General features: G+C 36.9%; 3 protein-coding genes across 3 annotated transcripts; 2 read left to right on the top strand and 1 right to left on the bottom strand.

The window, feature by feature from the left end:
• Positions 1 to 16,833: 16,833 nt before the first annotated feature.
• On the top strand, positions 16,834 to 18,272 carry LOC110935514 (60S ribosomal protein L32-1). The gene is made up of 4 exons (XM_022177897.2): positions 16,834 to 16,977; positions 17,531 to 17,626; positions 17,717 to 17,898; positions 17,977 to 18,272. The coding sequence occupies exons 2-4, from the start codon at positions 17,537 to 17,539 to the stop codon at positions 18,104 to 18,106; spliced, it is 402 nt and encodes a 133-aa protein (XP_022033589.1). The 5' UTR covers positions 16,834 to 16,977; positions 17,531 to 17,536; the 3' UTR covers positions 18,107 to 18,272.
• A 34,838-nt stretch (positions 18,273 to 53,110) lies between these two features.
• Positions 53,111 to 63,533, top strand: LOC110935516 (E3 ubiquitin-protein ligase CHIP). The gene is made up of 8 exons (XM_022177899.2): positions 53,111 to 53,395; positions 53,510 to 53,577; positions 53,713 to 53,776; positions 55,353 to 55,424; positions 55,658 to 55,791; positions 61,522 to 61,675; positions 61,776 to 61,886; positions 63,223 to 63,533. Exons 1-8 carry the CDS (start codon positions 53,285 to 53,287, stop codon positions 63,346 to 63,348), a joined length of 840 nt encoding a protein of 279 aa, XP_022033591.1. The 5' UTR covers positions 53,111 to 53,284; the 3' UTR covers positions 63,349 to 63,533.
• An 817-nt stretch (positions 63,534 to 64,350) lies between these two features.
• Positions 64,351 to 66,370, bottom strand: LOC110935515 (U-box domain-containing protein 9). Its single transcript, XM_022177898.2, has 2 exons — positions 65,931 to 66,370; positions 64,351 to 65,841 (listed from the first exon to the last, which is right to left on the bottom strand). The coding sequence occupies exons 1-2, from the start codon at positions 66,156 to 66,158 to the stop codon at positions 64,732 to 64,734; spliced, it is 1,338 nt and encodes a 445-aa protein (XP_022033590.1). The 5' UTR covers positions 66,159 to 66,370; the 3' UTR covers positions 64,351 to 64,731.
• Positions 66,371 to 68,990: the final 2,620 nt, after the last annotated feature.

The raw sequence follows: 68,990 nt of genomic DNA, 5'->3' as shown, positions 1-68,990 counted from the left end.
CTACAGTCAAAGAAAGTCAAAGTTGACTTGGACTTTAACTTTGACATTCGAAAACACGGGGTGTTACAGGGCATAAGATCCGTAGGCCCTACTGTCGGATTATTGAACCAAGAAAGTCATTGGACTGCCGCAGATGAAGTCAAATGTGATCAAACTTGGACATCAGACGTAAATCTTGAATAAACACAACATAATCCCAGATTGTCTAAAGAAGCGCTTTTATCATGTGTGATCCAGAGGTCGGTCTCGGGTGGGCATAAGATCCGTGGGCCCTAGTGTCGGATTATTGAACCAAGAAAGTCATTGGACTGCCGCAGATGAAGTCAAGTGTGATCAAACTTGGACATTAGACGTAAATCTTGAATAAACGGAACATAATCCCAGATTGTCTAAAGAAGCACTTTTATCATGTGTGATCCAGAGGTCAGTCTCGGGTGGGCATAAGATCCGTGGGCCCTATTGTGTGATCTAGAGGTCGGTCTCGGGTGGGCATAAGATCCGTGGGCCCTATTGTCAGATTATTGAACCAAGAAAGTCATTGGACTGCCGCAGATGAAGTCAAATATGATCAAACTTGGACATCAGACGTAAATCTTGAAGAAACGGAACATAATCCCAGATTGTCTAAAGAAGCACTTTTATCATGTGTGATACAGAGGTCAGTCTCGGGTGAGTCGTGGTTGATTTATAGGAGGAGGTTATGAAACGAATATATGTTTATGCACTTTTATCATGTGTGATACAGAGGTCAGTCTCGGGTGAGTCGTGGTTGATTTGTGGTCCCTTATACGTGCCGCTACGGCGGGATTTGTCGGTACTACACCTGTGGTGTAGTGGGCATTAACTGTATGGTTATGTAAGTTACGTGGTAACGTTGGGTTATGATAACATGGGCGGGTACAAGTCATGATTAAATAATGTGAATTGTAAATTGTGTATATTCATAAACTCACCAGTGTAATATCTGACGTCTTTTAAGCATGTGTCACAGGAAATGATGGTTAGTCTTGGGCGGGTTGTTTATCTCGGATAGGCGTGACTAGTGAAATAAAGTATCTCAAACTTTCTTATCTGGTGGAAATTTTGCGTGATCAGCTAATAGTAGTTTGACCAAACTTTGTACCTTTAAGTTTTCAACTTTTGTAGATTACCGTTTGTATCAATAAAGTAAGTGTTTACTGGTAAGTTGGTATCAATTGTGTATGGTGCATCCTTATCTGGGTGTGGTGTCACAGTTGGTATCAGAGCCAAAGGTTTTAGCGAATTAGGTATTTGGTATGGATACCTAGGCTTCAACCTAAGAGAACACGCCAGCTTATGTAATTTTTAGGATGCTCTGGCTGACTTTGAAATACGAATAATAGATAAATCCGGGTATGAACTTACTAAGGATATAGAGTCATTAGAGAATACCCATAGTAATAATTACAAGCTATAAATCCTCATTTCGTTACCACTTTGTACACACTGCCCTTAACAATAATTACTCGTAAATCTTGTCTTCTTTACTCGTTAGGAGAAAATAATAGTAATAATAATAATAATAATAATAATAAAATCTAAAAGATAAAATGTAATACGTATATGTTATATACATGAAGTGCATATATATAATGATACTTGTGTATTATTTGAGTAAGTAATATTTCTTCTCAATCAAGTATCATAGAGTAAAAAAAAAATGAAGGCGGCCAATAGCGTAGTCCATTGTTAATATAAATAGATGCCAACCTCCTTCATACAAATCATACACAACCTTCTCTCGCACATAAAGCACATGAGCAGAAAATGTCGGCAGAACCTTCGGTTAACAACAATCGTCAACCTAACCCATCAGTTAATCCTGCTCGTCATAGCGAACCTGTAAACTTAGGAGATGACATGATCGATCGGATTGCCGTCCGAGTTGCGCAAATCCTTGCCAACGCACAGGGACGCGAATGTCAGAATACAGAACGATCAGGGCAATCTGAGGGAAGCACTGCACCTACACCTACACCAGCTCCACGAGAAGAACCTCGCCCGGAAAAGAAGGTAGATGATACGAAAGTATCTAAAGCTATAGAAACAGAAATCTCTAAAGAATGTAATTACAAGACTTTCATTTCATGTAATCCTCCTTCATTCGACGGGAAGAAAGGTGCTATTGAGGCATATGAATGGCTAAGTGAGGTAGACGCCATTCTAGACGTCCGTGATTGCCATGAAAGAAATAAAGTTAGGTTTGCTATTCATTTGTTTAAATCCAAAGCCTTATTTTGGTGGAGGATACAAAAGCAAACTAGAGGTGATGATCTGGCACATCGCCTGAGTTGGAAGGAGTTTTCAGAACTGTTTACAAATTACTTCTGTCCACCAAGCGAAACTGACAGAATAGAAAAGGAATTTTTGCATCTTGAACTCGGGAATAAGACATACCGGGAATATGTCACCAAATTCAATGAAATGTCTCGAATAGTATCTTACTTGGTGAACCCTGAAGAAAATCGTATTCGAAGATTCTTGTGGGGACTCCCCACAGAATATCGCACGTTTATCAAGTCTACCAAACCAACTACCTATCATGATGCGGTAGAGGCTGGGGCAACTATCGCCACTGAGATCCAACAAAAGAAAACCCCAGAAACTATCCCGAAAAGGAAATGGGAAAACTACCAAGAACAAAAGAAACCCAATTACAGAGATTTCAAGAGGCAACGAGGACCCCCACCTAGGTGCCCAACTTGTGGAAAAGGACATTCCGGTCCATGTAACCAGTTAGTCTGTAGAAACTGTAAGAAACTTGGACACAACTATCATGATTGTAGAGAGCCACGTAAGTGTTTTAAATGTGGAGAGATGGGCCACTATAGTGATAGCTGTCCTAAGAGGAATGAGGAACCTAATAAAGCAAGAGGGAGAGCTTTTGTTCTGAATACTGAAGAGGCTCGTAGGAACCCTAATGTCATAACAGGTACATTTCTCCTTAACAACTTTTATGCTAAAATACTATTTGATACTAGTGCTGATAGAAGTTTTATATCTGAGCACTTTAGAGTTTTGATTAATCAGACTCCTTGTAAGCTAGATAAGCCATTTATAGTAGAACTAGCAGATGGGAGGGAAGAAGAAATTGTGAGTGTGGTAAAGGATTGTACCATCCAGATTAGTAAGACCCCAATATCCATAGACTTACTACCACTGAAACTTGGAGAGTTCGACGTAGTAATAGGAATGGATTGGTTACATAGTCACCAAGCTCAAATATTGTGTGATAAGAAGCAAATTCAAATTAAGGACCCAAAAGGGGGAACTGTAACAATTGATGGGGAAAGACCTAGTAAACCCATAAGTTTTATTTCCATGATAAAAGTATCCAAGTGTATTCAAAAGGGTCATTTAGCTTACCTAGTATATGCACTAGAGGCAAAGGAAGAAAAGAAACTAGAAGAGGTAGCAGTAGTGGCTGAATTCCCTGAAGTATTCCCTGAAGATCTTCCCGGATTACCACCTGACAGACAAATTGAGTTTAGAATCGTCTTGATCCCAGGAGCAACCCCTATTGTCAAAGCCCCATACCGCCTTGCCCCGACTGAAATGAAAGAGTTGAGAAACCAACTCCAGGAGTTACTAGACAAAGGATTCATACGTCCTAGCACGTCACCGTAGGGAGCGCCGATTCTCTTTGTCAAGAAGAAAGATGGCTCAATGAGGATGTGTATTGATTATAGGGACCTGAATAAGATCACTATAAAGAATCGATACCCACTCCCAAGAATCGATGATCTTTTTGATCAATTACAAGGCGCAAGCTACTTCTCGAAGATAGACCTAAGATCTGGGTATCATCAATTAAAGGTTAGAGAAGAAGATATACCCAAGACTGCCTTTAGGACAAGGTATGGTCACTACGAGTTCCTAGTGATGCCTTTCGGCCTCACTAATGCACCAGCTGCCTTCATGGACCTTATGAACCAAGTCTGCAAACCATACTTGGATCAATTTGTAATCGTCTTCATAGATGATATCCTAATCTACTCTAAGAGTAGAGAAACACACGAGGGTCATCTCCGTGCCATTCTTAAGTTACTAAAAGAAGAAAAACTTTATGCCAAGTTCAATAAGTGTGAATTCTGGACTAGGGAAGTCCAATTTTTAGGGCATGTTGTTAATGAAAAAGGCATACAAGTGGACCCTACAAAGATTGAAGTAGTTAAGAATTGGGAGGCACCAAGAAATCCCACAGAAATTCGACGTTTCCTAGGGCTAGCAGGGTATTATAGAAGGTTCATTCAAGATTTCTCTAAGATAGCGATGCCTCTAACGACACTGACTCAGAAAAATACCCCATTTGTCTGGGGCAGCCAACAAGAAGAAGCTTTTAATCTTTTGAAAACAAAGTTATCCAGTGCCCCAGTACTTGCATTACCGGAGGGTACCGAAGATTTTGTAGTATATTGTGATGCTTCTCATTATGGACTAGGGTGTGTGTTGATGCAAAGAGGCAAAGTTATCGCCTATGCATCTCGACAGTTAAAGATACATGAAAGAAATTACACCACCCATGATCTAGAACTCGGAGCAATAGTATTTGCCCTCAAGATATGGAGGCATTACTTATATGGAACTAAGTGTGTGATCTACACTGATCACCAAAGCCTAAAGTATATATTTGAGCAAAAGATGTTGAACATGAGACAGAGGAGATGGATGGAGTTGTTGAATGACTATGATTGTGAAATTCGTTACCATCCAGGAAAAGCTAATGTAGTAGCAGATGCCCTTAGTCGGAAGGACTAAGTTAAACCTTTAAGAATACGTGCATCTAGAATTGAAGTGAAAATAGGTTTACTAGAACGAATTAAGGATGCACAGACACATGCCCTGAAAGTTGAGCAGATTAACCAAGAAAGGATGGTGGGAAAACAAGAACTACTTGTTAAAGGAGAAGATGGAATACTAAGACTCCACAATAGGATTTGGATACCTATTGTGGGAGGACTCAGGGATATGGTGATGGAAGAAGCACACAGATCAAAGTATACAATGCATCCTGGCAGTACGAAGATGTACAAGAATATTCGAGATGAATATTGGTGGCCAGGGATGAAGCAATCAATCAATGAATATGTGGAAAAATGCATGACGTGTTCACAGGTCAAAACAGAACATCAGAAGCCTGCAGGATGTTTAATCCAACCCGAGATCCCTGAATGGAAATGGGAGATGATAACCATGGATTGCATTACTAAACTTCCACGAACTAAGAATGGTCACGATACTATTTGGGTTATAGTAGATCGTTTAACTAAGTCTGCTCATTTCTTGCCAATACGAGAAGATTATAAAATGGATAAATTAGCAAGAATTTATGTCAAAGAAATTGTCACCCGTCATGGAGTACCTATCTCCATTATATCAGATAGAGATAGCCGTTTTACGTCCAGATTTTGGCAAAGCTTCCAAAAGGAATTGGGAACAAAAGTAAATTTAAGTACGGCTTATCACCCACAGACAGATGGCCAAAGTGAAGAACCATACAAACACTGGAAGACATGCTTAGGGCATGTGTGATAGACTTTGGAGGAAACTGGGATGAGCATTTACCTCTAATAGAGTTTGCATACAATAACAGTTATCACGCAAGCATCAAGGCGGCTCCGTTTGAAGCACTATATGGAAGGAAGTGTCGTACCCCAGTTTGTTGGATTGAGATTGGTAGAAATCTATTAGCTGGACCCGAAATTATTGAAGAAACTACCAATAAAATCATACAAATCCGAGAAAGAATGAAGACTGCTAGAGATAGACAGAAAAGTTATGCCGACAGACGAAGAAGACCCTTAGAATTTCAAGTTGGCGACAAGGTATTACTTAAGGTCTCGCCTTGGAAAGGTATCATTCGTTTCAGGAAGAAAGGAAAACTAAGTCCGCGCTATATTGGACCATTTGAGATAATCGAAAGAGTTGGTCCTGTAGCATATAGGTTAAAATTGCCAACAGAATTACAAGGAATTCATGACACGTTTCACGTGTCAAATTTAAGAAAGTGTCTAGCGGACGAGTCACTTAAGATACCCTGGCAGGAGATCCAGATCAATGACAAGTTGAACTTCACAGAGCGCCCCATTCAGATCATAGATCGACGCATAAAGAAATTAAGAAACAGGGAGTTTCCTCTAGTACGAGTCAAATGGGATGCAAGGAGAGGACCTGAAGAGACATGGGAAAAAGAAGACGAGTTGAAACAAAAATATCCACATCTCTTTGCTTAAATTTCGCGGACGAAATTTCTATAAGGTGGGGAGAGTTGTAACATCCTGTTTTGTGAACCAATAAAATTATATTTAAAATTTATAATTTATATATTGTTGAACGACTAAGTAACGAGTAAAATGGTTAGTTGAAATATTTAGTTGAAATATGAGACATCTGTACAAGCCCTGACTATTATAAGAGACCGTTTAATATTAATAATTAAATATATTATTTTATTTACCTTACTCCGTTTTTAATGAAACTTAGGTTAAAACGTAGATAAAAATATGCTCGTTCTAATGACATATTCGTCGTTTTATAAAACGTCATATTTTAAAAGTTATACAAGAAAAACGAGTGAAGCAGCTGAATTAATATAACTAAGCTAGCTAGCTAGCACGTCAAGCTAGCTAGCAAGCACGTCAATGTCCCACATCGCCCCAGAAAGGAATTGTGGTGCGTGCTTGCTTCACATATATATAGGAGTTAAATTGTAGGATTTTAGATACACCAAAATTTTGAAGGGAACGCTCTAGTATTGAGAATCCCGCGTATACGATACCCCGTTGGGTGTTGTTAGTAGTCGTTTTTGGAGCACAAGTAGGAGCAGGAGTAGGGAAACTCTACATCAACGTGTCGTAGATAGTCTTGAGGTATACTCTCGTTTAAGTTTATGTTTAGTTATTTATTATTTATTTTTAGTAGTTAATATTAGTTTTATTATTAGTAATTATATATTAGTGGTAGTAGTGTTAGTATTATTTTTAGGTACTAGGGTTATTATCAGGGGCGGGTATTGGGTAGCCTAGCCTTAGTTAGGCATGGACTGATCAACCATGCTTAAACAAGGTAGGGTTAACCAATATCCAACCATGATAATGACTAGTTAGGTGTACCATTACCTAACTTAGGATTATGTAAATTGTGTCAGGACCTTGAGATAGTACCTGATCATACTAGCAATTGTATCAACGGTTAGCTACTAGCAAGAGGTGAGTTTTATGAATGCTTTTCAAATGTGAACATGCTTGTCCTAAACTGTAATAATATGGCATGACTGTTGTACGCATGTATATAACCTGAGCATGACATACACATGATATTTGTGGTCCCTTATACGTGCCGCTACGGCGGGATTTGTCGGTACTACACCTGTGGTGTAGTGGGCATTAACTGTATGGTTATGTAAGTTACGTGGTAACGTTGGGTTATGATAACATGGGCGGGTACAAGTCATGATTAAATAATGTGAATTGTAAATTGTGTATATTCATAAACTCACCAGTGTAATATCTGACGTCTTTTAAGCATGTGTCACAGGAAATGATGGTTAGTCTTGGGCGGGTTGTTTATCTCGGATAGGCGTGACTAGTGAAATAAAGTATCTCAAACTTTCTTATCTGGTGGAAATTTTGCGTGATCAGCTAATAGTAGTTTGACCAAACTTTGTACCTTTAAGTTTCCGACTTTTGTACATTATCGTTTGTATCAATAAAGTAAGTGTTTACTGGTAAGTTGGTATCAATTGTGTATGGTGCATCCTTATCTGGGTGTGGTGTCACACATCGTATAGGCCTATATGATGCGTATTGAATTGAAAAAGTGTGTAGATAGACTGGGGGTGTGCCATTAGAAAACCCCAGGGGAAATTACACTCTTTTACTAAAATAAATTATTAAATAAGATTTTTCTTATTTTACTTTTTTGAAAATCTCGTCTAGTTTGTCGGTTTGATCCGTAAACTTGTATGAATGTGGCTTAAGAGTACTCAACTAGACATGTTGTGTTTGTGTTTTCTAATCGGTCTGGTTCTCAAGACGTTATTTATATCATCAAATTGTCAAGCTATTACATAAAAACATGTTTTTATGGCGATTAATGTGTATAGTGCATACTATAAGACCGAATGATATGGAGCGTAGAAGGGGTGGTGTGGTGTGGGGCTTCACCCACGTCGGCACATTGCTCCTTCCTTTGGCATGGTGATTGTGGCGTTGGAATCTTGCTCGGCGTGGAGGGAGGGGTGTAAAGTGTGAGGTGGCGTTGATCGATTGGGTTAATAAAATAACCGTTCAAGTGTTGAACGACTATTAATTAAATAAAAAAACCCTATATATTAAACCAATCCAACCTTATTTCTCTACACACACAACAAATCCAACACATTTCTTCATACAAACATATTTTTTCAGTTTCAATTTTATCATTTTCTATAAAAAAATGGAAGGCTCAAGTTCATCATCTTCATTGTCATCGCTTGAAAAGCTTCTTTTATTCTCATCACTGTCTTGATGAAGGACCTAAGCTAATAATATCAGCGGTTCAGAAAGTTGTTCAAACTATATTTGAAGACGAAGGGACCTCACAACCTAAAAGAAGGAAATATATAATACGTGATCGGCTCACCGCACATGACTTATTGGTAGTGATTATTTTTCGCCCAACCCTACATATGATGAAGGGCGCGCAATTTGCTAGTACTATGGGAAGGAGACGCAACCATATACTGAAGACATCAGTGATGAACCAAGGGAATCGAACGCACAGGAAATTTATGACAATCAGATACATCACAACCTACGAGCGGATTTTGTTGAACACATTTGGAGCGTTCCACGAAACGACAATGACGAAGATGATAATTAAAAAAATGTTTTTTCTTATTTATGTATTTTTTTAAGTTAATGTAATTTTTAATTAATGTTATTTCTCTATTTAATATTAATGTTTTTTTAATTTAATTGATAAGTTTTATTTTTTAAACATAAATAAAATAAAAAAAGTGAATGTGACGTTTCGCTCCACGCCCCTGCGCCTTTTGGGGCTTGAAGGGGAAATCCTTCTCTCCTGACGTGACAGCTACATATCACTCCATGCCCCCCTTCAAGCCTCTCCCACACTGCATAGTCTAATATTGCGCAATAGGTTGTTATAATCCTAAGCTGAACAAAATCCTCATCCGATAGGTTAATAAACCATTTCATATTTGCAAACCATTGTGAGGTCGGAGGACCAAAGGTAGAAGAATGGGGTGGGGGTATACTTTGGAGATTTTGATGTTGGGGATGAGTCCTTTAAAGAATACATCGTTTCTCAATAGGGAAGTGGGGGTTGAGCTTGGTTGAGCTTTCTTTTTATACTTTTTTTTCACTCTGCTTTATTTTCAAATTAAAAAAAAAAAATTCATATGGACCTAGCTGATTTTAACAAAGTGAGCAAACATATTTATTATTGACTGAACAATAAGGCCACATATATAATATGTCAAATGAAAGGACCAAATGCACAATACAATCTTTACTATATTGATTATATGAAGGGCCATGGAATTTAATAGGCGCCAATCAAGTCTGTATTATTAGTAAATATTGTAATGTAATTATTGTGGTCATTATCTCCAAAAATAGGAGATCTTCTGTAATTACTTATAGGGTTGATTGTTAATGAGAAAGGCAAGAGATTATTCTCAATTCTTACATGGTATCAACCCTAAGATCCTAAACCTCCTCTCTTCTTGTTCGACCACCCTTCCGCCGCCCCTTTACCACCGCTGCCAATCCCTCTTTCTTCTACTTTCAACCCTTACTCTTCCATGGCCGACAACAAACTACACCCCGCTGTCACGGTGTCCAACATCAAGCACTTTGTTTACGTCACTCTCGACAATGACGCCGCTGACTACAACATGTGGTCAGAACTTTTTCGGATTCATTGCACGGCTTTCCTCGTAGCCGATCACCTTGAACCTCGCCCAACCAAAGATACCTCCTCCTCATCCACGGAAAAACAAACCACCTCTTCTCCAACCGACTCATGGGAACGCCTTGATGCCATAGTCCTACAATGGATCTATGGCACCATATCTCAGGGTCTTCTCAAAACCATTATCAAAAAGGGCACCACAGCGTATGATGCCTGGGTAGCGATCAAAAATCTCTTCCAAGACAACAAAGCTACCCGCGCTCTACACCTCAAACAGCAATTCGCTAACACTCGCCTTGAGAACTTCTCGTCCATGAACGAATACTGTCAAACTCTCAAAGTTTTAGCCGACCAACTCGGCAATGTTGACGCGGCTGTTGATGAACAAGATTTGGTTCTACAAACACTTGCTGGGCTTACTGAGCAATATGAGACCGTGGGTACCATTCTTCAAAACACTAAGCCATTACCTTCCTTTGTTGAGGTTCGTTCTCAGCTTTGTATGAACGAAACGACCAAAGCCAATCAAGCCATGCATTCAGCCAACAAAGCCGCCACTGCCCTTCACGTTCACAGCCCCTCTTCTCCCGCTACACCCTCATCCGCCACTCCTACCCATTCGGATCCCATGCGTGGCCGGCCCAAGACTCGTGGTCGAGGAAGGGGCCGTTCTTCCTCTTCCCAGTCCACTAGGCCCAGGTCACAAAACAACCAATATCCACAGCCCAATCACCCTTATATAATCTTTCCAAACAATTGGGCCTCAACCCAATGGGCCAACTTCCAAAATAACCTAAATCGCTTTAGCCCACAACAATCCAACCCACCTTGTCCCTACCCGTCAACCCCACGGTCCAACACTTCCCAGGGTATTCTCGGCCCCCACCCTGCTCAGGCCCACGTGGCGACCTACAGCCCGACACCAACGGATATCGCACAGGCACTCTACACCCTCTCTATGAGCCAACCCACGGATCCGATTGGTTACATGGATACTGGTGCAACAGGACATATGGAGCAGCCAGGTATAACCTCTCCGTCTGTTTTTAATTCTTGCACTAATAAACAAATAATCGTTGGAAATGGCACCTCTATTCCGGTTGTTGGACAAGGCAATAAAACCCTACCACCACCCTTTCCACCCTTTAAATTAAACAATATACTTTATGCACCTAACCTTATCAAAAACCTCATATCTGTCCGTCGTCTAACGACTGACAACCTTCTTTCGATTGAATTTGACCCGTTTGGTTTTGTTGTGAAGGACCTCAAGACCAAGGATCCAATCATTCGATGCAATAGCTCGGGAGAACTCTACCCCCTCACCACCAACTTCATCAAGTCACCTTGCAAACCCACTGCTTTAGCCGCTATTACTCAAGACCGTTGGCATCAACGACTTGGGCACCCGGGCACTTCTTTATTGCACTCTTTAAAATCTAGTTCTTTTATCAATTTCAATAAATCAAACAATGTACTTTGTCAATCATGTGTGTTTGGCAAAAGTGTGAGACTTCCCTTTTATGATTCTATGAATAAAACTGCTTTACCTTTCGATATTATTCACAGCGACTTGTGGACCTCCCCGGTCCTAAGCACCGGTGGCCACCGTTATTACATCTTGTTTCTTGATGATAAAACTGACTTTCTATGGACTTTTCCCTTGTCAAATAAATCCCATGTCTATACCACCTTCACTCAATTTTATACATACATTCACACTCAATTTGAGCGACGAATAAAGCAATTTCAATGTGACAATGGCACTGAGTACACGAACAATAATTTTAAACATTTTTGCCAAGTCAATGGAATGCAATTTCGCTTTTCTTGCCCTCACACTTCTTCCCAAAACGGCAAGGCCGAAAGAAAAATCCGAACCATTAACAACATGATCCGCACTCTTTTGGCTCAAGCTTCCCTACCTCCCTCTTTTTGGCACCACGCTCTTGAAACCGCCACCTATCTCATCAACATACTTCCAAAGAAATCTCATAAATTTCTATCTCCCACTACTCTCCTGTACAACGTCCTTCCCGAGTATACACACCTTCGGGTGTTTGGCTGCCTTTGCTACCCAGTCACTCCATCCACCACCATTCACAAATTAACAAACCGTTCTACACCGTGTGTCTTTCTCGGTTACCCACCCGATCATCGCGGGTATAAATGTTTCGATCTCTCCACACATCGCACATTTATTTCCCGTCATGTCGAGTTCGAAGAGTCCATCTACCCTTTTGCCATTCAACAACCAACCACCACCCCCTCGTACACCTTCCTCGAACCCACGCTTCACCCTCTTCTGTGGAACAACATCGGGTCCCCCTCGATACCCTCCACTACTACCGAACACTCACCACAGCCCCTAAGCCCAGCTACCCATCCTTCATCCGGCCCAATACCTTCTACCAGCCCATCTCCCTCTCCCGGCCCAACTCACACAACGCCCTCTCCCCGGCCCATCACCCAAACAGCCCACCCTCATCCTCACCCAAACCACCCCACTAACCCAATCCCTACTACCGGCCCAACTACCCCACTGCCTAATTCCGGCCCAACTACCCCTCTGCCTAATACCGGCCCATCTTCCCATTCCCCCCCACAATCTGATCACTCTCCACCACCCACCGCTCCAACCCAAGGTCGCACTATGCGAACTAGGGCTATGGACGGCATTCACAAACCCAAGCAATTTTTCAACCTTAACACTACTTCCATTGTCCCTATTCCCAAAACTCCCCACCTTGCCTTGTCCACACCCGAATGGTCCAATGCCATGCACAACGAGTTTAGTGCACTAATTAAAAATGAGACTTGGGAGTTAGTACCTCGTCATCCTAACATGAATATCATTCGTTGCATGTGGCTATTTAAACACAAATTTCGTTCTGATGGTACTTTAGAAAGATATAAAGCAAGGTTGGTATGTGATGGTCGTAGCCAACAGGTTGGCATTGATTGCGGTGAAACATTCAGTCCAGTTGTCAAGCCCACTACCATTCGGACTGTTCTTACATTGGCTCTCTCTCAGTCTTGGCCCATCCATCAATTGGATGTCACCAATGCTTTCTTACACGGTCACCTACAGGAAACTGTCTATATGCATCAACCGATGGGATTTCGTCACCATGATTATCCTGACCATGTTTGCCGCCTCAAAAAGTCACTCTATGGCCTCAAACAAGCCCCACGGGCTTGGTATCAAAGGTTTACTGACTTCGTTATTCAACATGGGTTCACACAGTGCAAGTCGGATAATTCTCTGTTTATTTATCACCATGGGACGGATGTCGCCTACCTTCTTATCTATGTTGACGACATCATCCTCACCACATCTTCTGATCTCTTACGTCAGAAACTTATGACCACCTTGGCCGGCGAGTTTGCAATGAAAGACTTAGGCCCTCTCTCTTATTTTCTGGGCATCTCGGTTGCTCGGACGGGTAATACTTTATTTCTTTCTCAACAGTCCTACACAAAGGACATTATTCACCGTGCAGGCATGGACGCATGCAAACCTGCGGCTACCCCTGTGGACACCCAGAGCAAATTATCAAGTGTCCCCGACTCTCCTTATGATGATCCCACTACTTACCGGAGTCTAGCTGGTGCTTTACATTACCTTACTTTCACCCGGCCTGACATCACTTATGCAGTTCAGCAGATTTGCATGCATATGCATTCTCCCTGTCAGGCTCATTGGAATGCTCTCAAACGTATTATTCGCTACTTACAGGGCACCATTGATTATGGGCTTCACTTATCTTCCTCAGCTGCCCTGCCTATCCGAGCATACACAGATGCAGACTGGGCCGGTTGCCCTGAGACGAGACGCTCCACATCTGGCTATTGTGTTTATCTTGGAGACAATCTCGTGTCCTGGTCATCTAAACGTCAGTCCACTATCGCTCGCTCCAGTGCTGAAGCCGAGTACCGGGGGGTGGCCAATGTTGTAGCCGAAATATGTTGGCTCCGTAACTTACTTCTCGAACTACACCGGCCCCTATCCAAAGCCTCATTAGTCTACTGTGATAATGTGAGTGCCATTTATTTGTCGGGGAACCCGGTTCAACATCAACGGACCAAACACATCGAGCTAGACATACACTTTGTCCGAGAACACGTCCAAAAGGGCTTAATTCGCGTTCTGCATATGCCATCTCGTTTCCAAGTTGCGGATATCTTCACTAAAGGGCTGCCCCGGGTTCTTTTTGACGATTTTAGATCCAGTCTCAGTGTTCGTTCCCCTCCCGCTTCGACTGCGGGGGTGTAATAGGCGCCAATCAAGTCTGTATTATTAGTAAATATTGTAATGTAATTATTGTGGTCATTATCTCCAAAAATAGGAGATCTTCTGTAATTACTTATAGGGTTGATTGTTAATGAGAAAGGCAAGAGATTATTCTCAATTCTTACAGAATTAAATGTCGCGCAAGCCATGCGTGCGTAGAATTATACCCACTATTAAATCCCCAAAACACTAAGCTGTTTCCAAGGCTTCGGCGTGGGTTACATATGCGAGCGCACAACCATGACGCCTCACAAAAGTACAACAAGTACAAGTGGCAATGGCCTAAAGCTAATTAGCATGCACCAGGCTCTGTCCCAACTAATCCCGCCGATGATCAATCGTGCAGGGGACAAACAATACAAAAGAACAGTGACGTGTAACCAATCAGCATGCGCCACTCACTGCTCCATGATCTCCACTAAGGGCTAATGACAAATGCGACAACAAGTACATTTGGCAGGTAACGTGTAACCAATCATGGTGCGTCATCTTACTCCCACCTCTGCAGACATTACATGTCGTGTCAAAGGGACCAAATGGATATTCCCTAAAAGCGACATCTGACCCATGAGACCATCAGCCCATCTCCTTCTCTAACCATTCGACTATAACTACCAACCTCTACCAAAGGTTTAAGGATCCTAATCTCTACTCTCTCACTCTAAGCACACATTGTTCTCTCTCTAAACAATTACTTATTCTCATGTCAGAATTGGGTTAAGAGAAGAACCTCCTTCTCATCTTAACAAGGTAATGATGTTGTTAGTTTTGCAGATCATTCACGGCTGTAACAATCAAAGAAGAGATTAACAAGATAACCCCCTATCGAAATACCTCACTTTAGACTCTATTCCTTGTGGATTAGAACCGGTGTTTCTTCACTATCTCTATAATTAGTTAAACTATATTTTAAAGATTAAGTTATAGTCGCCTATGACCCAAAAAACTATTTAATGATTTTAGTCGTCAAATAATACCCTTCTGTTTAATGAATTTAGTCGTCAAATAATTGTATTTTATAAACACGGAAGTTGGATTACTTATAAAAATTACGATAGAAATTAGAGTTTGTAAGTTTAGGGGTTGGTTTTGCAAACAATGAGCCTTAAATTGATTATTTAACTGATTAAATCCAATTTATTTTGCTTGAAACTGACGTGTTGTCGGTCCAACATTTGTATTTATTGAAAACTCACAATTTGAATTAAAGCAATAGAAGCATTAAAAAGGAATATAACTAACAAAAGGAACAAAACCTCCAACTAGGGTAATCAAACATTCTTACGAATGTTTACCAAACCCAATTTTTAGTTATAGCATAAACATCACTACATGACTTTAGAAGGATATCTTAAACTAAATAAATTTACCAGAAATTAAAGAAGAGTGAATACACTATTTTTATTTTTAAATTGGAATTTGTGGACTTTTTTTAACAATACAATGAAAGTAAAAAGAGTAGTGTTAGAAATTATCATCACACGAACACATAGATACATGCCGGTTGATGTACATGTTTACCGGTTCATATTACATTTACTTCTTTAATCTCTTTATCTTCTCTCTAAAATAGATAGATATAACGTGTATATTCTTCTCTCTGAGATGGTAGTTGGTAGAGATCGCATATTACTTCTCCATAGTTACACACTTGGTAGTGACCATTGAAATGTACATCTTTTAATATGATAGAGATTAACACTCAACAAATACATGTAGGAGTTTGAATGCACGTTACAATTTCTCTCGTAGAAGACTTTCTTGCATAGATGGGATATACAATTTGTTGCATATAAGCTTATGCAACCTAACCTACTTTTACTTGTTTATCTTGATGTGATTGTACTATTTATTAGCCACATGAGTTCATAGGAATGTGACTATGACATGAACAACACGTCACTTTCTGTAACGATAAGAATGGTCCAAAACATCTAGGTGACTGGTAAATGTACGCTCAATATGATATTTTGACAAGCTCTATACGAGGACTCGAATTCACGGTTGCCAAAGTGGGCCGAAAACAACATATAGTGTCGCACGTAAACCCTACTGATGGCCTTTTAATTTGTAGGATTTATTATTAGGTACGATTGTTATCGTTATTATTGTTGGTTTCTACATCAAGTGCTGGTACCGCACCGATACCGTAATGAACTGAAATAGTATCGACCAAGTTCTCGTCACAACACACGAGGGAATTCCACTAATTATATATATACTAATCAATGTGGTTATGGACAGTTTCCACTTTGCATAATTATATTATACGTTCACGGATGGAAGTTATAAAACTAAACATATGCTAAAGCAGTGGTAGAGCATGCACTACTCTTTTGCTGTAAGGCTTGATAAAGCCTCCAACACCGCCTTGGGGGGCGCCAAAGGGGCTATAGAGGGGCTCATGTGAGAGGATTGGCGGATATGATCATTATTAGTATTTCACTATCTTAGATACAAAAGTTAAATTTGATCAAGGGAACAAAGGTGTACAGAAAAAAACCGGTTTGGGCTCGGCGACCCGGAAACCAACCCGGTAAAAAAACTGGGTTTTATACACCTTTACATGGGTTTGAGAACATACATGTAAATGGGCTTATTTCTTCAAACTAACTAACTAACTAGCCCATTACACACACGCTGGTTTCGGTGGTATAAACCCTAGCTTTCATCTATATCTTCTTCTTGTTACGCCTCTTGTCTCCGGGTTACTTCTTTTTGCGCCGTTTCGTCACATTTTTCAGGTTTCAACCTCAATCAATCCCTCTTACATTCATCTTTTATATTGTATCCCTATATGTTTTCTGTATATCTCATATCATATTTGTATCAATCTTTATTTCATTTCACCAATATTAATCTAAATGTCTAGTAATTCATATAATTCACACTTTAATTGTTTTAAACTAATTATCTGTTTTTATATCCTGCTGATTGTTAGTAATTTATTATTTGAAATTTTGTTAAATTTAGAGAAATTAAGGTTTTGAAATTTCACTTGTATTGTAGATCTAATATTAAGCTGCTTGTTTTTCAAATTCATAGAAATTAGGATTTTGAAATTTATAAAAAAATAGGGTTTTGAAGTTTATAAAAATTAGGGTTTTGAAATCTGCTTAAATATATAGAAATCTGTTTAAATTTAAAGATAGATCAGAATGTTTTTGGGCGCATTATAGTTATTTTTAACCTGATATAGAACTTAATTTGCTGTTTTTTAAGCTTGATAAGAATTAGTAGTTTGATTACAAATCTTTTACCTAATTGTTTTCATTATTTATAATAATTTGTTTTTAGTAACCGATGGCGGTCCCTAAGCTCGACAAGAAGATCATCAAGAAGCGCGTAAAGAAGTTCAAGAGGCCACAAAGTGATTGGAAAATATGTGTCAAGGTATCTCATCTTCATCCCGGATGTTAACGTGTTTTCACTTTTACGGTTTTACCGCATGTTTTATTTAACGTTTCGATTATTGTTTGACAGGAAAACTGGCGCAGGCCGAAGGGTATTGATTCCCGTGTGAGGAGAAAGTTTAAGGGTGTGACTCTTATGCCCAATATCGGATACGGGTCAGACAAGAAAACCCGACACTACTTGCCAAACGGTTTCAAGAAGTTTGTTGTGCACAATGCTAAAGAGCTTGAAGTTCTTATGATGCATAACAGGTACAATGTTTGTTAATCTTCATAGTAGACTAAAGGATCCGATTTGGGTTATCTCTAACGGGTTAATTGTGATTTCAGAACCTATTGTGCTGAGATTGCACACAATGTGTCTACGCGCAAAAGGAAGGAGATAGTCGAGCGTGCAGCACAGTTGGATGTTGTGGTTACCAACAAGTTGGCCAGGTTGCGTAGCCAGGAAGACGAGTAAGCGTTGTAGTTTGACGTGCGTTTTGTATTTTGAAGCGTTTAAGATTTTGATATACTTTTGGATGGTTTTAATTTTGAGTTTATGTAGTTTTGTTACAAGAAAATTGTGTTTGTTTTGTTGTTATTGAGGTGAAACTTTATCTAAGGGGTCTATGGGTTCCAGATCATGATGAGCATCTTGTCTTGTGAGGGTCCGGTTTTCGAATTTTTAATAACCGAAAATTTCGGTTCGGTTTTCGGATAATCATTTTCAATAACCGAAAATAATCGAACCGAACTGATAAGTTTTAATAGTATACCAAATCTATATATCTTTATGTTTAAGTGTTTACCCATGCTACTAAGAATTATTAATTTTATTCTTGTTTGTTAAATATTTATAATAAGATTGTCATGTTTATTTATCATTAAAATTATCCATTGTTTACAAGAACGGACAAAGTTTAATATAAAAATTAAATGGTTTTTAAAGTATTATAAAAGAAAATGTCTTAACAAAAACTTTGGAGAAACATTAAAATAGATTAGAAGGTTAGGTTTATGTGAATAATATTAATTTAAAAGACTATATATTAATTTAAATGTAAACATTTGAGAAAGATTCTCAAACTTTGAATTATACTTTTAAGTTTTAAATCTTACATAATTTGTTTCAAAAACCGAAATAACCAAAACCTAAAAAACTGAAACCAAACGGTTTTTAAAAACAAAAAACCAAACTGTGCACAACCCTAGTTGTGAGAGTAACTTTTTTCAATGAATTGTAGGTTTTTGGTGGTGAGTAATAGACAATTGTGTATGGATTTTAATGCGTAGGGTTGATTTGAGCTGTATTTTTCGTTTTCTACTTTTGTTAGAAAAGCTTGGTTGGTTATTGTGGTGGTCGACTTGTTAGAGCATTTACAACATAAGATCCTAAAATGCCTTAACGTTGATACTTGTTCGGATTGCCTCTCATAGTGAAAAACATCCCCTTTTCACTCTGTCCTCACTTGTTTTATAGTGTTTTTGCTTAAAAGCGGCTCTCTTCGATCTCTATGATCGGAAAGCAACCCAGTAACACGTCACTCATTGCCGTTTTGTATGTGACATCATTGTATAAGTTTTGCTTTTAGAACTAGTGTTGTAGATTTGTTGAGTTTGTAAGATTAAATATTTTTATATTATATTTAATCTAGTAGCCATTATAATCATTTACATTATATGGATCAAAATATATAACAATCCTATTAAATAATTAGTTGGTAATTGTTGATGGGCCTAATTACCCTTATTAACTAATTAGGGTTTCCTCCTAGGTGCATATATAAGGAGAATAATGTGGAGGTTAAAGGGTTAGACAATTTCACAAACCCTAATAGCAAATAACATCAATCGACCTCCTCTCCTAACTGATACCCTTTTCGGTTTCTTATCATCACCATCATTAGATTGCACCCTAAGGAGGAACCAGATCAAGCTGACAATCATGTCGAACCTAATGCTGCGACTACATCTGGATTCTCTGCTGGCCTGTACTGATGCAATCAAAGGTATGTTTTCATGTTTTTCATTATGCCTAAAACAGAACTGACCAACATGTGGTATCAGAGCATATGTTGATTACTCAGTTCTGTTTTCGTATCCATTATTCTGGGATTGAAATCTGGAAAACAGAAGTTTTGAAAACTCAATAAAATTCACGGCTGGTTTCGAGTCATATGTGCCGAAATCATTGTTTTTGGAAAAAGGATAATTAAAGTTCACTCGGAATCATAATGGTAAATCTTAATTGTACCGAAATCTGTTTAAAACCCTTAAAATTCAGGTTTCGGGTTCCAGAATCATGTTTTTATTTTTAGGGTTCATCATGTGTTCTTAGGAAAATTCGAAATTCCTTTATGTTTTGGAATATAATTAGAATTGTTGAATGTTTTTCCTAATTTTGATCTGTTTTGTCTAATGAGAATTTTCGAAATCTGTTAAAAGGATAAACAGATTATGATTTTCGAAATATTCTGTTAAAATTAGATCAATGTTAAAACAGGAAATTCTACCACAATTCCTAAGAATTCGAATTTTCAGTTATGATTTTACATTAACAGCTGTTACAGTCGACTCGAGACCAGGTCTCAACTCGAAATCATAAGTGTTCTCAAATATTTATAACTCGAGACAACGATTTCGACTCGAGACCATAAGTTTTCGACTCGAGACTACTGAGGTTTCAACTAAGGGCTTCAACCTTTACAACTCGAGACAAAGGTCTCGACTCGAGACCATAAGGCTGCTACTCGAGACCATAAAGCTACAACTCGAGACTACAAGGTCACAACTCGAGACCATGGTTGCGACTCGAGACCTCATAAGGAGTCGAGATCTCATAATTCACAGCAGTCGAGACCATGATTACGACTCGAGATACTGAGGTTGCGACTCGAGACCATTAATGAGTCGAGACCTCATAATGTTATAAGCTGAGTCGAGACTTGACTCGAGATCTCACTCGAGACCTCATAACTGACTCAAGATCTCATAACAGACTCGAAACCTCATTATTTTAGGCTGTTTAATGTGAACTAAGATTTAGCTCGGGGCTCCGCCCCGAACCCCATGCGGGGGCACGCTGTTCCCCTGCAACCCCAGCGAACTCATCGCGGAGTTCGATCCGCGCTAACAGGTGGTTTGCTACTAAATAATTGGTTTTTGTAATTAGTTAGTTAATTAATGAGGATCAAATAATGTTTTACAAAACCAAAATGGCTTAACTTGAATGAGCTTCTGATGTATCACTTCTGGCCAAAGCTGATTTGATGCATCTACTTATCATCCAAGTATTACGAAAGCTAGGTTAAGTGTGCATCATAAACATGAATGTCTTAATATCTGGCCAAAGCTGATTTAATTCCTTCATAGATGGCATACTTAACAAGTGCATAACTAAAGTGATTGTCTCAATTTCTGGCCAAAGCTGATTTGTTACAACCACTTTGCACACATGCTTAAATGATTACACCTCTGGCCAAAGCTGTTTTGTCTTCGTTTAAGTAGAACTTTAAGTAGTCTATTATTTTGATGTTAGTAATAGACATATCACAATCTCTTCACATAATGATCCTTATATTAATGATCCTCAATTAATTTTTTGTGATCATTTTGTCTGCCTTACTCTTAGTACCCATTATTTTACTCACTATAGTTTTCTTCTATAAATCTATATCTCATCCACTCTAATTACTAAATCTAATATGTTTTGCTTTATTTAAAGTTTCTATAAGAATTGGCTCTTAAATTAAATCCTTGATTATCTCTTAAGACACGATGATCCTATTGCTCTCTTCTGATAAAGCACTACAGAATAAAAGTAGAGCATGATGAATAGGATAAATCGAACATGATGTCTCTTATCATAATCAAGAACTCTCTAACATAAGTGCTGTCACTAAAAGGTTATTTCAGATTAAGTCTTTCCTAAGACTAATCTATAATTGTGGAATAATCACAAGAATTCCTAATATGCATGCCTTCATTTAAAGTTCTAAACTATAAGCTAAGTGGTATATGTGAATACATAATAATGTACAATACCATAACCCATAAAGTTAAGGGCTTACGCATGGAAATAAGTACATTTTTCCAGTACATTCCATACTAAGATTTTCACTTGTACAATCTGATGCCTTATAAATCAACTATAACACTCAAAAATACCAAAGTATAACGAGCGTGTTGATAAGCAACATATGTACAAAGAAATAAATGTTTGAAACTGGAAAATAAGATGTTATTCACCTTACAACTACTAAAACCTTAAGAGAGGATTGTTCTAAGGTCCATAGACAAATTACAAGTGCTAATTCCAACTTTAAGGTTCTTCAAGGGAAAATCTCACTGCATAATTATGCCATTAGACTAGACATAAGCAACGAGACTATCCATTATTCTAAAGAACAGTTGGCTAAATTAATTAGATAGTCACTTAATAATGATATTTAAGTCTGATAATTTTAATATTCCAATTAACACATGATTAGTTGACTCTAGTTTTAAGCGTTTTCTTACCAGAAGTCAACAAATAACTAACGTGAGAGTTAGCGACAAAATTAAATGTTAAGACTATAAGAACCATGATAAGCAGTCTTCTAACAACGCCTTTTGATACCTTACATATTCTGAAGATTAATCAGAATACAGTATCATTACTTAGGCTATGTTATGAAGATTGTGAGGTTTGCATAGTCAACATAAAGTCACACTTATCTTAAACTCTCATCTTATTTGTTCTAAATATCTGGATAGAAACATTCCTAAAATAAAACTAGATGATACCTTACATTTTCACAACTTTTGTTATCATGCAAATGAGAATTTGACAAAAGGAAAATGAGACTGATAAATTTCATCCATTATAACCAAAATTCATGAGAAATCATGACATGGTTGATGAGGATGATTATTCATCTAATCTCATTCTAAGTGATTTTAAATCATGACGTTACAGCCCTAAATATTACTTGGCTTAAGGAATAAGTATGGGTCCATCATAAGTCATTCATTGACATTCGTGGAACTTATTCCAAATGGAATATTCAGACATAATTCATTTATCATTTAACAGACTATCAACTTGTATCTAAATTTTATCGCATATGGCTCACGGTCTTAGAAGAAATCTATTCATATATATACTTAATAAGATTTCTATTAAATATGTCCCTAAAGTTTCTTATGATATCTGGACATTAAAGAAATCAAATAAAGTCTAACGTATATATATGATAGGTTCCCACGTCACGTAACTTATTGAAACTTCTCTTGTGGCATTCTAGAGATATTAAAGATCAGTGGGAGCATTAAGTGTCTTAATAATAACTTGCAATAGTTGCAAGAGGTGGGGAGTGAAAATTTTACATTACCTAAATTTACACCTCTTGTATAAGACACCGCTCCATCACGACACTGTTCTATCAAAACTTGTCTCATTAAAATCTAATGCTACTCTTACGAAAGTTTTATTGTTGCTTAATTGTGGGCACACTTAGATTTCTTACCTAAACTAACATAATCCTCAACAAGAGAAATCACAACGACTAACGTCATTAACTTGTTTCTCTATTAGAATTTGTTGGTCGTTAAATATTGACCCTAAGCATGCTGAGTTCCTAAAGTTTTCTAAGGTTAGTGGGAGCAGTCAAAGTCCTTATCATGATTTGTAAGGAATACAAGAGGCGGGGGGAGAGTGTCATTAAATTTCACTTCGAATTTAACTTCGAATTTAACTCCGATTACACCTCTTGTACACCATACTGCACCAACTCTTACAAACCTTAGAATGAAAATGATAGCAACCTAACCAAGAGCTAATCCATAAAGCTGAAACTTTTAAAACCCAATAATCAACTCAGGAGGTCATCTAGGTTTAAAAGCCTACTAACTTTGATGATTACATAACCTCCCTAACTGAAGTTGAAATGGATTATGGAAAAGTTTACTGATCCAATCTCTTCAAATTAAGCCATTAGTGTCAATCAATCTTCTAAATGGAATAAAACAGTTTTCTAGTAAAACTGATTTTATGTGTTCGTATAACGTTTGGGATTTGATTGAATTACCTAAGAGTGTTCATAACTAAACCAAATCCTGATATAAGCGTTAAGACACTAAGAAGCATGATTGATTGTCAAAGGTTATACTTAGGAAGAGATAAATTATCAAAGATTTCTTTGAGGATCATCACTGTTCTAGTAGCTTATAATGGTTTAAAGCTATATTAGATGAACATTAAAAACAATTTTCCCTAACAAATGGCTGACACATTTACATGTTCATTAGATAACAACCTAAAGTCTCAAACTGAAGGTTAAAGAATAGCTTGTCTATAAGCCAATAATATCCATGTATGGGTTAATGCAAACATCATAATGTGATGAAAAGCTAACGTAATTATTTTCATCAAGAATCAAGTGGATTAATGAAACTACCTCAAAATGAGTGGGAGCAACTAAGATAAACTTGTCTATATAGATGATATTCTTTTGACAAGTATATGTTACATAAGTCAAAGCATTGTTAACACAAACTTTGATATAATAGATCTCAGAGATGTCTCTTATGTAATAGATATCATAACGTACTGAGATAGACCAAATGGGACATTAGTTTCGTTCCATAAGTTTAACATTAAATGGGTCCTTACATATGTAACAATCAATATTGCTCTCCTTTAGAGGATAATAGGATAAATGAGATTATTTATTTACGCTTCATTAATTAGAAGCCTTATGTAAGTTTAAGTCTATACTCGTTTAGATATTACTCATATTGCAACACACTAGATATGTCTAGATTAATGTGTAGCATCTAATGGAGTATTACAATATCTTTAAAAGAAACGAGAGACTACAATTTAACAACCTAAGTTATAACGACATAACATGGTCACTAAATGTTGTTGGAAATTTAATCAGTGGACTCATAAGTTTATTAACTCCATATAATTAATGTTTTGAAGAATTAGTGTGATAAAGTCAGCTACCATGACTCCTTGAACAGTAACAGTTCAAGAGGTGCTGCATTAAGTTTCGATACGCAATTAATTATTCGTTTATGAACGAATTGAGGAAACTAAGTTTGTATCGAATACATTCATGATATGTCCCAGGATCCTATAAACTGAAGGGCTATTACCCATAAGTCTTATTAAGAGAGCTCATAGACGGGTATTAATTAATGGCCATGCGCAATTACATATCGTACTATGAATGACTAAGTATTAGTTAATTTTCCTCACCAGTTTGATTTTGTACGTCTCTAAGAATATGTCAAGTCGACATAATGGCATATAGACAAATAAAGTTACAAATCAAACAAAGGGCTTATGCGTATTTTGATCATGACGATTAGGTTTTAAATTAAGGCTATAGTATGATTAATGGGGGTCCTGAGTCGCATAATGATTCAACGGCTGTATTTCTCTGCTATAGTACTTGTTTAAGACTAAAATGAGTGTTAACTCCTGATCAGGCTTATCTAACACTCATAGTAAATGATTACTCGGCTAAGTGGGAGTATGTAAGATTAAATATTTTTATATTATATTTAATCTAGTAGCCATTATAATCATTTACATTATATGGATCAAAATATATAACAATCCTATTAAATAATTAGTTGGTAATTGTTGATGGGCCTAATTACCCTTATTAACTAATTAGGGTTTCCTCCTGGGTGCATATATAAGGAGAATAATGTGGAGGTTAAAGGGTTAGACAATTTCACAAACCCTAATAGCACATAACATCAATCGACCTCCTCTCCTAACCGATACCCTTTTCGGTTTCTTATCATCACCATCATTAGATTGCACCCTAAGGAGGAACCAGATCAAGCTGACAATCATGTCGAACCTAATGCTGCGACTACATCTGGATTCTCTGCTGGCCTGTACTGATGCAATCAAAGGTATGTTTTCATGTTTTTCATTATGCCTAAAACAGAACTGACCAACAGAGTTGTCTCATGCTGCCGTAATGGTTGTATAAATTTTGTTATTGTTACAAGGAAAGTGAGTAGTCTCATGCAGCTGCAATGGTTGTATAAATTTTGTTACTGTTACAAGGAAAGTGAGTAGTCTCATGCAGCTGCAATGGTTGTATAAACTTTGTTACAAGAGAAGTGAGCAATCATTTTAAACGCAATTCAGAAAGCAACCGTATAACACATTGCTCGTTGCCGTTTTGAATGACCCCATTCTGTAAGCTTATGCTGTTACAACTAGTGTCGCTGTAGGTCCCTAGACTTTAGGGCTGTAAACGAGCCGAGTTGAGCCGAGTTAGACCCAGCTTGAACTTGATTCGAGCTGGTTCGGCTCGAGCTCGAATTTTAAATCGAGCTAAGTTTTGAGGCTCTAGCTCGACTCGATAAGAATTTGAGCTAGCTCGGCTTAGCTCGAAATAACAAAGAACCGCAAAATTTACTCCTTAAAAATGAATTTCTTCATAGACTAAGGGCCATAATTGCCATTCAATTTAACCATATGGCTAAATATGCAAGTATAAACAGTTAATTCACTTTGTACATTGTCTTTACCTTCTTTTATAGGGGAGATGCTTCCTTAGTTTTTGTTTTCTAAGCGATGTGGGACAAAAAAATGAAGGGTGTAAAACTTATCGAGCTAGCTCACGATCTCACGAGCCGAGCCAGGCCAAGCTCGAGCTCGCCTCGTTTACAAACCGAGCCGAGCTGGCTCGTTTACAACCGAGCCAATTTCGAGCTTTTTCGAGCGAGTTGCGAGCCACGAGTTTTTTAAACACCTCTACTAGACTTATCTCGTGCCGCCGCAATGAGTTGTATAGACTTATCCAGATCCCAGCTTTTGGAAATGACTAATTGACTTTTTCAAAAAACTAATAACTCAATAAGTCATTTACATCTCAATCCTTAACACCCTTTTAGTATTGAATTGTTTTGCTGTTAAAAAAAATTTACATGAATTTTTTAATTTTGAAAAACTAACACGAAATAGTCACGACATGTTTCACGAATATTTTACCCTGGTTTTTTTGATTGGCCATGTAACTACATGATTTTAAAAAAGTCAGTAGTTTTTTTATACAACTATACAAGGGTGTAACAAGTGAGGAAATAGTTAAGAATATTCAACTTCTCTTCAAATTCATTTCGAGGAAATAGGTAAGAAAGCAATGTAATTAGATATTGGGGGTGAAGATACAATAGGAAGTTTATTTGGCTAAGAAGGTTAGGAATGATCTTGACCATCCATTAAGTTAATCAAGGGCTAAGATTAAATCAGCGAAATTGAAAGGAAGAAAAGAGGCCCGTGAGTTTGTTCAAGGGCATTCTAGTCAATCCAATCCAATAGTTTCTCTCTCCTCCAATTACCCCCCCCCATTTTTAAACGTTAATAACTCTTTCATACGACATTATTTTTTTATAAAAATTGCACCAAAAAAACGAGCGTTTTTTTATCTTTAAAACGAGTATACTATTGCTATATTTAAAAAAAAAATTTAAAACCCAGTTGCGTAAAACGCAATAGAAAAACCACCAGTTACGTAAAACGCAATGAAAAAAAAACCTAAAAAATGACATTTTTCTAAAACGCAATGCACCAAAAACACAAAGAAATGACTTATTTGTAAAACTCAATGGCCAGAAAACACACAGAAATGTCTTATTTGTAAAACGCAATGGCCAGAAAACACATAAAAATGTGTTTTACCTAAAACGTAATGCACAAAAAACACAAAGAAATGTCTTATTTGTAAAACGCAATGGCTAGAAAACACATAAAAAATGTTTTACCTAAAACGTAATGCACAAAAAACACAAAGAAATGTCTTATATGTAAAACGCAATGGCCATAAAACACTTAAAAATGACTCATTCTAAAACGCAATGGACTGAAAACACCTAAAAATGTGTTTTACCTAAAACGCAATGACTAAAAACACTTAAAAATGTGTCTTTTTCTAAAACGCAATAGCCAGAAACCACATAAAACTCTCTTATTTCTAAAACGCAATGGACACATAAAACTGTCTCTCACTGTGAACTGTCTGAATTGTCTACGAATTACTGTCTTCGAAATGAGCCAATTTCTGGAAAATTAATTTTTCAACCCCAGCCAGGGGCTCTGCCCCTTTGACCCCGCCAGGGGCTGCCGCCCCCGGACCCCCGCAAAGATCGTAAAACGCAATGACTGAATCAAAAACCCAGATCGTGAAAATGAAATTAAAGAATTTCTTACATGGATCGAAGCCGATTTCTTCATCAATTGACGAAATTTGAATGATAGAAACACTTATCAACGCTCGAATCGAATGAATTGAGTGATTATCTCCAAAATCACCGGAAAAACGAGATTTTTTTTATGAAATTAAACTGGGTTTTCTTCAAAAAAAAGCTGAAGAACATGTTGATCGGGTTTTGAATCATTGATTGGTGATGAAAATCGCACTATAATGTAGTGATTATTGAGATAGAAAGTGAAGAAATAGTTGAAGATGGTGGGTTTTGAAAATGGTGGGTTTTGAAGTTACTGGGTTTTGAAAAAGGAAGAAGAAGGAGTTGGATTGACTAAAATATCCTTTCTCTTTATTTTAAAATTTGCCACATGTCATAATCCTATAGCTTCATATCCTTCCTAGCGAAAATTAACTTCTTATTTGATATTTTCCCTAAATATTGGTTGTAGACATTCTTATTAATATAAAATTTGGGGTAATGTAATACTCAAATATAATAGTTCTATATTCAAATTAACTAAGTTAGGCAAGTGCTAGGAACCTAGAAACTAAGATAAAATACTATCTAATGACATTAACAATAACTGTTAGTTATTTTTATATTTATTTATAACTTTAAATCCCATATTTGAACAAGTAGGGGCGGAGCTTTATTAGAGCCAGAAGAGGTCTAGCCATTTATTTATCTTTAAAAATGTATATTTTAGCCTGTAAGTTTAAAAAAATGTTATCTCTATTTAGTTGGGCTCTTGTAGTCCAAAAGCTAAAATGATCACCACAAACTATGTTTTATACCTAGTTTGTAATGTAATAGAGTATATAACTTTTTTTAATTAAGTTATTCTACAAATACTCCTAAAAATAAGACGTGTATAAAGACATAATAGATCGCACAAGATGACACAATGTCGAGCAAAATTTAACGCGATGACGAAAAATATAACACAATGTCGACGAAAAAAGACACAATGGGTCGCAAAAAAAACACAAATATAGAAAATCTATATATATTCTAAAGTTTAGTTATATGTTCTATTTTAAAACCAAAATTTATGGTTGTTTTAAATGCATCATCCTATAAAAATCCTATTAATTGCATTTAATTTATATTAAATAAATAAGAGATAAGATAAAAAATAAAATAAAATAATTATATATCAATAATCATTAAAATTAATATCATCAATAACACATTATACTAAATAATATATTATAGATAAAGGTAGATTAGTTTAAAGTTAACTTTGATCTTAATTTGTTTTAATAATTGGTTTAAAGATAATTATTCCAAACTTATGATTATTCTATAAAATGATCTTTGACAAGGTAACCATAAATTTAAATTTCGAAGTAACTAATATATTAAAAGTAGCTCAAATATAATTCGTAATAAAAACACAACAATATATTTTCAAAGAAAACATATAATAAAAAAAATAGGTAAAGGGATCCAAATGATATCAAATATTAAGAACTTATCCATGATATTAGTATCAGAATTTAATAGATTAAGATAAAATTTAAACCGAAAGATCATAAGTATCATAAAAATATCATTAAATTAAAGTTAAAAAGTAAAGAAAAGAATTATTATTATAATATTAAAATAATAAAAATATATAAAAAACTATATATATTATTAAAATATTAAAATTACTATTTGTACCGATACCAAAAAAGACCGTACCGGTATTTTCGATACCAGTACCGGTTGACACCAAGCTTATCCCACCCCGTGATACTAAAAAATCATTAAATTAAAGTTAAACAGTAAAAAAAAGGAATTATTATTATAATATTAAAATAACTATATATATATATATATATTCTAATATATTATTAACAAGATTTTGGCTAAATTAATTAGATTATTATAAATAATAATAATAATTTACAAATAAAACAACACAATTTGCAACAAAGCAATGCATGAAACACCATATTAACATATAGTACAGTACATTAATGCTAGAACTTAATCTATACTATATTATAAAGCATTTCATAAGGATACCAACCAAATTTAAGTAATTACAATCTTTTATACTTATGGTACAACAACTTAATGATGTTAGTAAGGGGTGAAATGGTCTTTCTACATTAATATTAAAAAATAAAAAAAATAATTATCTATATCTATATCTATCTATCTATACTATATTATAAAGCATTTCATAAGGATACCAACAAAATTTAAGTAATTACAATCTTTTATACTTATGGTACAACAACTTAATGATGTTAGTAAGGGGGTGAAATGGTCTTTCTACATTAATATTAAAAAATAAAAAAATAATTAAATGAGAATATAATCACAATTAATTATAATAATACAATAATAAGTTCGGTTCTTAAATGCAATTAATAAACGAAACCTATTGGGATAAACCGCAAAAGCACTCCAAAGGTCCAATTTCAATCAATATGTAATAAATTTGACCGATTAAGGAATCTCTTATCATTGTTATAAATTCATCATTTCACTCAACATCAACTCCTTTGTCTACTATTGTGCGAGTTAGAGTCGAAAAGAAAGAGATAAGAAAGAGATAAGTTGATATGAAATTTATTTATCTTGGTGGAAAGGTGTGTTCTTTTATACCCATTTCAACATTTATTTGAAAAAACTTTGGTTTGTTTCTTAAAATATTCAAATGGGATAACAGTTTTCTTTTACATAATCTATGAGTTTATATTGATGTTTTATTATGTTTTTGGTGATTTAGTGGTTTTTTTTTTTCAAATTATAATTTTATATTACATATAAAGTATACACACAGGTTATTGGATACAAAAAGACACACACTTCATACTTCATCAAGGTACCCTTGCATGACTATAGTATCTGGAACCATTTACCAATGTATTGTTTAATTGTTCATAAATTTATAGTCTTTTTCCTTTTTGCAGCTTCATGTATATGGAGGTGTAAAAGGGTGGGTACGAGAAAAGTTATTCATTTGGAGATAGACATTTATTTGGCCTATTGGTATTTCCTTTTTTAATTTCTACTTTACTATTTTTTTTAAACATATGATGCTTTTGTGTGATTTAATTGATACTATATATAGGCAATATAGATGCAGAGGAAATATTTGAGGAGGTATTGTTTGACAGGATTGGGCAGCAAACTTTAAGGGCTCGGATGTTTTCAACCCGCGCAAAAGATTTAAATTGATTGCGTTTATCTATACTATCGTATAAAGCATTTCACAAGGGTTCCAACCAAATTTAAATAATTGCAACATATTATGCTTATAGTACAACAACTCAATGAAGTTAGTAAAGGGAATTAGTCTTTCTAAATGAGTATAAATTGATAAATACAATTAAATTGATAACTTTATAAATTAAGTATTGTTAAATACTTGATAAAGAATTAAATCATTTGACTTAGTTGAACATCATCACCTTCCTCATATTTACATTGCTTTTCCATTTCAAGTTCTCCGTAACCGATTACTTGATTGAATTTTATAATTAAGTCATTATTATTTGGTTTAGTAATTGCTAAACATCATACAAATAAGATTACAACCTTTTTTGCAATTTTATCAGATAGTTGATGAACATCATATGAAATAAAAATAATAATAATAATAATAATAATAATAATAATAATTAAATATAAAAAAACTTAATCAACGTTATTATGAATTTAATTATAACTATAAATGGTTTTAAAACTTAAAAGATGCTAACCAGTTAGAAACGAAAATTACTAAAAGGTAATTTCATGGGGTATTATTATCTATAATACCTAATAATTGCAACAATAATGATTAAATAATGAACTTAATTACAGATGGTTTAAAACTCAAAAGAATGCTCTTTGCATCTTACCTCAAGTCTCATGGAATAAGGTTCAAATGATAACCATTGCATAATTAGGAACCACTTTTTAGCCCTTGGATCGTATTTTGATGGTTGAGACCTTTAAGTGCAATATTTATATCTCTAAGATGAAGATAATGTATGGTAATGAAGATTTGGAGCAGCAAGAGGTAAAAACAGCCCGAATTTTTCCTTTTATAAATTCGATTCGATTCGTGAGTGTTAGTGTGTGTGTTTATATTGATTAGGGTTTCATCAAATGCAATGTGAGGGTTTCCAATCGGTGTTTATACAAATAATATAGAACCCAATTTTTATGTATGTGTATGTAGTGTGTAGTATGGGGTCTTGCTTACCTCATTCAAGGAATAACAATGAAAGACAGGGGTCATTGATTTCGAAAAACTCCGCCCCTTTGTTCGCCTTCTTCCTGATTTTAAGTTACGGTGAGTCAATTTCCTTTTTTCTGATTCCAATCGATTAAGAACTATACGTGATTAACCAACGAATTGTGGTAGATTTTATGTTTCTATTGCAGTATTTGGATTGAATTGACTGTTGCAATTTAATAATCGTCAGTTATAGTTCGTTTTTTGAATATAGAGAAACAGTGACTTATTTAAGGTGCTTGATTTGGGTGAATAGTAGCAATATAAACTGCTATTGTAATTTGGTGTGATATTCAATTTAATATCAGCAACCTAATCAAATTGTTCCCTAAACATAGAGTAAATGTGTTTACCAGCAAGGTAATAATATGTACTAATTTTCAATTATAAGAGACTTCTAATAAGGAAATATAGCTATTAGGTTATGTCAAGGTAAGCATAGTTTATAAAGAATATGTTGCAGAATGAAGTTAATACAACATTTTAGTAATAAATAATAAACTGCTTTCTTATCTATAAAAGGGAACAAAACCTGCAATTTGACTTTTAGATGTCAAAACTGAATTTATATGTATATGTGTATGTGTATGTAGTATAATATATATATTTAACATCTATTTTACACCATCTAAAACAATGAAAAAGAAAAAATAAAAATAAAAAAATTTGAAAACTGTGACGTCTTTTGAAGAGGGTTGAGAAACCACACGTCCATAGAATTGAAGTTTTGTGAGACCACATGTGGTGGGGCGCAAACCTCTCTCAAAGCGTCTTAAAAAACGCGGGGGAACACTGTACCCTCGGGCGTTTTGGGCCTTTTTTTGACTGGTAGTGCTACCACAAAGCGCCGAACGAGGAGTGGACTTTGGTCAAAATAACCATGGTCAAACGGCTAACTTTAAAAAAAACCGGTTTTTGTTTTAAAAATCTATACTATATTCGCACTTTCGTACCGTGTCACGCACTATCTATATCAGTCGTCGTTCCAGGAAAAAACAATAACTATTATGCATGTCGTGCATCGCACGGGTGTTCCACCTAGTACACAATAATAAATAAAAGACACAGTGATAATAAACAAAAAACTTAAAATCTACAACCTATAAATCCAAAAGTGAAAACTAAAAACCTAAAATATTACATCGTAGAGTTCGATGAGGCGGTTACAATGCCACTTGAATGAGGCCAATCGAAGTCCGTTTAATACCTTTTGTACGACTTCTTATTTTTAGGACCCTTTATATTTGATCCTGAATCATTACTATTTGGGTTGATAAGTTAATTTTTACCAACACCTCTTCAAGGGAAATGATAATTCTTTTTTTTAATCATATATATTTTATACTATCAATTAGTTAGATGATCTCATGGGTGGGGAGAACCATAAGGCACGTGTTTTTTGAGGGACACATTTAAGAAAAACCTCCTATGTAGAATACGAAAATCCCAAGCGTCCCTCTTATACCTTTGAAACCAACCTCAGAAAGAAAAAAAAAAGAAGAAGAGTAAGATCATACAATCAACATTTTTTCTAGTAGACTAGGCATAGATGTAGCAGCGCTAGTGGAGTTTGTGAAAACAAAAAAGACAGATGTATATTTTATGCACTTAGAAGGAGAAATAATGGATCCTAACTTTCAAATTTTGATTATTTTAAAAAACGTAAAAAATCACATGATGTACTTTTCTGTTATCATGTCTTAGCAGGTTACCTACAGATTACCTATTGCCAGCTCTAAGTAGAAGTACAAAACCAAAATATTGGTTTCTCATAAGTCATGTGTGAAGATTAGCCAAGGTAAAAAAAAACTAAATTAAAAGAATACGAAAAATCATAAAATTTAAAAGGCTCTAAAAATTTGTTTGCAAAGTTTTAGTTTTTAAGAGGCATTTTATTTGAACTTTTCTTCCTTATGATATGGAAGATTCTTTTTTTTTTTCTGATTTTTTTTAAATACATTTTTTTTTCTTCTTATTCACGTTTTATAGATTTATTAGAATAAATCATAATTAAATGAAATTAATTTGATCAAACACCATAGTATCATCTAAAACCAGATGTATAACTTTAATCATTGTTTAAAAAATAGTTTAAATTATATATTTCGTTAAGGCTTAAGGGACATTTTTCAGGCTCGAATAAAACACCCGAGACGGGCGCTGCATGATCTGCAACTAATCTAATTTAAAAAAGGTTTATCAATGAGTTTATAAGTGTAATTACGTTATACTATTCGTGTAATAGACAGGTTCATGGACCTATAGGATTAAATTTGAAAGATAATTAATTCTAAAATTATGGTCTATATCAAAATTATATATTATTATAATATTTATCTTTAAATAATAGAGTCAACCACCATTCGCCCTTATCTTAACAACCATCTAGACGTGTAGCGAATTGAGTTATATGTATAAAAAGCCATCAAATATTGCATATAATTATTTAGTGCAAGTACAGGGAAGAATACTCTCAGAGAAATACAACGAATAATAAACTCTTTTTGTGTTGATGTGGAGTAGCCCATTTGATAAAGACATATACCTTTTAAAGGAGATGTCTCATGTTCAAACCTGACCAAAGGAGAATAATTTAGAATTGTTGGTGTAAAGGAGTACTATTTGTCGATAAAATAAATAAATAAATAAACTCTTTATGTTTTCCATATAATTGGTTTAAGCTAATATTTTTTTTAACGGCAAACACCCCCTAACATCTACTTATTACTCATTTCATAAGACTTGAACCCACAACGTTTGATGGTAGATAAACACCTTGCAAGTCTAATGTTCATCTAGAAATTATATGTTATAAATTGATGATAACAAACACCAAATAAAATTAAAATTACGTTAATAATATTCCACACTTATGTTAGTTCATGACTGCAAGAGATTTATTGACTAATTTTTAGTTATACCAATTATTTTGTACACCAGCATGTTACAATGTTACTGAAATTTAATTTGCTCAATGTTCACACCACGTATATGGGTCACCGGTTGTCATCATGTCCGTGTATGTGAACTTAGAATGCTCCATTACCTAAGTGTTAATTACACCAAGCAGGGGCGCAACTATTAAGGGGCTGGGGGCCTACCCCTCGAACTTTTCGCTCAATAGTATAATATATGTGGTTTTCGTATAGAAATTTTTGGGTATATACGTTTTCGACCCGCTGGTTGAAATCATAATCTCCTTCACATCCTATAAGTATTAGGGTTCATTATGTAATTAGTTAATAGTTAGTTTTATTAAAGTTAGATTAGTGATAGAAGTGCGGGGACTAGATGCGACAAAACGAAAGTTAGTAACCTACATGTTGGAATCGACACATCCAGGGGACACACCCCTTCTCTGATCGACGACAGGAAACAAGAACACAGGGACGCAACCTTTCAAATCGATTGAGAGCCACAAGATCAAAGGACACGACTCTTCGTCAAGGGACACGTCTATTGGATTCGCACCTCTTCAATTAGTATAAATAGGGTTAGATTTCTATTGTAAAAATATTCATTCACTTGTACATACATTCACAATTTGTATTCTTTCAATCAAGGTTAGTTTGTGTTTATTTCATTCGTTGTTATATTCATTGTTTGTCAAGAAGATTCTGGGCAACAGTGGTATCAGAGCCTAGGGCTCAAATTCGTTTCGGAAAACGATCATCAGGCGGGTGGTTGAATTCCCTTAACAATTCTGATCACGCAGGAGGCGTCGATTAGGTTGTTTTTTGTTAAGTTTTAACACCAATCGCATCAAGCGGGTACGATTGTTGTTCGTCCGTTAATCGTTCATCAGGAGGGTGTTCGATTTTTTATCTGATCATCACTAAGGGTGTTCAGATTCTGAGTTTTTTGTTAATTCAAATCACGGCAAGAGGCTACGATTCGGGTTAAGAAGACGGAAACAAATCTGAGAAGTTTGTATTCCGGTTTGAAGAAGCAATCACAAATCTGAGAAGTTTGGGTTGTTTGAAATCTGCAAAAGACACAAAATCTGAGAAGTTTTGTGATATCAAAGCATCAAGAGGGTGTTCGGTTGAGAAGTTTAGTCGCAAATCAAGCGGGTTTGGGGCTGATTTTTGGTTTGTGTTTAGAGAGTCGCGAATCAAGAAGAAGAAAAAAAACGCAGCCAAGAGGGTTGTTAAGACAAGTCAGAAAACCGTGCGGAGAATCACGATAAAGAGAAGTCGGTCGGTTCGCAAATTCCAGGTTCTACGTTCTATATTTTTTTTGGAATTTATATAAGGTTTAGAAATTAGTTTGATTCCACATTAGAAAATTAGTGTGAATTTTTGGAATCATAGACTTCGGTTTTAGGAGAAAACCAAAGTTTAGAAAGTGAAAATTGTTGGAAAAGAAATTATGGCGGATTCAGGAGGAGCCTCTCCGTCAAACGCGGTAGTGATTAAAGATGGTAGTTCGTTCTCCCAGTTTCAGTGTCCTATCTTAAAGTCTACAAACTATACGGTATGGGCAATCCGTATAAAAACCATTTTGAGGGCAAACGGTTTATGGGAAATGATAGAACCAAAAGAAAATACGCAAGCGGATGAAAAGAAGGATATGATGGCGACCGCTTATTTATATCAAGCACTGCCAGAAGATATGATAATACAAGTTGCAAGAGTGCAAAAGATGTAACAACCCGCACCTTTGTGCGTTGTTACTACTCGATACACTCGTTACGCCTAGCACCGGAGATTCGGATCATAATGTAATCATACCAATTATATCGCTAAATCGAAGTATAATCGAATAATTACGCATATTCTATCGCTATTACAAACCTATTTTGCATAACACTCACGATGATGTCGAATATGGGCCTAAACTACCCTTCTCGATGAGCGTGAGGTGTCAAAATGTGAGTAATCAACGCTAACGAGGGTTATCGGGTGAGTACTATGACTCTAACCGTCATGACGATGATGGCAATATGAGTAAGTGGTGCCCCGATAATCATTGTGGCACATCACATCGAAGAACGCACTCGAAGGCACGCGTAACTCGATCACCGCACTGAGAATTGGATACATAAATACGTATATACGGCCCTTTTGTGATTAATTATAATAAATAAATTAATAATTATATAAATATATAAAAATATGGCTTAAACCGTCGAAATCGCACCAAAAACGGGATCAAAAGGCTTCCGAACGGATCAATTCGATCAGACTAGTCCAATTGGTCAGACCGGCCCAATCAGATAGGCCAGTCCGATCGGATGGACCAGCCGATCGGATGGACCAGCCGATCGGATGGGCCAGCCGATCGACTGGGCCAGCCGATCGACTGGGCCAACCGATCGACTGGGCCAGCCGATCGACTGGGCCAGCCGATCGACTGGGCCAGCCGATCGACTGGGCCAGCCGATCCAACTGCTGTTTTGCCTTCCTTTCTCCTTCCTTGCCTATAAATACCCCTCCATTCCCTCCCAAACACTTGTGTTGCTGCTCCTAACCGACCAAGACGTTCCAGCCCTCAAATCTCTCGATTTCTTCCGATTCTTGTAAGTTTTCAACCCGAATCTTGTACTTTCTTGATCCAAATGCAATCCTTCATCTTTCTATCTTTCAAATCCCAATTTTCAACCGTGAAATCAACGGATTTGGGCTGTTCTAAGGTGATGTCACCCCAAAGTTCTTCAAAGGTGATGTCATCCCATGAAGAACAACTCAGATTCGGATGATTTACGTACGATTCTTCATGAATCTCAACCAAATCAATGTTTTTCTAGTCAAAAGGCCACGGATTTGGGATGTTCGGATAGATTTCATCACAAAGTTCTTATGAACTTCAAGTGTTGACCTCATATCATCAAGAACAACTCAGATCTAGGGCTTTTCCTAAGTAAAATCAAGGTTTTTACATCAGATCTATACGTAAAATGATCGATTTCGGGTTAAACACGGAAAAACCGACAAAAACGACCAAATCTGACGAACGGGGTGATTCCCGGCCGATGAAACAGGTCGGAATTGACGGGATTTCAGTTGTTTAACGCCTCATCGTAACGTCCTAACCCAAACCACCGAAAAACGCTCGAAAAATCATCGAAAACAGCCGAACAGGATGGCCAATCGAGTGGCCCAATCGATCGAGCAGCTAGTCGATCGAACAGACTAGTCGATCGAACAGACTAGTCGATCGAACAGCTAGTCGATCGAACAGCTAGTCGATCGAACAGCTAGTCGATCGAACAGCCATTCGATCGATCAGGCCCATTCGATCGATCAGGCCCGTCCGATCGACCAGGCTCATCCGATCGACCAGGCCCACTCGATCGAGTGGCCTGTTCGACTGGGCCAGCCCAATTTCACCATTTTGTCCGATTTTAACCCAATTTTGCCCGATTTCACGCAAATCGATACCGTTTATCGCATAGTAACCTATCACTCACATAAATTATCTGACATCAGGATATTCTCCGGCACCGGTTCCGCTAACCTAACCGAATACGCGCTGTGAGTATACTTGACCCCTTTTTATCGAATTTTGGGTGTAACATACGTTCCATAAAAACCAAACTTATCAAACGAATGATTTAATTGGACTATTTATCACTTGCGAATAACTGTTTGCATAGATATACGTGATGCTAGTACATGTATGCTAGGACTTATACTCGTGACGTCCCACCAAGACTAGTATAGTACTATTTCGCCCGACGGGGTCTAGTTATGCCATCAAGAGTCGAGCATCGAGGACTTAGCTGGTAGTATCAGTTTTGTGAGTATATATGTCGTGTATTACGTTTATGCATGTGGAAATTCGCAGCACTTTTATTCTATCACACTATCACATATCAAACCTGTATACTCGCCAATACTTTTGTATTGACAAAGTTTTAACGTATGTTGCAGGTTTAGCCGAAGTTTACATCAAATCAAGCTAGGAAGTCTAGAAACGCATCTAAAATCTAGGTTGTCGGATTTGAATTGTTCGAGAGGACAAGAAATCCGTGATAACTTACGTGATTGTATTATTTGTTAGTATGGGATGACAAATGTAATAAATATTATCGCAACATAGTTGTTATGGATTCTCTTGAGCAATCTGATTCGCCTAGTGCCGCACCCCGATGATTCCGCCATCGGTTGGGGTGTGACAGATTGGTATCAGAGCCATAACTATAGGGAATTAGGCAAAGTTTGAGACTCGACCTAGTCCGGGTCGATGTCTTATGAAAGTGACCTAGTCTATAGTCTAAGTACCAACAGGCCGACTCTTACGAACTCGTTAGGGTTTGTTTGGGCCAACTTGCTACTCTCGATCGAATTTGTTGAAAAGTTACAACTATTGTGTGAAAACCGCATACTACAGCTTCACACAAAGAGCCTTTCCTAAGGCTAGAAGGTTACTTAGCCTTTCCTAAGGCTGACACAATACACATGTTTTCAAAACTACTCGCATAACAAAACCGAGTGATCTAGTCGAGACCAGGTGTGAAAACCAATAACTCTCGATAGGATCACTCACTCAGCGTATTTTTCTAGCACGAGAACTCTTTGTTGAGCTAGGAGTGACATCCACATCTCGACAAAAGGTCTCCATTTCGAAATTCTGGTGGAACTCTCGGATTTATTCGATGAGCACAACCACAAATGGGAACGAAGTTGTTAAGCCAGGGGTGAAACCCATACCTTAATCAACTGTTCCACTCTATAAAATGGTTTACAAAAGCTCTCACCAAGGTCACGACCATAACAACGACTCAGGCTACGCGAAGACTAGAGAGACGAATGTCAGGAGCTGCATCCCAGTGGAAGCATGAGTCCCCTAGGTCAACGCGTATGCCCGAACTTGTTGGGTATAGTCGGGTTACTTGGGTAGTCAACGCCTAAACACCCAAGGCATTCTATCTAAACTATTACGTATATGGTATCAATTACGTCTATGAGTTTTCAAATTTAAGCTTTACGATTTATCGATTTCTCGATTTATCGGATTTACAAACCTCGATTTACAAAGCGCACAACTCGCACAGCCATCGCAATCTAAAACAAAGACCGAACGATCGCAACAAAACAAACGCCTAAGTACTCGAATTCACTTACGCTACTTCTCTTATCGCGTCCTCGCGAATTCTGAATCAATATCTATGTGTAACCTACAGCTATACCTATACGTACTATATACAAAACGAATCAATTATGTGAGAGTTTAGGAATCTAGAATTTTCCTATGTGGCTCCTATGTGTTTAATTAAATTCCATACCAAGTTTTGATCGAATCAAATCGCATCAAAAGTTTAAAAATCATTATGATCGAATCTCATTCCGAATCATTCTGTCTAGATGCCTTCCAACAACTCGATCTCGAGACGAGTAGCTAGGAGAAGAGCCCAACGACGCGCCGATAAGAGGATTGCCTCGATTGTGACCAAAGAAGTGGTCAAGCTCATTCCTCAAATTGTCGCGCAAGTGCACTCTCAGAGCCACTCTCGAGCCCCGGAAGACGTCAAGACGGAATCTGCATTCCTCTACAAACACTTCAAAGCCTGTGACCCGATGCCTTTCACGGGTGAAGGAGATGTTTCTCAATTACTCCAATGGTTCGATGCCATCGAGGTTACCCTTCGTCAGAGTGGGTGCCCCGAGGACCTTCAAACTACTTGCGCCACCGGAGTATTTCAATCGCGAGCACTCGACTGGTGGACCGCCGAACGCAACAAACGTGGTATCTCCGCAGCTTACGCCCTCTCATGGGGTGAGCTGAAGGAACTCATGAAGGAAGAATATTGTCCTCCTCACGAAGTCCAGAAGCTAGAAAACGAATTTTGGGAAATCAAGCAAACCGAAAGTGACAATGCGAGCTATACAGCAAGGTTCAAACAGCTTAGCGTAATCTGCCCAAGTCAAGTCGATACTCCAAAGAAAGCTATCGCGAAGTATATTCGTGGCTTACCGGAGTGTGTGGGTGATTTTGTCGAAGCTGCAAAACCTACTACCATCGAAGAAGCCTACCGTCTAGCCGCAGAAATCAACAACAAACGAGTCTTGGACGGATTCTTCTCCAAGAAGCCTGTCAAACGAGCTCATCAAGCAATCATCATCCACTCATCCTCTGGAGAATCGGTCGATGGTTCATCTGACAGCTCCTCGGAGGATTCTTCTAAGAATTGCTCCGACGGTGCCTCCGCTAAATCGTCAGGCGAATCCGAAGACGACGCCGCATCAACTCAGGAAGCCCAACCGAGCCGCAAACGAAAGACCGTGAGCCCAGACTCTTCAACAACTGGACTGCCGCAACCCGAACCTCTCCGATCAGTCCCAGTTCAGTCAAAACGTGCTTACAATGGATCTCATCCCCTGTGTTTCACATGCACGTATCATCACCCGCTAGAAGCAAAATGTCGCTATTGCGCAAATTGCAACTGGTATGGGCATTATACGTCGCAGTGCCGTACAGGACCGTGACCTGGAAGGAAGTCATCAGCAACCGCCGTCTCCGCAAGCATCCACAACAACGTTATTTTGATCCTAATGTTGTTGTAATAATCCGACTTATCGCTGTCATTTCTGGAACTTATTTCATATATCATCGTGTGTGGATTCTATTTCTCTTACAATCGAGCACTATCTAGACGCTAGCACTATGTACTATATTATGTATTTTATCCCTATAACACTCTTAGAACGAGGTACGGTATACGTGCAAGGGACAACTAATCACGGGTGCACACGGGATTATCTTGGTCAGTGCACGGAGATCGTAGTGAAGTTCTAATGGTGCCATAACGTTTAAAAACACGGTCAAGGCCGTGTCAACAAAGTGTGACACCAAAGCACGGGGCATAAGTAGTAGGGGTGACGCGGGGGTACGCTTTACCATACTACCGAAACTTCGTGAAGAAAGTGCCATGTGGAGTTGGATGTTATTAGACCTATTATACTATTATGGTTAATTTGACACTCTACCATCAATCACAAGGCGTAACAAAACTAAACCGCATCACTGCGAGGCTTCTCGTAAGTCCGCGTACACAAATTGCCACATCGATGAACTTAGGTAAGTTCACCCCGAAGAGCAATTGGAGCAACGCGAGACTGGTCGTAAAGTCTAGAACGCAACTTAATCGCAGTTTTGCCGGATCTATCTCGCAATCAAATCATTCGATATGTGGCTCGAGTTCGCAATCGCATTATGTGTTTGTCTAGAAATCTCTAACGCTAGTTATTGTCAATTGTGTGAACCTCTATCAGCTGGTGTGGATCGCCTATTGTGGATTCGCTAGACGAGTATCGAGAATCACTCGCCGCCTTCCACTATTAACGCGCCTCGCACCTAATCCATCAACTCGATACTATTATCGTGGTTCGTTATTACTTATCGGTGCATGCATTCTACGTGTCATGTTATTGCGCAAGACCTCGCTTCACGAGACGAAACTAATAAGGTTGAAACATGGTGATGTTTTGACCATATTAGTTGACTTTGGTGGAAAAAGGCCGTGTGGGCTAGCATTAGTACTAATTGTGGTGTAATCAGTTCAACCAGTCGCCTATCACTCGTAACGCAACAATCGTCGCTTATCAATCTGTTGAAATCTATTGTCTATCGATGTTCGAATGTTACTTGGAAGTCATCGCAGGTGGTGTAATGTTAGGGTGCATGACATTGCTTCACAAGATAAAACTAATATGGAAACATGGTGTTTGTCATATTAGCAAGTCTTGTGGAAACGTGCCATGCGAACTTCGTGTGGAATCAAATCGAAATCTCATTTACCCGAATCAAAATCGTGTCATTCGTTGCCCAACCAAGCATACCATATCAGCGTTGTGCGACCGGACTACTCGCACCCGCTGCCTACGCTTGGTTTGCATCCAACTTATTTCTATTCAAAACTCGGTCTAGCACCTCATCGCTAGGATCAAGGGAATCGAAATTCTATCTGTGTCTTATCGGCACGCATGACACTGCCTCATGAAACAGAGTTAATATGGGTAAAACATGGTGGATACGCCGCTGGTACTTCCTATATATAAGTGTTTTAACCATATTAACGAACTTTTGTGGGAAGGTGCCACGTGGGGCCCGATGTAAGTTATTTTTCCATAGTATTAAGGAAAACCTATTTTTATAAAATTTTTACTAAAACCGTTGGACAAATGAAATTCCTTACAACATGGAGAAAACATTGGATCAGTTTGGCTCCGTGCCCAATGAAAATTTCATAAGTCCAATTCTTTTCTTAAAAACCTTTGCAATGACCGACAGGAATCTTCCCGAGAACGAGAGTTCGGCAGTCGAGTTCCGCTCGAACCCACGTTGTAGGAAAGTTTTCTTAAAACTTATTTTACCACCTGATTCTTTTAAAATGTAAAACTCAAAACCTATTATCAATTAACAAAACCCTCCCCATAGCGCTGGCGTGGACATCGAAAACGGTCAACACCGCGCCGTGAGGAGATTCTTCTTAGTTTACTTCGGAGATTAATCGAGTATTGGTAAGTTTAAAACGCTATGGGATTGCTTTTATATGTGTGTTATCCCTTCTAAGTAACCGAATCGTATATTTCCCTCTGTCTTCGCTTGTTGAATCGTAATCAATCGCTCGTTGTCTAGACGCTATTAATCCCTTCCATCAATCGCATCAACCCGTACGACCCTACTACTGGATTAATTTCGGGACGAAATTTCCTAAAGGAGGGGATACTGTAACAACCCGCACCTTTGTGCGTTGTTACTACTCGATACACTCGTTACGCCTAGCACCGGAGATTCGGATCATAATGTAATCATACCAATTATATCGCTAAATCGAAGTATAATCGAATAATTACGCATATTCTATCGCTATTACAAACCTATTTTGCATAACACTCACGATGATGTCGAATATGGGCCTAAACTACCCTTCTCGATGAGCGTGAGGTGTCAAAATGTGAGTAATCAACGCTAACGAGGGTTATCGGGTGAGTACTATGACTCTAACCGTCATGACGATGATGGCAATATGAGTAAGTGGTGCCCCGATAATCATTGTGGCACATCACATCGAAGAACGCACTCGAAGGCACGCGTAACTCGATCACCGCACTGAGAATTGGATACATAAATACGTATATACGGCCCTTTTGTGATTAATTATAATAAATAAATTAATAATTATATAAATATATAAAAATATGGCTTAAACCGTCGAAATCGCACCAAAAACGGGATCAAAAGGCTTCCGAACGGATCAATTCGATCAGACTAGTCCAATTGGTCAGACCGGCCCAATCAGATAGGCCAGTCCGATCGGATGGACCAGCCGATCGGATGGACCAGCCGATCGGATGGGCCAGCCGATCGACTGGGCCAGCCGATCGACTGGGCCAACCGATCGACTGGGCCAGCCGATCGACTGGGCCAGCCGATCGACTGGGCCAACCGATCGACTGGGCCAGCCGATCGACTGGGCCAGCCGATCGACTGGGCCAGCCGATCCAACTGCTGTTTTGCCTTCCTTTCTCCTTCCTTGCCTATAAATACCCCTCCATTCCCTCCCAAACACTTGTGTTGCTGCTCCTAACCGACCAAGACGTTCCAGCCCTCAAATCTCTCGATTTCTTCCGATTCTTGTAAGTTTTCAACCCGAATCTTGTACTTTCTTGATCCAAATGCAATCCTTCATCTTTCTATCTTTCAAATCCCAATTTTCAACCGTGAAATCAACGGATTTGGGCTGTTCTAAGGTGATGTCACCCCAAAGTTCTTCAAAGGTGATGTCATCCCATGAAGAACAACTCAGATTCGGATGATTTACGTACGATTCTTCATGAATCTCAACCAAATCAATGTTTTTCTAGTCAAAAGGCCACGGATTTGGGATGTTCGGATAGATTTCATCACAAAGTTCTTATGAACTTCAAGTGTTGACCTCATATCATCAAGAACAACTCAGATCTAGGGCTTTTCCTAAGTAAAATCAAGGTTTTTACATCAGATCTATACGTAAAATGATCGATTTCGGGTTAAACACGGAAAAACCGACAAAAACGACCAAATCTGACGAACGGGGTGATTCCCGGCCGATGAAACAGGTCGGAATTGACGGGATTTCAGTTGCTTAACGCCTCATCGTAACGTCCTAACCCAAACCACCGAAAAACGCTCGAAAAATCATCGAAAACAGCCGAACAGGATGGCCAATCGAGTGGCCCAATCGATCGAGCAGCTAGTCGATCGAACAGACTAGTCGATCGAACAGACTAGTCGATCGAACAGCTAGTCGATCGAACAGCTAGTCGATCGAACAGCTAGTCGATCGAACAGCTAGTCGATCGAACAGCCATTCGATCGATCAGGCCCATTCGATCGATCAGGCCCGTCCGATCGACCAGGCTCATCCGATCGACCAGGCCCACTCGATCGAGTGGCCTGTTCGACTGGGCCAGCCCAATTTCACCATTTTGTCCGATTTTAACCCAATTTTGCCCGATTTCACGCAAATCGATACCGTTTATCGCATAGTAACCTATCACTCACATAAATTATCTGACATCAGGATATTCTCCGGCACCGGTTCCGCTAACCTAACCGAATACGCGCTGTGAGTATACTTGACCCCTTTTTATCGAATTTTGGGTGTAACATACGTTCCATAAAAACCAAACTTATCAAACGAATGATTTAATTGGACTATTTATCACTTGCGAATAACTGTTTGCATAGATATACGTGATGCTAGTACATGTATGCTAGGACTTATACTCGTGACGTCCCACCAAGACTAGTATAGTACTATTTCGCCCGACGGGGTCTAGTTATGCCATCAAGAGTCGAGCATCGAGGACTTAGCTGGTAGTATCAGTTTTGTGAGTATATATGTCGTGTATTACGTTTATGCATGTGGAAATTCGCAGCACTTTTATTCTATCACACTATCACATATCAAACCTGTATACTCGCCAATACTTTTGTATTGACAAAGTTTTAACGTATGTTGCAGGTTTAGCCGAAGTTTACATCAAATCAAGCTAGGAAGTCTAGAAACGCATCTAAAATCTAGGTTGTCGGATTTGAATTGTTCGAGAGGACAAGAAATCCGTGATAACTTACGTGATTGTATTATTTGTTAGTATGGGATGACAAATGTAATAAATATTATCGCAACATAGTTGTTATGGATTCTCTTGAGCAATCTGATTCGCCTAGTGCCGCACCCCGATGATTCCGCCATCGGTTGGGGTGTGACAAAAGAAATTTGGGATGCATTAAAGACTAGGCACGTCGGTGCAGATCGAGTGCAAAAGGCACGTCTTCAAACGCTCAAAACAGAGTTTGAGATGTTAAAAATGAAGGAGGAAGACACTATCGATTCGTTCACTGCAAGACTAAATAGTATTGTCACGAGGGCAAGTGGTCTTGGATCAACTTTTGATCAACCAACTTTAGTACGGAAACTTTTGAGTTCTGTACCGAGAAGGTTCGTTCAAATTGTTGCAACCATTGAACAATTCGCTGATTTAGAAACAACGACGCTAGACGAGACAATTGGAAGGTTGAAAGCCTATGAAGAAAGGACCGGTTTGGTGGATGAAAACCCGGTATATAATCAAGAGAAACTTATGTATACGTGACGCGACAAGAACTATGATCGTGGAAGGCGTTTTGGGAAGAATGGACAAGGAATGTTCAATTCATCACAAGGCAAGTGGAGTGATGGAAAGTTCAGACAAGAAGAAGATGACGAAGATCCTTCACATGATAATTATGGACAACAAAGAACAGAAGAGAATTTCTCACAGACTGCTTACAAGAATAGAAGCAACCAAAGGAAGTTTGGGAAGGATTTAAGCAAGATTAAATGCTACAATTGCCAAAAGTTTGGTCATTATGCCTCAAATTGTCCTGAGTCAAACCAAAGAGAAGCAGAATCAAATCTAGTGCAGGAAGACGAGGAACCAACTCTCCTAATGGCAATCAAAGAAGACTGCAATGATCTACTTCAACATGCACATGATGGCAAGCAAGACATGGAGAAAGATCAAGGTGCAACTTAAGGATGTTCGAGATTAGGGGGTGAATGAAATCATAATCTCCTTCACATCCTGTAAGTATTAGGGTTCATTATGTAATTAGTTAATAGTTAGTTTTATTAAAGTTAGATTAGTGATAGAAGTGCGGGACTAGATGCGACAAAACGAAAGTTAGTAACCTACATGTTGGAATCGACACATCCAGGGGACACACCCCTTTTCTGATCGACGACAGGAAACAAGAACACAGGGACGCAACCTTTCAAATCGATTGAGAGCCACAAGATCAAAGGACACGACTCTTCGTCAAGGGACACGTCTATTGGATTCGCACCTCTTCAATTAGTATAAATAGGGTTAGATTTCTATTGTAAAAATATTCATTCACTTGTACATACATTCACAATTTGTATTCTTTCAATCAAGGTTAGTTTGTGTTTATTTCATTCGTTGTTATATTCATTGTTTGTCAAGAAGATTCTGGGCAACACTGGTTCTATAATTTTTTTGATATATACGTTTTCGACCCCCCCCCCCACGGGTCGAAAATCTCAAGCTTCGCCACTGACACCAAAGATACATTAGTTAATCCTTTCTTATGTATACATTGGTAAATTAACTGTTTTCAAAACGCTTGGTATTTTTATATACATATAACTTTAGGTACAAATCACCTAAACTAAGTGCTTTAATTTGAGTTCTAGAGTGAATAATACAATTCCTAAACCCTACACCTACTATACGCAACCACTGGCAGACCATGCGCGCAGAGGATCCTATCCAAATGAATCCAAGACAACATTTAGCCGTTCTCACAATCCGCACAAGCCTTATAGGCGCAAGCGCGAGTATGCCAACTAAGGGCAATACAACTAGTATATATGGCAAGGGCCGTAGCCAATCAGCATACGTCAGTCTCTGACCAGACAACTCCCACAGTGGCCAATCGTGCAGGAGACAAGAAGTACAAAAAAACAGTGACGTATAACCAATCATGTTGCGCTGTTCATTGCTCAGTGATCTTCACTCATAGCTGGTGACAAACTCGACAACAAGGACATCCGTTAGGCCACATGGCTCCAATCACCATGCGCCAACGTCTCAATCATCTGCAAACACTAATGGTCATGTTAGAAGAGATAAATGAGATATTCCTTGTTGGCGACGCCCGACTCAAGCCCCATCAACCCATCTCCTTCTCCACACTATTCGGCTATAAATATCAGCCTTCAACCACAAGTTTAAGGATCAGCTCTCTCAGTCTCTTACTCTTAGCAAACACTCGTTTACTCTTCTCAAACAATACTTATTCTCACGTCGGATGGTGGTTACATGAAGAATCCCCTACATTTCCTCATTGTAACGAGCCTCATGGTGTTTTGTTCAAATATCTATATATACTTAAAAATTTAGTTATATCAACTTTTTTACAACCTTCATTATGAGCCTCTTAAATACATTTACGATTTATAGTGCTTATGGTACAACCCTTAATTACCTTCGTCAGGGGGCATAATTGTCCTTCTCATTAATCTATGCAGAATTAATAAATTAGAAATGATTTATAATACTTCATTAATCGTCTTTAATGGCCATAAACACGAATAATTGTCCGTTTATATGGATTCTTACTGGAAACTTCAATGCCATGCATTTATTCAACCCTTAATATCCCCCTAATCATATTTAGTTTATCTTTCATCATCTTCCATGACTAATCATTTGTCCCTTCGACAACAGAGAGTTTACAAGTCATCTTTATTTATCATGCACCTTCTTTGGAGTACAAGCTTTCCCTAAAAAATCTCAGCATTCACATATCATCAAGACTAGTAAGGAATCACTATTATACACAATAATCATATTACTCAGATCATAAAACGTGTTTAGTTTAAAGACTATGATTTTAAATTACGTTAGTTATCGCGCATCTCTGTTCTCGCAGACCGTCCCCGGAATCTCGCCATCGGACACCGCTGCATTGTCACGTCTACCACCACGAACCAGAAGTATTATCGCCGCACCGTCACTTTTCCGCGGAGACCACCCTCTGACAACACGCATTCGGTACGATCCGGTCTGATTCACGACCCAGCTCGTATTATCGCTGCACCGTCACTTTTCCGCGGAGACCACCCTCTGACAACACGCATTCAGTACGATCCGGTCTGATTCACGACCCAGCCCGTACGCATCGGTGTGCCACCACTTCTGTTATTCATTGTTGATTCTGACTCGTCACGTTTGGCTGTTAAGGTATCTAACTTATCTAACTTAAGAGTTTTTATTTATTTATCTTTTGTTATATGTGAATACAAGTCATAAACAACCGTAACGGTATTTTACATGAAAACCAAACAATGAATAGAGTCTGAAACATAAATTAAGTTACTTTGATGTGTCATCTAATAATAATAATAATAATAATAATAATAATAATAATAATAATAATAATAATAATAATAATAATAATAATAATACTGTTAATAATTATAACATAAGAGACAATCATAATAATTGTATATGTCACCTAATTTACTATGTGTTCTTAACCATATTTTAAAAATACTCAATAGTTAATGTTACTTAGTGATATATATTGTTATACATGTTCCTTACAGTATGTATGGTTTCTAATTTAACATGACATTAAATTATATTCTAACCATACATCAATTAAAGGACATTGATTCCAGACCCTAACTACATATTTACCTTCATAGATACAGCTTTAATGATGTTTTTAATTCTACTTTATTATATTAATGTGACTATAATTGTTATGTCCCTTTGTATCCAAACCCATAACTTCTCAGTTTCACACTAATAAAAGTAAGTGACTTATCATTTTCCCATAACAATCATCATTTAATTTTATGTTAATTAATGTTGTCCATTCTAAAAGACCATCTAAATGGCTTTATAAATCTTTGTCCATATTGCAACCCATACCCACCTTCTCTCCAACAACCTATAACCGCTCTGTCTACACATGTGGCCATGGCAAGGAACGATTCTGTTGCTGGGTATTCAGAAAAATGGACCACACTAGAAGCCATCTTGACCCATGGTAGAAGAAACAAGCATCACATGGTATGCCCCCCACAAACTACATTGTATATATAGAATATTCATTTTAGATTATGTATCTTTATCGAAATCGAAGAGTAAAGGACAATATATCTCTATCTCTACACATAATATTATGAAGGACGCATGACACGATTCCAGCCTCCGTAATTTGTTATCTCGACCGTCTCTTTTATAAAATTATAATGTTAAAGAAATATATACTTTTAAATTTAATATTAACTTAACTATATATGCTAAATATTTAATTATGGATAATTATAATATGATTACCAAATGAGTTTATATATTTTTTATTTTGATCTTAAGTTAATTAATTTAATTGTGTTAAAAGGATACTTGAAGGATTATTTACAAAGGTAACCCAATAACCAAAAACACATTTAGTGGGATCTTGGTGCTAGATTTTCTATCATACATTTTGGGTTAGACAGCAAGATTGTCACTAAATAAATATGGATGTTTTTTATTAGTTAAGACTCAAAAAGAACCATATGTTCAGTACATATATATATATATATATATATATATATGTATATATATATATACACACATTCATCCTTTTATGGTATTATTATAAATCAAGAAATGACTTCGTGACAGATTGATTGTTATTACATATGATCATACAATTTTCATATGCATGTATGAGTTGATTGTTATATGAAGGCACAAGCTTATTTTTTAATACATTAAATCAGACATCTATTTGGACTTATATACGTATGTTAAAACCTAACAGTCAGTTTATGAGTTTGAGAGGCAATAATCAAATCCAAATTCGTATAGTTTGTGACGACCAAGGTGACCCCACACGATTGTTGGTTGTATCCACATCACATAGGAGGACTATATTGCGGTTGAAAAAAAATTAATGTTTTTTTAATACCGAAATCTATTTTTTAATACGGAATTCACATTTATAGATATTTATAAAGATTTTTAACAGTTATAAATATTTCTAAATATTTTTTAATACCGAATTCACATTTTTAATACGGAAAAAAAAGTAATGTTTTTTTTTAATACCAAATTCACGTTTATAAATATTTATTGGAAACATAAAATGTAATTTAAATATTGGGTAGATAAAGAGTGTACGTAATTCGTGGCGAACCAAGCATATGTAAACGTTGGTTATTTTGGTTAAGGTCAAATCAGGTTTGCATTAGAATGTAATATACACTTAGGATATGTCATTTTGGATAAGCACAATATTGGTTATCATTTTTGAATCAAATGGTTAAAGTTTATAGTTATGCTGATAATATGTGCAGAGTGCTGAATTCACCTGTCGTGTTGAAGTCAAACGCATACGCAATAGCCAAGAGTGGTTCAGACTGACATGTGGCAGTGGGAATTGCATGAAAGGTGTGGGGCGTGAAGACAACGATATGTGGTGTGATGGGTGCGAAAACCCCGTTGTCTTCCAGAGAGCAAGGTTTGTTTCTAAAAATGTTTAGTTGTACTAATTTGTAGCCATTCTCATGCAGGCTTATAACTGAAAATAAATTACAAACCTTGCACAGTTTCAGGCTAGAACTCGAGGTGTTTAACTCAACAGCCGAAGCTGTCGTTGTCTGCTTTGAAGACACCGCCCAATGCTTGACAAAGACCACTGCTCATAGTATACTCACAGCAGAGTAGGGCCTGTCACGCGTCTACAGCCTTTATTCCACTGACATACAGGATAAGTTCACTCCGGTGATGGTAAGGAACGCTGATGGAAGCATTTCAACACTGCCGAATTGTTTGCACTCTCTTGTGGGCAGCACTCAGACCCTCCAGCTTGATTCGTGTACGTATTATGATCATGGCCATTTTGAATCCTTCAACTGCAAGAATGTCCTGCTAGATGGGGATGGTTGTAAGCCCTTTGGTTCTTCCACACCTCCATCGATCCCCGCTAAAGACAAGGGGGTGCTACCCATACCGACACCAGTTAAGCGCGTTGAAGCGATCGTAAGGTATATATCGGCTTACACTTTATTCGTGCCCTGTTTAATAAACCATTTTAATTAAAGATGTGCTGTTTACCTTTCTACTCGATCTGAAATGTTATTTACATACCTGGTATATGTTTACTCTATTTTAAAATTAGGAGGCTACAACAGTCGGAAACTTGAGTTCGTAAATATAAAAGTGCATTGTTCTACATTAAAAAAAATAGGAATAAAAAAACTTGGTAACGCATCACTTCGAATGTGTAAAGACATATAAGGGGAGAAGTTGGCTTTTGAAAAAAATAAACTTGGTGTCGTTATAAATAGAAAGACAACAAAAAAACTTTTAACTATAATTGATTGATTTCCATAAACAATGTAATTGTGCATATTTATTTTTGGATAACCGTCTACATAAATGTTTCGTGCTTTTCCTTCCCAGGCCTACTTATGCAGATTCGGATTCAGAAGAAACAGTTGACAGTGACCCACATGAAAGGTATACCGTCTGCACTTAGTGGTAGTAATGAAAACCCGTACTACTTTTCGATGCATATATACGTAAACATAGTATACCATTTTTAATAGTTTTCTTTTCGTTATTTCACTGCAGTCAGTTGGCTAGTGATGGGATTGGGGATGACGGTGGCATGCGTTAGCTAAAGTTTGGTCTATGTGTTATCCAATAAGATAGGAAGGCGTGCAAGAGTTTATGCGTTTTTCCTTTGTCTGTTTCATGTTTTTTTTTCTTTCTTGGAAGACATATTTTTTCACTTCTTTTTGGCCGACAAGTTTTGCCAAGGAAACAACTTATGGTCCATGGTTTAATAAAGTTTAAGCACGCCCCTTTGTAGGCGTATTGTCTTACATGTTATGCATCGGCCGTGTCAAACGTTTTACCATGAACAAACAATAGCTATTATGCATGTCGTGCATCGCACGTGCTTTCTCCCTAGTTAAAAGAAAATATAACTTTCATTAGAAAAAAAACATACCTAAATGCTAAATATAAAAACTCATCTTATTCTTTATTCGGTCACACGCGATCGTTGACGGACGAAACTTCTATATATTCATCTCCGCCACCCACCGTCGCCACCGCCGTCGCCACCGCTTCTCCGCCTCCTTCCCATTCTCCGATCATCTTCTCCACTCCAAAACACCCCAACAACACTCTCATAACACCATCAGCAATGGTGAACGGAGTGAGTTCAGCAGCCGAACAAGCAGAACAACTCAAGCAAGACGGAAATCTCTATTTCAAGAAAAACAGGTTAGGTGCCGCCATCGATGCGTATACAGAGGTATTTCAATTTTCCCATCACCAGAATTTGTTATCATCTCGTTTCATTTCATGATCACCAACTGTTCGACGAAATGCCGATGTGTGTTTACCTGTTTTTTTTTTTGGATTTCAGGCGATCACGTTGTGCCCTAATGTTCCGGTTTATTTCACCAATCGGGCTTTATGCCATCGTAAACGCAAGTATGTATGGATTGAGTTGAAAATTGGCTGTGAATGTTTTGAAATTTTGTTATTTTTAGGTCATGTTTGATGTTTTGTTGTCAATTTTGGATGATGATTAAAGTTGTATTCTGTTTGTTATATGTTTGTGTATAGTGAATGGGCAAGAGTTGAGGAAGACTGTATGAGGGCTGTTCGGCTTGATCCGAAATCTGTGAAGGTTTAGATATTTGTTATTGCATACATATATATATATTATTCACATGTGTTTTCATATTATTGCTTACTAGGTTCAAGCTAACGGCTTTTCGCGTGAAAACGGTTTCCTGTAATGGCTTATAGACTAACATTATTACCTTTCTATGTATATCATGTCTTTTTCAGTAATGCTTCCGTTATAGTAATATAGTCTTTTACCGGAAAAATTACGTCTTTTGCACGAATGCATCTGTTATAGTAATATAGTATTTTACCGGAAAACTCATGGGACCGCCAATACCATTATAGCTATCATTATTAAAACCTTCAAGGGGTTGTAATTCTCTTCTAGCAAAGGTCTCAGATTGGAATCTTGCTTCTATTGGTTTGCTACCCATAGTTGTCAATAGCGAACAGCGGACGATAGCGAGAAGCTACCTATACGCTACGTAGCGATAGAGATCAAATAGCGGGCGCCATTTCATGTTTAGCGATACACTAGAACAAAATTTTAGAAATAATTTGTATGTATATTTTACCAAAAAAATATAAAAAAGCTAAAAAAATTTACAAAAATCTCGCTATTTACCGCTATTTGTCGCTACCGGCTATATAGCAACACATGAACGCTACGCTACGCTATTCGCTATATCGGGCGCTATGCTCGCTATTAACAACTATGTTGCTACCACACCTGATCTTGTCGGTTAGCTGGGTATTGGTGGGTCCCATGAGTTTTTGGTAACGGGCTCTCATGGTTGCCAAAAAAAGTATTGATGAATTTGAGGACATCTTTATTCTTAAATATAACTTTAAGATACCTATTATGGCATAATTCGTCGTTGGGGAAAGCTAAGATGCTGACAATCTTCTTATTTTACATCTTTGTAAAGTACTATTCATTCGATCTATAAGAATATGTCACAAATCACATGATCATCTTGTAGGGTCAGAAATGAAGCATTAAATATACATAACTTTTGCATATGTGTTTAAAGCGACATGCTCGAGCTGGCGGTCTCACTGGAAGCAGCCTCTCTATTCCTATGGGATAGAGGTAAGGTTGTCTACATCTTACCCTCCTCAGACCCTACCTTAGCTTTGCTATTGGTGGGATTTACTGAGTATGATGATGATGTTTAAAGCGACATTTTGTTTGAACCGATTGTTATTTTGCGATTGAACCGACATGCTGTTTGAAGCTGTTGTTATTTTGCGATGAAAATTACACCGCTTTACGTAACTATCTTTAGATTACCAATGGATATTAATATCTCATTATCATCATTGATAGTTTCGATATCTTGATATTTCATGTGAATGACAATGAACACCTAGGTTGCAGAAATGATATTTCATCACTAGGAAACAATGTATTTGAACTATTAGGTAAATAATCTTAAATTAATTAGATGACGTTCACAATCATAATGTATCTTCAGGTTACATTTCGCTAAATTTACATGCCGCCGTACTTCCTCATGCTTGTGGTTTTATTTTTTACATTAATTACAAATACAGTGATGAGTGAACTATACCATATATATCTTATTAAAACTAGGGTTTGGTGACAGTGTGTAGTATTTTCGGAACTGCAGGGTCATTACATGCTAGGGCTTGCATTACTACAAAGGGAAAATTACGCTGAAGGAATAAAAGCTTTGGAAAGGGTACGCCTTTTACAATCCGTTTTGATTTCACAGAAAAAAAAACGTTTCATTTGACTTCCACGATTGGTAATATATATCCGTAAATGGTTTCGTAGTTAACCTTGCCATCACTTGTATGAGGCAAACTGTTTTGAATAACAAAAAAATGCTGTTTGAGAAGAATAATTTTTGTAATACGCACCCGACAAGTGTCCGTAATAATAATCTGAGACTTTATATTACTTGTTATGTAGGCTTTGGATCTTGGTAGAGGTGCACACCCAAATAGTTATATGGTAGAAGAGATATGGCAGGAGCTCGCAAGCGCAAAATATAAGGAGTGGGTGCATGAATCCGCTAAACGAACTTTAGCGTTGCAAAAACTTGAGTACGTTTTCTTGCTAAATTATTCCTGTTATGGGTTAATTTTACAATAAAAAAATAGTAATATTTTAAACCTTTGAATAAAAATGATTTTGAAGGTTGCATGCATTAAGACATAGGTGACCTTAAACCCGTTGGGCTCCTTTTAGCTGAATATACTTATTTGAACTTAGGTCCGGTTATGGATAAAACACAACCCAAATTGATCCAATTCAGAAATGGGTCGAAATTAAGGGTGCAAATGAGCTGAGCGGCTCACAAGCTGCTCGAGAAAAAGCTCGAAAGGAGCCGAGCTTAAGCCTAAAATAAAGCTCGTTTATTTATCGAGTCTGAGCTCGAGCATAGCATGTGAAGCTCGTCAGGCTCGTCGAGCCATATCGAGCGTTAGTGTAATATTAGTTTTTATTAATATTTAATAACATACTGATAGAAAGAAATATAACTTGCAGGATTTCTACGACAGAGAATTGTTTAAAACTAGAATTTTCATTACGTACAAATGAACAAGTTTGACCAGTATTTATACCTATGTTGCCTTGGGGAACAATGCATTAATTTACATACATATACATAAATGACCCCTATACTTTACATACTTGACATAAGAGACTTAAAACTAACTTTAGACTATTAACATAAACGACCCATAAATTAACCTACATGGATAAAGGAATTAACATTCAACGTTCCCCCTTAATTTCTTTATCCACGTCTTCAACATCTTCAAGATTTTCAATGTTTTGATTCCCATCATGTGCTTCATTATTTTCATCATAAGAATGTTGTAGCGGGTCTTTGTCTTTGAGTTTTGGCTTCCTTCCATTTTGATAGATGCTATCCTCTTTATCTTCATAACTTATACAATGAACTTTGTCTTGATCACGAACAAATGTTGTTATGTCTTCACACCTTCGTTGAATATCATCATCTTTAACTCGTGCATCATATTCTTCAAATTTGAATGAGCCATTTATTGATCATAAGTCGAGAACTTGTTCTAGTTTCCCGTTTATGTAACCTGACTCAGCACCCTTGACATTCTTGGATGATATTTGTCCATGTCCGTTGTATCCCTCTTCTACAACACATATATTTGCTTCCGTTTTGCACGCTCATGTCTTTCCTTGTCTAGCAATGCTCTTTCTTCTTGCATCCTTTCAATTTTCTTAGCTGCAACATCTTTCAAGCATTTCATACTTTCCATTTTCCTTTCTATCTTGTCTGCGAATGATTTCTCTTTTTCATTCATTTGCCTTTCAAATTCGATCTCTATTTCTTAACTCAGTCTTGAGTTCTTCATTTTTGTACTTCAAAGTCATAATCCATATCAAATTTCCAAAGCTCCAATTTTCCTTTTATATCGATTGCTATTTCAGATCTTATATCTTCCAAGTTTTCTTCTTCTTGAACTTGTTTCCTTCCGTCAACTAAATCTGTCCATTTTGGTTCTTCGGTAACTGTCATTAAGAGCGTCGGTTCGTCATCTTCTTGTAACAGATTAGCCTCTTCTTGTACTTGTTTTTAGGGCTGCAAACGAACCGAACGAAAACGAACAGGGGCTTGTTCGTGTTCGTTTGTTAAGAAATATGTGTTTGCGAACCGTTCACGAACACTTATCAAACGAGATTTTATGTTCGTGTTCGTTTGTTAAGGAAATGGACTTGTTCATGTTCGTTTGTGTTTGTTTGTTAATTTTAGGCAACAAACAAAAACAAACGTTGACGAACAAAAATGAGCACAAACTAATGTCCATGAACACAAACGAACGAACACAAACAATCGTTCATGAACAGAATATATAATACACTGACACTTATTAGACATTTAACATGTCGGAATTTTGAAGTATTTAAAGACATATAAAAACTAAAAACACTAATTAACGATCGAACACATTACCGAACGTTCACGAACATAAACGAACGAACATGACCTCTGTTCATGTTTGTTCATTTAACTAAACGAACGAAATTCCTTGTTCGTGTTCGTTTGTTTAATAAACGAACAAACACAAACGAACTTCCCGCCGAATGGTTCACGAACTGTTCGCCGAACGTTTGGTTTGTTTGCAGCCCTACTTGTTTTTCATGAGGACAATTTCTCTGGTAATGTCCAAACTTTTGACATTTATAACACTTTACTTCACTCAAGTCCCTTGTAAATTTGTTTTGGTCTCTAGAGTATCTCCTTGTTTTATCGTAGCCATCATTATTGTTTGTGAAGTTTTTGCGTGAGTGCGTGACATATTTTCCTCCTTTTTTTCTTGTCTAAATTTGCCACGACCTCGTCCTTGCGACATATTAAATCTTCCTCGTCCACGATTTCGGAAACGGTTTCCATGACTAGTTCTATTTTCATAACGTGTGTACAACAATTTCTATTGATTGTCCACTAAGCTTTCTTTCTTAAAATTGACCCTTTCCTCAAACGTTTTCAACCTTCCTATACCCTAAGCAGTCAATAGCGGTGCTATAGCGGTTAACGCACCTCAGGGTGTGTAGCGGTCCAAATAGCGGTGGCCTATAGCGGTTCCGCTATTAGCGGTGGCCTATAGCGGTTATAGCAGTAACGGTGTTTGATTGTGTTAATTCTTAAATTAAATACTTCAAAGTTACTATTAGTATTTGATTTGCAACAGGTTTTTCATAATGGAATGATATTACTATGAATTTTGATATTACTATTAATATTTTTCAAAGATATATTTATATATATATATAAAAATACATAAATTATGCATGGTATAAAAATTACCGCTATACCACCGCTATAACCTATATATCATATAGCGGACCTTGACCGCTATTCGATTTTGGACCGCTTTAACTGCATAGCCTATAGTTGCATCTAGAGTAGTAGTATTTAAATTAACAAATTGTTCGATGGATGCGACTATATGGACAAACCTTTCTGGTACAGAATTTAATAGTTTTCGCACTAAAGTAGGTGGATCAAATGTTGATCCACATGTAGTAGCCCTGGTAACAATGTTTGTCATCCTCATGACGAATGAATCTATCGTTTCGTCTTCCCTCATTTGGAGTTTATCAAATTCCGACTTTATTGATTGTCATTGTGCCTCCTGTACTTCATCTATTCCAATGAATCTGGTCTTCAACGTATCCCAGACTTCCTTTGAGGTTTTACATCCCGCAACCTGTAACGTAAGATCTTCACGTAAACCTAGCTTTCTTACGACACAACAACCAACAAAAATCCTTTTGCCTTATCTGTTTTTTTTTTTTCCGGATTTTTCCAATAGGAATTCTCTATCTTCTCCTTACTGATCAACAAACATGCAGCAATAATCCACAATTATTCTTTATTATGTACAACCTTAACACTCGAACACCCTGTATGCCCTTTGATCCACGACTAAACTTCGCAACGAACACCCACTTACTGCCAGAATTCGTTTCTATTTTCTGAAATCAAACAGCCCTTTTGGTCGCCTTCCTCTCGAACTATGGTAATAAAGAGGGTAATACTTTTGTTATTGTGATTCTGACTTCACTGGAATAAAACTACAAATATACTCTTTTCTTTTGTCTTTGATCTAACCAACAACCAACAACCATACCCAGTAAATCCCACAAATAGCAAAGCTACTTATAGGGTCTGGGGAGGGTGGGATGTAGACAGACCTTGCCTCTAGGGATCTAGGGATAGAGAGGCTGCTTCCAGAGAGACCCTCGGCTCCAAGACGAACAACATACCAACACACCAAGTCAAAGAATGTAGAAATAAAAAGTCACCCATGCTAAGAAAGTGATCAGACTGACACAATATAATGTAAATCATGTATAATAGCATACAACATCTTTTGGGCATAAACACAAGAAGGCAATCATCGGAAAAGTCCATTAAAGAAAAAGAAAAACTTACGTCCCTAAAATACACCTAAGACCTTACTGCAATATCCTCTAGAAGTCCTTAACCTTAATCCTACGCCTCCATGAAGTCCTATCTTGGATCCGTAAACAACAAATTGCACAAATCAACTTTGCGTTTGATTGGTGAATATAAGCAATAATGAAACCACACTTTCTTTTATAAACAACAAACCTTCCACACCGAACAAAATTCAATTCTTTGATTCCTTTTTTCTTTCTCTTCGATGAAACAACAATCAACAACCTTTCTTTTCCTTTCAAATTAATCTTCAACAGTACCGGTTTCTGATTTTGACGACCACGTGACAACATATACATAAATGACCCCTATACTTTACATACTTGACATAAGAGACTTAAAACTAACTTTAGACAATTAACATAAACGACCCATAAATTAACCTACATGGATAAAGGAATTAACATTCAATACATACCACTTCTTTAAAGTTGTCTATCAAACGAGCCGAGCCGAGTTTATTTAAACTTGTTTACGAGCCGAGGCCGACCCTAAAAATAAGATTGTTTGGTAAACGAGCCCAAGCTTCACTTATCGAGCTCGCGACGCCTAGACGATATCTAATTTTTTTGTTTAAAATTGTAGAAAAACAAATAGTTATTCTAATCTAATCTTTTGTTTAAAGTTATTATTATTATTATTTAATATGAAAGATAAATATATTTATTCTTATTATCATTTAATAAAAGTATTTATTTAATTTAATTTTAAAATATTAGTTACATTATCTGTTGGTTTATTTTGAATTTTAAAATATCAGTTAATTTAATTTTATTGTCTCTTTAATTTGATTTACTTTTATTTATTGTTTTCAAATTAATTAATTATGGAACTCAAGAGAAACTTAAGATTGAAATTGAAAACTTTAAAATATTGCAATTCAAAATTATGTAAAAGTATTAAAATTGAAAAATAATAAAGAAAAAAGTTGAAACATCGAACTGAAAATTTGATAAACAAAGAAAATTAAAGAATTATGATTCTTGGTAACTGAGAAAAATAACCACAAGTTAACAAAAACGATGCGGAGTCCTAAATGTTCAGAACAAAAACGAGAAACTCACTTTCGGTCGATATCCAAAATTTGTTATGTAATGCGAGCATAGGTTGGTTCGATTTTCTTATTAGAGTTCTGTTATTTGATTCAAAACTTGCTTATTGTTTTCGTCAAGAGAACAATTCGGTTTCTTGATGTCGATAACAGTCCAAATAATATTAAAAATTAAGGTATAAACAAATATAATAGAAAGGGGTATAATGGTCATTATGTAAAATTTCATTAAAGTTTGGTATATATTTTGTCAAGTTTACAATGTTATATATGAAAATAATCTATTTTGTTGATTTATTAGCTAAAATCTTGAAATTTTAAAAATCATATAATATATGTATAAGAATCTAACTGATTACAATCATTAGTTCTTTTGGCGACAACTTTCTTTTAATCCTACTTATTATTTTTCAGAGTTTTTATTTAACTTCTATTGATTCAAACGGTTTTCCTCTATATAGAATATATGTAATGTGTAATTTCAATTATCATTAATATCTGAGGATTTTTTAATAATATTGTTTTCATTGTAATACACGGGGTATAAACCTAGTTTTTCTTAATATATTAATATATAGATAATAAACGAGTTGAGCCGAGGCGAGCTCGAGCTTGAGAAACTACCAACGAGCCGATCTCAAGCTTTGAAAACAATGTTCGAACCGAGCTCGAGCTCGGCTCGGCTCGTTTGCACCCCTAGTCGAAATTGCCATCTCTACCATCTTTATACACCTGTTATTTTATGCTAACATGTGTTGTTCTGTGCGATAGAAAATCATGTGAGATAGCTTTACAAGAAAAACTTGTGCATGATCTTAGCCATATGATGGACGATACTGATGAAGTTTTTTCTTCAACTTCCGAACAACTAGCAGCTCTGAAATTAATATTCAGCAAAGCCGCAGAAGCCGACAAACCAACAGACGTGAGTCGTGTGTGTGTGCGCACGCTTCTTTTTTCTATCCTCTTTTGAGTTGTTGTAAACAAAATGCAAGTTTTCTTTAGTGGCACGTTTGTAATTTCAGGTACCGGATTATCTTTGCTGCAAAATAACTCTCGACATATTCCGTGATCCTGTCATTACTCCAAGCGGTTTAACTTATGAAAGGGCCATCATTCTTGATCATCTCGAAAAGGTATTTCTTTCCCTTCATATGACAAAATGAAGTAAAGACTTTCACTTTTGAGATCAAAATAACTACTTTTCTGTCTAAAGCTATGCAGTTAATGCGGTAAAATATCGGTAATTTGAGTATAATGCAGAATTTATATATATAGCAATTTAACACCAATAATTCAGTGATATATCAGTGATATATCGGTGGTCAATATCGCCGATAATATCGATACCGATATTTAACACCGATATTTTACTAAGGGATCGATATGAACGATATAACCGATATCTCACCCGATATTAACTGCATAGGTCTAAAGTCAAAAGATTAGCTTAGAGGTAGCGATTTTGACCCAATAACTTGCGAATGAGTCGATTTGGGTTATATTTATTTTTTGGGTAAATTGCATTTTACGTCCTTTAAGTTTCAGCAAAATTTCAAACGTTGTCTTTTAACTAACGAAATTACAACGGGCGTCCTTTATGTTTTAATTTCTTTACAACAGATGCCCTTTGTGTTTTAGTTTCTTTATAGCAGATGTCCTTTATCTTTGTAATCTTCTTAAGGAGAAAGGATACCGCCTGTAAAGAAATTAAAACATAACGGACATCCGCTGTAATTTCGTTAGTTAAAGGATAGCGCCTGAAATTTTGCTGAAACATGAAGGACGTAAAATGCAATCTACCCTTAATTTTTCAAAGAGTCAATTCATCAAACAGGTCGGAAGTCGTCCAAAACTGTACTTTAAATGTGTGTAACCCACCACCTAAACACCTCTTTATAAAAAGTTTGATTAATAAATAATAATGAATGAAGCTTTTGTAATTTTCCACACTAATTATCTATAAAAGAAAGGACCGACGATATTGATGGTCAACCCGACCTAACCCCTTTTCAATCTCTACAAGATTTACACATTTTGACCCGTTACCAATCCCTCCCAAGTCCCATATTGTCATCCAAGACTAAATCTAAATGTAACGGAAGTCATGTGACAAAACCCGTCTTAATTTTTTACCATCTTAGTAGTCATCTTCTTGTTAACTGGGGTAGCTCAGTTGGCCACCGACACCCATATTCCAACACTTGGATCGTTGGGGTCTCGGGTTCGAGACGTGGCAACCCCACCTCTCTCGAACCCCAAGTGTTGGGAGGGTATTTGCCGCCAGGGATCCTTGTCGGATGGTGAACTGGGAGGGGGGATCCCCTCCGCGGTCAGGGGTACCGTGCACCTACCCTTTTTTCAGGTTAACAAAAGTCAAAAGTCTACATATTTGTGGGACAAAGGGAGAGTACAATTTCGTTGAAAAACTTGTATTTCTTACATTATCGGTCATTAAATTCGGTATATTAGGTGGGGAAGTTTGATCCAATTACGCGGGAACCGCTTCATCCGTCTCAGTTAGTCCCAAATTTGGCAATTAAAGAAGCGGTAGGAGCGTATCTGGAAAAACATGGTTGGGCGTATAAAATGGATTAGAAGATGGTGCAAGAGTTTACATACATATCGTAGTGGTAAAATAGTAAATTATATGGGGAGCTTTGCCGGATGTAACAGTTCTTGCATCATAAAAAATGGTGGTGCATTGATCTGTTGTACAGTCATGCATTTTAACCCCTGGTTTTTGGTTGGTTATTTTCTTGAATTGAGGTGCATTTGGCTTTTGTGCTTGATTACATTGTCGTAACTTCCACCGCGGTCAACCTCCATAATCCAACACCAGATTACAGTTGAAAGAGGTAATATGGCGGTGATAGAACTATGGGTGGCAATTCCTGACCCGCCACAAAAATATTCAGGTTTTGGGTTGTCATTTTAACATGTTTAATACCCAAGTTGTGTTCTGGTTGACTTTATAACCCGATTTAGTTAAACGGGTCGGGTTGAGGATGACTTTTTAACCCATTTAATTAAACAAATCGACCTGTTAACCCTTTTAAAATTGAAACAAAAATTCTTTTTAAGGTCAACCCGCCAACCCAATTAACCGTTTTATTACAATTTGTTTACAACTTGAATACAACTTGTCCACTTGTTTGGATAAATGGGTTACATGGTCAGATTCGGATTCGTCCATCTGGTCGCAGTTGAAATAAGACAAAAAATTGTGATGTGGGTACCAACTGTTTTGTCTATTAAGACTTTCACAAAAGGATAGGTGCCATTTTGGATGGTTTAAACTTGAATGGACCACATCAATATGTTACCATCTATCTCACAAGAGGCACATTGCCCCATTGATGATGGGCACATTCTTCCTACTTTGGCCTTTTTCCTTTCAACCCCACCTCAACAATTATTGCCTTTCTTTCATAAAAGTTCTCATGATAAACTATATGTCCGTGCAATCACCCAAATCCACACTATTAGGGTTTGAAATTTCTACATGATAATAGTTTCTAACAATCATTTCATATTTTGGTTTTTATAGTATATACAAAGATGTCACGCTTGTCGAAATATTACAGAACATTTTGTAAGTAATCTTAAACGTTACTAGAATACAGAAACACTAATAATCCGATGTTTTATTCGCGTTTTGTGAGCTTCTCTTGCCAAACGTCGGTCATCATCGCCAATGTTCCACTTTCTACACTTTATGTCGTCTTCACCGACGACCTCTATCATCACCCTCATACGTTTGTATGCTATTTTCTGCTTCTATCAAACTGTGGTCTATTTTTGCTACTTAAAAGGACAAGAAGTCACAAAACTTGAGGTCAAACTCGGTAACAAAGTTGACGAAAAAAGTCAAAAACATTATGTACAATAAAGATGAACAACCCATGGACCCTAATAGATCTTGAAAGTGTTGATCTAAAAGATGAGAAATTTACATGTTTCTTCGAAACCCCATGAAGCTTACGCGGTATGGGTGCGATTAAACGGCCTATTAATCCGATCAAGAATCCCACTAGCTTTTCTTTTCGCTCTCGAATTTCCATTTTCCGCAAGTTGTGACAAAGTCTCATAACGACTCTCTTCTTCTCTCATTTCCTTCCACTTGGTTCGATCGCTAAAACATATGGCGTACAATATCGCGATACAATTCTCTTTGTTTCGTGCACACGTTGTCTCTCTTATCACAGAAAACAAACATGAAACCGCCCCAAGATCACACATCTCTTCAACCGCCTTTTGGTTACTCGAAAGCATAGCTAGAATGGCTACTAACTCATCCACGAGGATCCTGTGGTTAATCTTGTCCAAAAGCACACTCACCGCCCCATCTCGCACCGCTCTAGTTTTATTCTCATGGACAATACACAAGTTAAAGATCGCGGATGCAGCATCTTTCATTGCCAACGCATGCCCTTCTTCAAGAAGCTCGATCAACGGTCTTAACCCACCCGCTTTCCCGATTACCAACTTGTTGGAATCGAGTGCCGACAACGTAAAAAGCGTCGCAGCCGCGTTAGTTCTTGTTTCAATCGTCCCTAATCTTAACGCGTCCAACAAAACCGGAACCACATTCACGGTTTCCACAACAGGTTTCTTGTTACTCTCATGAATCGACACGTTCAAAAGGGTAGTGATCACATCTTCACAAAGATTCGGGTCAACCCCATTCTTCATTTCGGATAACGGGCTTATCAATTCGGGTATCGCGGTACTACATTCACCGAAAAAACCCCGAAAAGCGGGGTTCTTTTTCGTCAACGACCGTAACATCCTTGCAGCCTCTTTCTTCTCGGATATCGAATCCGACAACGATAGTTTCTTGAGAAGCGATCGGAAATGCTTCCGATCAGCTTCAGTTAACCCCTGTTCATCCGGGTACTGAACAGGGTTAACAGGGTTCGGGCCCGGACTGTTCAGGGCCCGAACCCCGTGATTCTTGCACCATTGTGCAATCATATCCCGAACCAAATGGTTCGGGGTCAAAACCGTGTGCGAAAGAACTTGCCCGGTTTCCGGGCAAGTTCTGTTTCCACCGGAAAGCCATTTCTGAATCGAAACTCTATCATACGTCTGCAAAATCATCATCAAATCTTGATCAATTAACAACCAAATTGCATAATTCGAAACGGAATTTAACAAATTTGAGATTAAAAACTTACTTTTCCGGTGCAAATAATAACAGGGTCCGTCATAATTTCTTTAGAAAGCGGGCAATTGAATTCTTGTGGATAATATTGAATCCCCTGTTTCAAAGATTGCAAAATTTGTACGGTTTGATCAAGAATTTCGTCATCTGATGAATCTTCAACGATTGTTTTAACAAGTTTTTGTAATGCTTTCTTCAAATTGTCGGTTGGATCCCGTTCAAAGACCCCACTTTTCGCCATTACAAAAGAAAGCAAGAATGAGTGAATACGGTGTCGTTTTGGTGTGCTAAATTGGCATTAAATTTTGGGTTTTTGTTCTTGGGTCAAGGTGAAGAGACAGTGAAGAAGGAAGGCATATGGGCGTGTGGGTTTCAGAGAAGAAAGAGAATGATGATGATGGTGTTTTGTGTGTATGTGTGTGAGAGAGAGAGAGAGAGAGAGATAAAAAGACTAAAAAAAGAAATAGACGTGTTGGTTCTAATTTTGTTTATGTTATTTATAGGTATAGATTTTTAATTCATTGTTTCAATTAGAATATATGAAATTTATGTTGATTTATCTTTTTGTTTTTTACATTTATGTTTGAATATCTTTTGTTTATTATAATTGAATTGGTAGTAAAAATTATTACGCATATAATGAAAGCAAAATATTTCAACTCTTATAGCTAGGGCCTAGGGATGTAAATGAATCGAACATTCAGCAAACAGTTCATGAATTATTCGGCGGAAAGTTCGTTTATGTTCGTTCGTTTAGTAAGTGAACGGACACGAACAAAAAATTTTGTTCGTTAAGTTAAACGAATGAACATGTTCATTTATGTTTGCTGGTTAATATTTATTTGTGTTAGTTCGTTTAAAGGTTTTTATATGTTGTATTTTGTTTTATTATTTCTAGTTTTTAAAATTTTGAAACCCTCATTTCACTCTTTCAATTTTAGTTTGTGTTAAAGCTTGACAAACTCTTAATTTTGTGTTTATCATGTTTTTGATAATCACGCCAATTGTGTTCATATAATTATGTTAAGTGTTTATTTATTTTTTGTGATTATTCGTAATATTTGTTACGAAAATGCAGATTTTATTCTAAAATGAATATTGTATTCATAATCGTAGTTTGTGTTCATTTATTTTCATGAACATTTGTTAGAGTTCATTAGCATATGGTAAGTGTTCGTGAACAGTTTACGAACATGTTCGTTTCCTTAATGAACGAACACGAACAAGAAATCTCGTTCGAAAGCGTTCGTGAACAGTTCATGAACAAGTTTGTTCCTTAACGAATGAACACGAACAAGGCCTTGTTCGTGTTCGTTCGGTTCGTTTACAACCCTACTTATACTATATAGTATATACTTGGCTCATGTAGTATTTTGAATGTTATATTGTGTAAAATAGTTGGTGAAAAATGTTTTACAGTTTATAATAAAAAATTAACTTAAACATAATGGTCATATGAAAAGACGTTAGTATTGCTACAACCTTTGATTTGGTCCGCATGATGTTTTAGAAAAGTATGAAAGTGTTTTGAAGAAGTTATAACTAAATGATCTACTTAAAATGGGAAAGGCGTTTGGCTTGAAAAATTACCTTTTAAGCCTCCACAACCAACCCATTGATTTCCGCCTTCGTTACCACTCCATTTAATATACCTTTCTCCAAAATTCAAAGTTGTTCACTCTTTATTAACTAATTTAGGTATAGTTTGTTTTTTAAAATCTAAAATGTCAGTTACGAACCACATTTGCAGACATTTGTAGAAGAAGAGGTGGACCAAACCTCTGCAGTCTACAAAAAGAAAGTCGGTTGTTTTTTAATGTATGTAAACTTTTAAAATAAATTGATGGTGGTGGATGATGGACGTGGACATAGACGGAGACGGAGGAAGGTGGTGATGGTGGACAGTGGTGGGTGGTCTCAAGTTTGCTTCTCAATATGGATTCAATTTGCCTCTCACTAGATGTGTTTTCCACCATTAATATATCATAGTTAGCATTCAATTAACTAACTTAGCTCAAAAGCTTAGCCTAACCTTCAATAGCAACTCATTCACCTCTTGCATTTGAGCATCCAAAATAGCCCATATTTCATGCCTCTCTTCACTAGCATGTAATCTCCAATCAAACATGATTTTTAAAATTTAGCTCTATATTTTTATTAAAACCACTAAACATTGAACATGGATGACAATAAATAACATTCTATTCTATTGTAACAATAGACGGTAGGATACTTGAAGAATGCTCACGCTACATAACATGTTTTTCTTATATATAACAAGTTTATAATAATTCATGTTGACGAATAACTGAATTTACTTAAAACCTAAGAGTATCAAGAATAACTATTAATACAAATTATGAGGTGGGAAACATACTGTTGTTCATGACTATTCTTATATTATGCACAAACGAACTCTGGGGGGTTCAAGAGAGTGTTCAAAACGCTATAATTGTTTATCCCTTATACGAAAAAACTTTGGTCTGGTACAAGTTAGTTCATAACATATTTTAGCATACTTGTTATTGTGGTTTTCTTTGAACTATCATATTGAACTTTCAAAGGAACATCAAAATATTTCAATCTCAAAGTTTGTTCAACAAGATTCAAAGCGATATCTTTGCCCTACAGATTATATAACCAACAATCCTTTCGTTTCTTATATAGTTAGATCATGGTTAAAATTGTATCAGACAAGCTAAATAAATTTGCTAGAACAAGTTGCAAACATGTTGACAGGTTAAATTTATATTTATTTTAGCTAGAATTCTAATTTTAAACAACTTAAGACAACACGTTCATTTGCATCATGACCCGAATAATATGCATTGTGTATTACTATATTAGACATGATAAACGTGCCAACCTTTTTAGATTTTAAGAAGTAATCTTTTAGAGCAACACTCATAATACACATTTGATAAAACATGTTAATATTTGTCGGTACATCTTTAAAATCTCATTTAACAACTTTTTCCATCAACTATATAAATTCTGAATAAATTATAAATTTGCATAATCCACTATGCTTTTGTTTGTAAAACACTATATAAAAGTGTTTGAATGTTTCGCG

The sequence above is a fragment of the Helianthus annuus genome, chromosome 1, assembly GCF_002127325.2.
Source record: "Helianthus annuus cultivar XRQ/B chromosome 1, HanXRQr2.0-SUNRISE, whole genome shotgun sequence".
In the NCBI taxonomy this organism is placed as follows: domain Eukaryota; kingdom Viridiplantae; phylum Streptophyta; class Magnoliopsida; order Asterales; family Asteraceae; genus Helianthus; species Helianthus annuus.
The sequence above is the reverse complement of the archived record's forward strand: the minus strand, read 5'-3'. Positions and strand labels throughout refer to the sequence as shown.

Excerpts from the sequence above, each read along its gene's own strand:
- LOC110935515 (XM_022177898.2), bottom strand. The coding sequence starts at position 66,158 with ATGGCGAAAAGTGGGGTCTTTGAACGGGATCCAACCGACAATTTGAAG. Across the intron at positions 65,842-65,930 it reads TTATTATTTGCACCGGAAAA|ACGTATGATAGAGTTTCGAT; the intron begins GTAAGTTTTTAA and ends ATGATTTTGCAG.
- LOC110935516 (XM_022177899.2), top strand. The coding sequence starts at position 53,285 with ATGGTGAACGGAGTGAGTTCAGCAGCCGAACAAGCAGAACAACTCAAG. Across the intron at positions 53,578-53,712 it reads TTATGCCATCGTAAACGCAA|TGAATGGGCAAGAGTTGAGG; the intron begins GTATGTATGGAT and ends GTTTGTGTATAG. Across the intron at positions 61,887-63,222 it reads TTCTTGATCATCTCGAAAAG|GTGGGGAAGTTTGATCCAAT; the intron begins GTATTTCTTTCC and ends TCGGTATATTAG.
- LOC110935514 (XM_022177897.2), top strand. The coding sequence starts at position 17,537 with ATGGCGGTCCCTAAGCTCGACAAGAAGATCATCAAGAAGCGCGTAAAG. Across the intron at positions 17,627-17,716 it reads ATTGGAAAATATGTGTCAAG|GAAAACTGGCGCAGGCCGAA; the intron begins GTATCTCATCTT and ends ATTGTTTGACAG. Across the intron at positions 17,899-17,976 it reads GTTCTTATGATGCATAACAG|AACCTATTGTGCTGAGATTG; the intron begins GTACAATGTTTG and ends TTGTGATTTCAG.